The 72,089-nt window shown below is 29.9% G+C and overlaps 2 protein-coding genes and 2 pseudogenes across 2 annotated transcripts; 3 read left to right on the plus strand and 1 right to left on the minus strand.

Moving 5' to 3' along the window:
• The first annotated feature begins 12,798 nt into the window (after nucleotides 1–12,798).
• Nucleotides 12,799–17,178, plus strand: LOC150028755 (uncharacterized; annotated as a pseudogene).
• Nucleotides 17,179–21,687: 4,509 nt separating this feature from the next.
• Nucleotides 21,688–28,944, plus strand: LOC137806901 (cullin-1). The gene is made up of 19 exons (XM_068607271.2): nucleotides 21,688–22,282; nucleotides 22,391–22,490; nucleotides 23,528–23,713; nucleotides 23,902–23,949; nucleotides 24,029–24,232; nucleotides 24,332–24,409; nucleotides 24,571–24,660; nucleotides 24,747–24,827; nucleotides 24,984–25,046; nucleotides 25,388–25,423; nucleotides 25,501–25,587; nucleotides 25,665–25,814; nucleotides 25,915–25,970; nucleotides 26,984–27,104; nucleotides 27,208–27,369; nucleotides 27,485–27,628; nucleotides 27,772–27,990; nucleotides 28,076–28,243; nucleotides 28,334–28,944. Exons 1-19 carry the CDS (start codon nucleotides 22,143–22,145, stop codon nucleotides 28,433–28,435), a joined length of 2,235 nt encoding a protein of 744 aa, XP_068463372.1. The 5' UTR covers nucleotides 21,688–22,142; the 3' UTR covers nucleotides 28,436–28,944.
• Nucleotides 28,945–33,463: 4,519 nt separating this feature from the next.
• Nucleotides 33,464–35,571, plus strand: LOC137806903 (pentatricopeptide repeat-containing protein At4g15720-like; annotated as a pseudogene).
• A 5,894-nt stretch (nucleotides 35,572–41,465) lies between these two features.
• LOC137806904 (cysteine-tryptophan domain-containing zinc finger protein 3) lies at nucleotides 41,466–50,298 on the minus strand. The gene is made up of 11 exons (XM_068607273.2): nucleotides 49,697–50,298; nucleotides 48,871–48,943; nucleotides 48,644–48,771; nucleotides 48,168–48,530; nucleotides 46,298–47,598; nucleotides 45,676–46,121; nucleotides 43,956–45,550; nucleotides 43,711–43,868; nucleotides 42,818–42,978; nucleotides 42,553–42,710; nucleotides 41,466–42,048 (listed from the first exon to the last, which is right to left on the minus strand). Exons 1-11 carry the CDS (start codon nucleotides 49,796–49,798, stop codon nucleotides 41,830–41,832), a joined length of 4,704 nt encoding a protein of 1,567 aa, XP_068463374.2. The 5' UTR covers nucleotides 49,799–50,298; the 3' UTR covers nucleotides 41,466–41,829.
• Nucleotides 50,299–72,089: the final 21,791 nt, after the last annotated feature.

A 72,089-nucleotide genomic window follows, 5' to 3' on the forward strand; every position in this document is an offset into this window, starting at 1 on the left:
GACTCAACTATGTTCCTCATTGATAACAAATCTACCATGCATCTTGCTTCTAACCCATCTCATAATGAAATTATTCACTATCATTCATGTCAACATCGAGCATCAAATAACTAAACATTGACATATGCCATTTTTCTATTATTACTTTCAATCGTTTCATCGGCAAGTTGAAAATCATCAACATTTATTTTCCAACTTGATTGAAGATATTAGAATAAAATATAATTAGATATTATAAACATTGTAGATATAATATAATGAATTAGTATGTTTGTTATTATATATAACCTTTTCTTTTATGTAAATATATATACATATTAATTCAATGAATTATTTTTATTTCTTTCCCTTTTGATAAAAAGGCAAGCTTAAACACAACAAGACTAACCACGTTGAACCTATTGATGGTGGTTTCAAGTTTGATTGTGCACCACTTCAGTTGCTTGTATGGAAGTCATTGATGAAGATTACAAATGTGAAGAAATAGTCAGTGATAATAATTTAAATAATGAGTTTGATGATGAGAGGACAACTATCAAGAATGTAGTGTTCACAAAATAAGATTTGGGTAAAAAATTCAAGTTTAAGAAAATTAAGTGTTAGATTATATTATTGTCAATTTTGGGAATTATTAGGAATTCATTAATAACATTTTATCATTAACATTACATAAAACTATCAGAATCTCGAGACGTTTGTTGATGTTTACTACAATAGGAAAACCTACAGTACATGTATGCCCAAACTATAAGTCCAATGATAGACTTATACAATGACCACTGACAAAAACATAAATCATTCCAATGTTGAGTCTGACCTCAAGGTCATTGAATGTGATCCTAAAGTGACTGAATATGACCTTCTAGTTGTTCAAACCTTTGCTTCAATGTTCTAGTATTGCTCAACTCCCATCGATATTTGTCAAGCTTTCAGTTAAACGATAAAAATATAAAATTCATAACTATGATAATGAAGATAATATAGTTCTCTCAAAACTGACAACAAAATCATTAATGAATGTTATTCTGACATTAAAACAAGATTATTTATTGTTGTAATCATATTTCACGTGAAACAAAAAAAAATACAAAATGAATAAACATATTGTAAGATATAATGACTGAGTTAATGACCCTAAAAATGAAGGAACTCAATTATCTCACAAATAACATATATTGATTCAGGTCAACTAGCTGTATATATAGGAGAAGTTTAGGAGAAGTTAAAGTGATTTTAAAATGTCAAATGTAGTCATGTAGTAGTTATTTTGGACCGATGGTATAATAGATTTTTTTTTTGCGGGCCAATAATGTAAATTTTTTTATTGGGAGATTTAGTTGTTGTAGTAGGATAAATGTTATGACATAAGTATTTAGGTGTGTTGTTGTAATAGGATAAATATTATGATATAAGATTTTAGGTGTGTTAAACTTTTTTTTTTTTGTATGGTCACCATATGTTATCATTTAGGTTAGTTAAACTTTATTATCTTATGATGGAATGCAAGATCACTTATAATTTCCTATGATGATATGGATTTTTTTATTTTATTTACTAGTAATGAGACTTCAATCATTTGCTCATTAAAAACATAAGATTTATTACAATTTAAAACAAGTATCCTAATAAATTTTGATATTCCATTTGTCCATTTTTTTTTTCTTTTTAAAGACAATATTTCACTCTTCTTCTTATTTGATACAATATAAGACTTTGCAAGAATAATTAACACACTTTTGATAAAGTTAACTATTTTTGTTAAAAAAGTATAAATTTTTGTTGTGTATTTATTTTAGGATTGATTGACTAACTTTTTCTCATAATCCATTACTCAAGTTCTATTAGATACTTATCAAAAGTAAAATTGCTTTGAGACAAACACGATTAATACATAACCAATGTTATATCATATAACATAATTGGCAAAACAATCACAAGATATTATTTCTCCTATTACATATTGATGGAAGAGGGCCAAGCACAACCTTCCATGAAAGACAAGAGCCAAGTTAAGAGCGTCTAAGATCAAGCTAGGAGCGTCTAAGACCAAGCTAGGAGCATCTAAGATCAAGCTAGGAGCGTCTAGGACAAGAAGACCAAGCTAGGAGCGTCTAGGACAAGAAGACTTGGATCAAAGCTATGAATGGGAGAGTGGCATACTAGCACATATTCCGTGAAGGCCCATCAAGTGTAGTTTAACCTTAATTGGGGTGTAAATAGCATAGCCATGTGGACAAATGTTTATTTTTCTGCACATTAGAATTAAGGAGGAGTTAACCTTGATTAGCTAAAGGTTTCTAGAAGCCTTCACTAATCTAGGGACGGTTTTGTGAAGCCATGTGCACCCATGTGCTCCATGTGGCCCATGTTCTTCACATTTACATTTCATTTAGCTAGCATTTCATCTTATATTAGCTTAACATTTATGGCCTCCTTAGCCTACAAAAGGAGAAGCCTATCACTTGTATTTGCAAGATTAATGAGAGTAAAGTTATGCTGCCAATTTAGTGTCATACATTGCCTTTGCCTAGTTTCTAGGACCTAATCTTCTCTTCACCGTCTACCAAGGGGGCTGGCCGAACCTCCCTCTTTCCATACACTTCATGCACCTTCAAGGTCACCACAACTCCTAGGAGGACTTTGCCCACTTTCACCATTAGCTTCCGCACCATTTTCACCAACATCCAAGAAGAGCTCCTAGAGAATGCCATCATTTGGTATCATGAGCATAGGTTCTTCAAAGATGAGTAGTTCTTGGTCATTTTCATTTTGAGTTCTTCTTTAATCCGTGTTGTTCTTTACATTCCATATTGTCTTGCTGTTTTTTAATTTTTGCTTTGAATTGGTGTGCTGTTTGGAAATTTCAATCGGTGCATCTTGTTCAATTGTTCTTGAGCAATCTTTGTGCAATTTTTGGTAGGATTCCATACACTTTGTGTTGCTGTTTTTATTTTAGGTATTTGAGTCCTTATTGCAATTTTATTTGGTTCATTTTATGCTCTTTGAGTCTTTTAATTTTTGAATCTATATGTGTTTTGTCTAGTCATGTTTTTCCAAAATGTCATCAAATCATAGTAGTACTTTTTTTGGCTTATTTGTTTCTTGATTTTGGTCTAAATGTTTGATTTGAATCTGCTGTGTTTTTTATCCTTTGGTGCCTTTTATTTTTAGCTTGAGTTCATATTTGTGTTTAGATCTACACAAATTCCTTTTCACCAATTCCATTGTGTTTTTCTTTTTGGTATCTTGCTGTTTTTTTTCAGTTTTTACAGAATCCCTTGTTTTGCATAACTCTGTGTTGGCTGTTTTGCTTAAGAAAATTATTTTCCCACATAGGAAATTTCTGATCCTCTGGATTATGCAAGATTGAGGTGTTACAGAAAAGACAAAAAAAGAATCAGCTCAAAAGAGTCAATAGAACAAAAATGATAAATATTATAAAAACAGTGTGCAAATCTGGCGCTACAGTTGGCGTAACTGAACACTGATTTTATAAAATTTATTAAAAAACAATGGTTCATGCGTTTGGAGTGAAACCAACGCCAGAATTTAGTTAAGATCTTGAATTATTGGCATATAAATTTTCAGAAGCAAATCTTAAAAGGACAGCTCAGCATAAATCGGGGGAAATCACGCTCTCTGGCCCACAACAATTTTTTCAGTGGTGCTGTTTTTTATTTTGAAATCAGTTCTAGTGTTATTCTTAGGATACATTTTGTGTGCCTACCTTTCTTTGAGTACCTTTATTTGCTTGTCTAATATTTCTTTGGAACTCTTTCTAGTTGTCACATTTTAATTCCATTTATGTGGTACTGTTTTTCCAATTAATTTGTTTCTTGCTTTAATTCTTTGGCCTCTAAATTTGGTGCTGGATTGATTCCCAATTGGTGCTTATTTGAGTGGAAATTTGACTTGAGTGAGGTCTAGTTTGCTTGATAGGTGCTGGATTGGAGAATTAATTCCCTAATTCTAAGAGGAACAAAGGCAAGGGCAGAAAACAAATACCTACCAAAAACACCACAAACATTGGAAGGCCCAACAAAGAAAAGACAACCAAGGAAGTGCCAATAACAAAAAAAAGATCAACAAAGGGAGTTTTCTTTATTTCCTTTGCAACTTAACTTTTGTTAATTACTTCTTTAATTACGTGATTAGACGGTGAGTGTGTCTTCAAGGGCTCCAAGTGTCCAAGAAGCCTCACCTAGGGCCGACTAGTGTAGAACTATCTAGTTTAGCAATTGTTAATTGTTTTAATTGCATCTCTTTGCTTTAGATAGTTATGTTTTTAATTGTTTTGTCTTGCTTAAAGCTTTGTTAATTCTTGCTTGGTTAATTAGTTAGTTTGCATTGCTTTCTTGCATTAAAATCTTATTTCTCCAACCTAATTGTGTTTTAAGTGGTTTACTAAGAGAAAGCTTTGTGTGAAGACATTGAGGGATAGTCTTTGGCTAAGGCAAGGCTTGGTATTTAAGTAGTCCATTGTGACTCACCTCCCTTACCTGGAAGACTACCTTCTTTGACTTCCCTAAATTTTCTCAAAGTAAAATACTTCTACCCACAAAGCTTTAGTCATGTCTTCTCACTCCTCTAAATCTATTAAAAGTGAGGTGAAATCCTTGAAACAACTTTCCAAGGATATGCAATCAATTTCATCTAAACAATTGGAGAATGAGGCTAAAACTAATGAATTGACTAAAGCAAAGGATGAGAAGTCTCACATTTTAAAAAAATTACCTTCTCATGCATCTATCTCTAAAGATCATGATTCTTTTGGGGAGGGAAGCCTTAGAATAAATGATTATTATCAAGCATCCCCTAGAAGACATAAAAGAGATAGAAAAGAACAAGAAAACCCAAGAGAGGTTAGGGTAGACCAACCCCATTTCCATGGAAAAGAAAATATAGAAGCTTGCCTAGATTGGGAAATGAGGGTAGAAAAATTGTTTGCTTCCCATAAAGAAAGAAAGGAAAGAAAAATACAAAAGAAAAGAGAGGAAGTCGAAAGGGAAGCTAAAGAAAAAGAAAAAGAAAAAGAAAAGCATGAGAAGACCCTTGAGAAACAAAAGGCGTGGGAGAAGAGTGTTCCTTCCCACAAGGTCATTCAACAAGACAAAAGATTTAAAAATACCTTTGAAAATATGTGTCTTGTTGAACAACCTCAAAGCCTTACCTTTTGTAAAGGAACACTTGCAAGCATAGAAAAAAAAGAAGAATCCTTAAAAGAGGCTTGCATAGATTATTTTACATATATACCAAGATATCCCCACGTGAAGGTCAAGTTATCTATAGGTAACTACCAAACCAATTTTTTATGTGAGGTAGTACCTAAAGAAACTTGTCATGTCTTATTGAGACAACCCTTGCAAAGCATTAAAATTTTCATGAACAATGGTTGTATCAACGAGACTACCTTCACACATAAAATAAAAACTCTTCATAAAGGAGAACTCATGGGACAAAATAGAGTTGATAAAACTCTAGAGCTTTTAAAGGGAAAACTTTTGTCGCCCATGAGAAAAGAAGTTCAAAGACATTACCTTAGATACATTTCTTGTTTTACAAATACGCCTAAGGCAATGTCTCATGAACTCTATATTCCTTTACCTTTTGCAAATGATCTTTGGGAAGACATAAACCTCGATTTTAACTTAGAGCTTCCTAGGACAACAAAAGGTTTTTCCATGGGTATGGATAAACTCTTCTCTAGAGAAGTGATAAGTCTCCATGGTTTATCTTCAAGCATAGTGTTGGATAGAGCTCCAAAAATTGAAAACCATCATTCGAGGATACTTTTAGAAAAACTTGAAATTAAGTTGTACTCTTCAAATTTTTATCCTCAAAAGAATGGTCAAAATAAAATTGAAAACATAGCTCTTTCCACTATGCCCAGAGTAATCATAAAAGAAAAACACAACTCTAGAGATGAGCATGCACACCATAAAGTAGTTCATAAAACTACTTATATTTCTACTTTTGAGGTTGTAGGTGGGCTAAATCATCTTTCTTCTTTTGAGTTGTTACCATCTCCTATAGGATTTGTGCCTAAGGAGAAAGTAACCACAATTGAAAATTTTAAAATGCATAAGATGATTAGAGAACACATACAACAATCAAAAAAGAAATATTGTAAAAAGTTGCCAAACACAAAAGAAAAACAAAAATGGCAACTTAGTGAAATTAATTTTCAAACTGACACCTCTGCTTTATTTGATGATTTCCGTAGGTACACGTTCGACCCGGGAGGGCAATCCTAGTTCTCAAAGCAATAGGCTGCTATCTGAGATCAAATCTAAAGATCTGAGGATAGATCTTCTCAAGAAGGAGGAGATGATGGACACCATCCAGCCACAACCATCCCCCTAGGAAGCAAAAACATTGGATTTGAGGACAAATCCTTTTCAAGAGGGAGGGGATGATGGAAGAGGGCCAAGCACAACCTTCCATGAAAGACAAGAGCCAAGTCAAGAGCGTCTAAGATCAAGCTAGGAGCGTCTAAGACCAAGCTAGGAGCGTCTAAGACCAAGCTAGGAGCATCTAAGATCAAGCTAGGAGCGTCTAGGACAAGAAGACCAAGCTAGGAGCGTCTAGGACAAGCTAGGAGCGTCTAGGACAAGAAGACTTGGATCAAAGCTATGAATGGGAGAGTGGCATACTAGCACATATTCCGTGAAGGCCCATCAAGTGTAGTTTAGCTTTAATTGGGGTGTAAATAGCATAGCCATGTGGACAAATGTTTATTTTTCTGCACATTAGAATTAAGGAGGAGTTAACCTTGATTAGCTAAAGGTTTCTAGAAGCCTTCACTAATCTAGGGACGATTTTGTGAAGCTATGTGCACCCATGTGCTCCATGTGGCCCATGTGCTTCACATTTACATTTCATTTAGCTAGCATTTCATCTTATATTAGCTTAACATTTACAGCCTCCTTAGCCTACAAAAGGAGAAGTCTATCACTTGTATTTGCAAGATTAATGAGAGTAATGTTATGCTGCCAATTTAGTGTCATACATTGCCTTTGCCTAGTTTCTAGGACCTAATCTTCTCTTCACCATCTACCAAGGGGGCTGGCCGAACCTCCCTCTTTCCATACACTTCATGCACCTTCAAGGTCACCACAACTCCTAGGAGGACTTTGCCCACTTTCACCATTAGCTTCCGCACCATTTTCACCAACATCCAAGAAGAGCTCCTAGAGAATGCCATCACATATTCTACCTTCATGCAATGCAACTTACCTCATAATTACTTTAAACACAAACAACAAACAAATAATTAATGTTGTAGCTTAACTCGGTCCAACAAAAACTAATTAATATCTTCATCTTTCCATTTGCAAACTACTTTATATCCACTTCAAGATCTTTCTCATCCGATTTGAAGAAATTTCACTTTGAAGACTAAGAACTGATCATATCTTCCACTTTGAACATCTCCAAAACCTTATATCATATTGACTACATTGTTGGTTATGTAAATGAAAATTCCTTCTCCACACAAGCATACCCTTTCACAAGCATACCCTTTCACATTTTCTACAAGAGTGAAATTCCATTAACAAAGTCATTGAGGCACAACCATGAGAGACCTCAAATTTGTTTACATACAAAGACGTCAATCATACACCTCCACCTTCCCTCTTAGATTGCAATGAAAGCTACAACACTTAAATTTTTTTTTGAAGCACCCACGAACTCCAATTTCATTCACCTAGGGTTTAATTCTTCTACGGAATCTAAAATAAAAATCGAAACCTCCAACTTTAAAAGGAACTAAGATATGGATGCAAAAGTTTAAACTATATTAGTCGTGTTAGTGTTTCAAATGTATAACTAAAACAAACTTATCAAATAATTTGAGATCTAAAAGATGCAAATTTTTAATTGAAGGACTAAAAAAGCCCTAAATTGAAAAAAAAACTATTTAAATCTATAAATTACCAACCAATTATTTTTTAAAATTTGTAATGTTTAAATATTTCATATCATTTTAAATATCATAATATTATAATTTTCATATGAATATTTGATATAAACAAAATCACCTAACAAATAAGTATATTATTTGTTTGCAAATAAATAAATTTGTAATTATAAAAAAGGTGACGATGATAAATTTTATTAAGGATATAAGAATAATATTATTAGTACTACTATGGAAAAAGAAAAAAAAATACTAACAATGATGATATTAAGATAACGTGCCAATTTGTGACATACTAATTCAAATCAAATCATTATTCATGCATACAAATTTTACAAGGTTCTTTCCTTAATGTGGATAGAAGAAACAAACAAAATTACAAACAACTAAATGATACATAAGAATCATGCAAATATTTGTACTTGTCACAATGGTCCATATTTACTTGATAACAACGATCATTCCATTCTTCCCATTACACCAAATTTGTTATAAATACATGTCAACTTAAGACCTGTTGGTCAATAAACAAAACTTCTTTCTCACTTACACTTTTTTCTAATAGCACCCTCATTCTAAAAGGAAAACAATGCAATCTTATATAAAATACCAAACTTGAGTTTTCAAAACAGACCAATCGACTAATTTGAGTCTGCCTATTATGATTAATTTTCAAGATAGGTTGGTTTGACCTAAGAAAATAATTAGCCTAATCTTAAATTTCATATATATCTCTCTCACACACTCACTCACCACGAACCCGTCTCTCTCACGACACACAAAACAAACATATGGAACCCTGTTACAACTCTTGTGCGACAAATATCCATTGCAACAAACCACTTCTTAACACCTCCTTTGTAACAAGAACCTTATGCAACCACCACCAACCTTGCACCCACCTTCTTTATGACAAAATTATTATCTTTGTGCCACCATCTTCGCGACAAGAAACCATCACGCGACACCCCTTCTGTAACAAGAAGTCTTGCACATCAACTATCAACCTTTTTCATTCCAACTGTGATTGTTCTCGCCGGTTGACCTCGGAGGGATTGAATAGGCAGGTTCCTCCTCTGATTTGTCTCTAATTAGTGCTTTGAGGTACTTGGCGCTCCACTGGGATAAAGGGGCTCTACCTGTTGATCACACTCCGACGATCAAGTCAGTGAGAGCATTCAAGATATTAAATCAATTTCAGTCTTAAGTATTTAGAAACAACGTACCTTTATTAGGGGTCTCAAGCCCCTTTTATAGATATCCCTTCAACGGTTTTCTCCAATCTCAACAGAGCAAAATTTCAAAAAGGAGAATATAATCTCAACAGAAAACATATAATCGTAACAGAAAAACATATTGCTTACGTGCACCTTTATTTTTTGGTGCTTAACAACAATAAAACATTATGCTCACATGAACCTTTATTCTCGGGTAATAAAACATTATGCTCACATGAACCTTTATTCTCGGGTGCTAACTACTTTATTCTCAACAACTTTTATTGGTATTTAATGAGCGTATGTATTATAAACAATCGGAATATTCCTTCTACTTTAACTATATTTTTCTAGATGTTTACCATCACCTGGGCCAAACTCATGGCTCACCCACCCTTTAAGCCCATATTTTCCCAAAAATAGAGCTGACCTAAACACTTGGACCAAGGTCCCTAGCACTCTTGACCAATACAGTGACTAATAATATGTTATTTGGATTTTATTATGTATATTGGGGTTATTTTTTAAAAACAAATTAAGGGGGTCAATTCAATTAATCAACCAACTCATAATGAGTTTAGCTAATTATTTTATTGAGAGGGTTGGGTGAGCCATATGTGAGTGTGCATCGTAATAACTCTTTGTGAGTTAGTTATGTGAGTTGGTAGATAGCTCAACCCACTGAAATTTAGTCCGGAAGACCTGGTTGTAAGTGAACTAGCCTCGTACCCGTGCACATCACGTGTATTCTATAAACAAAATGACACCTAATAAAAATAAATAAAAGAAATATTAAATAACAAATAACTAATAAATAAATAAAAATTCACTAAAAAAATTTCAAAAAAAAAATTACGAAATGTAGAAAATCTGAAGGAAGGAACCAATCAAACGTTGACAAATAGCGTAACCACATGAAGCCACGCAGTGCTCATATAAATGCCCATTCCTCTCACTCTCTTCATTCCCTGTTTCCTACACCTGAACCCTCTGCATTCCCTCCAAAACTTTCTCTCACGTTTCTCTCCTCTATTATGCTTATGTTTCACAAATTTGGCAACTGCACCATACAGTTTTGAGTTTATATAGTTTCAAATAAACATATATTCATTCATTCTCATTTCTAATTTTAATTTTTTGAAAAACAGGTTATTGTTTATCATTTCTTTTCTACATTGCTTGCTTTTATTTTTTCTACCGATTCTCTTCATTTGTTTGTTACATTTTTTCACAACATCAATTTTATTTTTTTGGGTTTATTTTTCAAAGTTCCTTACTTTTATCATTTATGTCGATTCTTTTCATCTCTTTATCGGTTTGTTTGCTCCATTGTTTTTTATATTGATTTATAAATAATAAAGAACTAATAAAAATAAATAAATAGTGATTAATGATAACTAACAATAATAATATAGAAATAATTATTATTTATAAATTAATTAATAAACAAGAACAAAAATTATAATATTTCATTTATTACAATATTAATAAATTAAATATATTATGCACAACATTCCTCTAAATATATTTATAATAAATAAATAAAAAATAAAAAAAGTAAATATTAAATAAAAATAATAATTTAGTAAGATTTAAACTATTATAAAAGTAAAATAAAAAAATTAATGTTGTAAGTGAAATCTGAAAAAATAACTTCAATATCATATAAAAGTTATTTTTGTGTATATTGTTGAAGATGGTTGTTGCCCCTTCAAGACATGTGTTTGATGAAGCCATTTGTGTAAATTTCATGTGTATGTACATTTGCTTTAAGAATGTCTTAGGTATAGTTTAGATGTTGTTTAAGAGTAGGCTTTTTGCTGGGTAACTCACCTCTCAACCCCTGACCATGTTATAAGAGCAAGCACAAATTTTCTGAAACTGTTTTTCACATGTTTTGCAAAAACACCCTTACTGCATAAAAATCAATCTGTTCTTTCTAAATGAATGGATTTTTTTTTAAACTGATGCATTGATTAAGTCTTTCGAAAATCAGGTTTTGTGCATCAAGTATTTTGACTAAGTCTTCTCTCTTTCAAAACGACTGTGTTTCAATAGTTAAGTTTTTTTTATTATCGTTTTGAAAAATAAATTTGTTCATCTGTAAATGAATGGATTCTTTTTAGCCTGGTGCCATGTGTATGTTAAAAGCTTTTTTCGTTTTATCCTTGCACCATAATGGTTGACTGAGTCTCCTTCACATAACAGATTCTCTAACTGCTTTTGAAAATAAATCTATTCATTTTATTTTCAATCTGTTCTTTTTATAACAGCTTTAACTGTTTTTTGAAAATCTGTTATAAGTTGTTTTTCTATAAAAAGAAAACTTGTTCCTACGTTTAAAAGTGTATCATACAATTGAGAAAACAAGTTTTACAACAGAGAACTGAGGATTTACAGAGAATTAGCATGTGTTCTTGAAAGAATTTACAAATCAAAACTGTGTTTGTTCTTGGTTGGCTCTAAGGCTTGATTAGAGGTGCTGCTACTGTGTGAGCAATCTGTTCTACTGGTCTAAGGCAGATTTTTGCATCCTCTATCAGGTGTATTCGATTCATTTTTCAAATTCTTGTAAAAGTGTGATTGTAAACTCTTCTTGATAGGGTTTCTTGAAGAGTGTGTGTTGAAATAGTGTTTTCAGCAAGTGTGTCAAGTTTCTTGTAGGGTTCAAGAATGGTGGTTGTGTAAGTGTGTTTGGTACGTTTTGTTAGTGGATTTCACCTTGGATTAGGTGAGATTGGATGTAGCTCATTTGAGTGAACCAGTATAACTGTTGTGTGTTCCTTTCTCTTCATCCCTACACTTGTTTTCTTGCTTATCTGCTAATCTGTCTAAAATTGAATCTATTCAATTAAAAATAAATATGTTCTTTCTGGGCTTGTTCATACTGTACTTATTTTATGGAAAATCAGTTTGGTTATGTTAAAGAGATATATGAACTGTTAATTACAATTGGAACAGTTTAGTTGTGATAGGTTACTCAATTGATTGTCAAGCTAAAAATTGAACCTTTATCACTTGCTTAAAAATTGAAGGTCACTGATTCTGTTTTACATAATATCCTCTTAAAATCAGTGTGTGTATAGCTTGCAAATCAATCTGTATAATTTCAAGAATTACTTGACAGGTATAAACGCTTTAATACATAAACAGTGTAAACATAAATCTGTTCATTACTAAATAAATCGATTTATTTTTTGTGTATTGTGATAAAACTTGAATCTGCGTGAAAGGTTTAAAAGGTCAATTCACCCCCCTCTTTAACTTTGACACTATTGAACCCAACAATTGGTATCAGAGCTAGGACTTGTATTTTAATCAAGTTTGTTTGCAATAATGTTTGAGTTTAAAGTGCTTTTTGTTGAGGGATCTTCTGTCAATAGACCACCTATGTTCAATGGAATGAATTATGCTTTTTGGAAAATTAGAATGAAGATTTTCATGGAATTTATTGATGCATTAATTTGGGAGGTTGTGGTCCATGGACCCTATGTGCCAATGCAGGTTCTCAAGGATGAAGAAGTGGTAAAGCCAAGATCCGAATGGAATGAGGTTGAAAGGAAGAAGACTCAATACGATCTCGTGGCCAAGAACATCATAACCTCCTCATTAACAATGGATGAGTTTTTCAGGATATCCCAATGCAGTTCAGCTAAGGAGATGTGGGAGGTCTTGGAAGTCACTCATGAGGGTACTGAAGATGTGAAGAGATCAAGAAAACATTCTCTCATCCAAGAATATGAATTGTTTAGAATGCAACCCGAGGAGAGCATTGCTGATGTGCAGAAAAGGTTCACTCATATTGTGAATCACCTCACTGGTTTGGGAAAGGAATTTGACAGAGAAGAACTCAACATAAAAGTGTTGAAGTGCCTCGACAGAAGCTGGCAACCCAAGGTGACTGCCATATCAGAAAGTCGTGATCTATCAAAGTTGTCAACTGCTGCACTCTTTGGGAAATTAATGGAGCATGAGCTGGAGCACAAGAGACTCAAAGAGCAGGAAACAGTGGAAAGAAAACCCAAAGGACTTGCACTGAAAGCAAGTGAATAGAATGAGATCAATGAGGAAAAAGAAGATGTTGAACATGATGAAACAATCAACCTACTTACAAAGAGGTTCAGCATATTCCTGAAGAAGAAAAGCAAAGATAGGAACCAACAGAAAAGAAGGTATCCTAAAGCTAATGAATCAAATTCCTCTAACTATACTTGCTTTGGCTGTGGCAAAACAGGGCACATCAAAATGGATTGTCCAAACAATCAATCAAAGGACAAATCTGCCAGCAAGAAGGTTGAAAGGACCAAGGGGAGAAGAGCTTACATTTCATGGGAAGAAAATGATGTATCTTCAACCAGCAGTTCTTCAACTGAGAGTGAGGAAAACAATCTGTGCTTCATGGTGAAAGATGAAGGGTCATTCTCTAATTCAGTAAGTGAATTCTTTATGGAATCTGATAACTATGATCAATTGCTTGCTTCTTTCAAGGAAACACATGATGAAGCAAATAGGCTAGTTGTAATATGCAGTAAGTTGCAAAAGGTAAATAATGTGCTTGCACCTAAAGTAAAAACATTTGAGGAAGAATTGCATAAGGCCAAAACAGATTTGGTAAGCCTTGAACTAACATGCTTGCATGCCTCTATTAAAACCTGTGAAAACTGCAAAAAATTGGAAAAACAAATTGAGTATTTGCTAAACCCTTTCCAATTTCACTAAGGGAAGAGAGAATCTTGAGTCTCTCCTTGGTTCACATAATGTTGTTTTCAACAAGAATGATATTGGTTATAATCCTGGAAATGTAACCAATGTCAAAAAGCTTTCAAGTTTTTTTTCCAGCAAAATCAGGTTTTTCAGCTTTTAATAGTGGCAAAAAGGCATCTCATGTAACATGTTTTTACTGCATGAAATATGGTCATACCTCTAGGTCATGCATTGCTAGAAAGCATCTTGTTCCTAAGAACTTAGCAAAATGACTACCAAAGGGAAGGTTTTAATCTGTGCTGGACCCTATACTGAAAAGGGTACCATTTGTATCATCTTTGTTCTGTTTTGCAGAAGGGCAGCAAGAAAAATCAATGGTACTTGGACAGTGGTTGTTCCAAACATATGACTGGAGATCTTACAAAATTCACTAGCTTGAAGCTCAAAGCAGAGGGACATGTAACCTATGGTGATAGTAACCAAGGAAGAATTTTGGGCAGAGGCACTGTTGGAACAGAGAATTCAACCACTTGTCAAGACTCATGAGATGATTGATGATGTGCGTGAATCTTTTCTGCACCTCAGCAATTGTTTCTCCTTTAAGCATTATGAACATCTCATACTCTTGAATTAGAGCATGCTTCCTAGCTCTCTTCACCTCATTTGTTCCTTCATGAGTGACTTTCAAGGTGTCCCACATTTCTTTTGATGATTTGCATTGAGAGACCCTGAAAAACTCATCAGAATTTAAAGCAGAGGTTATAATATTTTTGGAAATGCAATCGAATTTGGCCTTTTTGCTTTCTGCATCAGTCCATTGAGACCATGGCTTCTCAATGAAAGATCAATCTTTTTCAAACTTTGGGACAAAAGGACCATTTTCAATTGCATCCCAAATTCCTTTGTCAAGTGCTTCCATAAATATTTTCATTCTCACTTTCCAAAAATTGGTAGTTCAAACCACAAAACAGAGGTGGTCTATTAATTGAAGCACCTTCCCCAAAAGGTAGTCTATCAGCCATTTTAAAAACAATTTTAGGATCAACTTGAATAACTTTCAAGAACCAAGCTCTTTATGCCAATTGTTAGAATGAATGGCTTTAAACTAGAGGGGGGTGAATTGTTTAAAGAGGGTTTTCGCAAACTTTTAAAACAAGAATGAAATTATCTCAAGAAACAATTGATAAGAAATTCAGTTTGCCAAAACATCAATCAAAAACAGCAATAGCAGAAAAAACAATCGGTTGTTTCACAGAAACAATTGGTTGTTTATACCATCAAACAACAAACAAAACTGAATTTAAAGAGCTAGGGATAGAGAGATTGCACACAGATGTTTATACTGGTTCACTTCAAATCCAGAGCTACATCCAGTCTTCTCAAAAACCCTAAGGAAATCCACTAATAATCACAACTTGATCACTTACACCACAACCAAGAAAATGACCTTGAACACCTCAAGACACACACTCTTCTTGGCCAACACACCAACACTAAGATTGCTGATCTTGATCCCCTCAAGAACACACAGCCAATCTCAGCAAACACAGAAACGAAAACTTGTTTCACAGAGTACAATGATTACACTTGTTACAGAAGATAATCTAAAATCAATACAAGCAGAATCCTATTCCACAAACTTTGATCAATCACAAAATTTCAGCAATCTCAGCTCTTTGAAAAACTCAAAAACTCTTAGCAAAAAAAACTTGTAAAAGATTGATTCTCAAATCTGTTTTTCTAAATATATTCAAAGATGTAGTTTGTTATCAAATCTTAACAAACTCTTTAATTGCATTTAATGATTGGAGCGTAAGCAGTTAAATCATTTAAAGCTCAGTCAAAGATAAAACAGTTTTTCTGTTATGGTCCCAAAACAAACAATCGGTTGTTTCCTCGAATCAATCGGTTGTTTCCTCGAATCAATCGGTTGTTTCCTCGAATCAATCTGTTGTTTTGGTTCTAACAGTTCAACCATTTGAAAAACAGTTTTCAATCTTTTCTTAAAAAATCTAAGTATAAACAATCGGTTGTTTCGACAAAACAATCGGTTGTTTTAACTTAGTTTGAAAAACATTTTACTTTCAAAAAGATTGAGAATGTCTATGCTTTAGATTCAATCAAGGGGTGGATTACAACACTCAAACTACCCCAGAACTAGACTAAACCAGCACAGCAACAGCAAGCACAGCCAAGGCTTCAACATCCTTCAAAGGGTTTGGATTCTTCAAAGCTTGAACACCACTTGGTTCAACAGAAAATAGTAATGTTGTTAACTTAAACCTATACAAAACATATCTCCCCGAAAATGTTCATGGAGGAAAAAAATTCCCTTGGTTGGCCTTCTTATTATTTCATCCCAATCTGAATCCGAATTTGATTCTGACATGTTCTGAAGAAAAAAAAACATTACAAAAAATGAAATCATATTATTATACATGGTAACCAAGAACATAAAAAAATTATATGAATAATAACCTGTTCTTCCAAAAAGACCAAGTTGAGAACTTTGCTCATAAACCTTAACACCCACGAACGAAAAAACAAAATGTCAAACAATCTCAACAGTTGAGAGCTTTCCTCATAAACACGAAGAACAGAGAAGAGGATAACAAACAGAAAATGAAGAACATCAAAATAAATATAGAAAACACAAAATATTTCAAAAAAATTGATTAAATAATTACCTTTTCTTTGAAAAAATTACAAGTTGAGAGCTTTCCTTACAAACACGAAGAACGGAGAAGAAGATAACAAACAGAAAATGAAGAACATCAAAATAACTGTTGAAAAAACAAAAATATTTCAAAAAAATTGATTAAATAACTACCTGTTCTTTGAAAAAATTAAAAGTTGAGACATTTCCTCATAATCACGAAGAACAGAGAAGAAGATAACAAACAGAAAATGAAGAACATCAAAATAACTACAGAAAACACAAAATATCTCATAAAAAATGATTAGATAATTACCTGTTCTTTAAAAATATTAAAAGTTCAGACCTTTCCTCATAAACACGAAGAATAGAGAAGATAACAAACAAAAAAACCAAAAACATCAAAATAACTGCAAAAATGAAAAGGAATGATAAAAGGTTAACCTTTTATTCGGAAGAATGAAAGACGAAATGAGAAATGAAGGTTTTTCAGTTCATGAGAACTTATATAGCGTCATAAACCTCATAAAGTCATTTTCAAATTAAAAAATTGCGCCATAAGAAACAACTCTAAAAGAAGATATCTGAGTTGCTGGTAAGGCAATGACCAGAACGTGTGCAGTGGCCAGATCGATGAAAGTTTAGGAGAGAAAGCTGTGATTTTTGGAGGAAACGAATAAGAGAAGGGTTATGGAGAAGTAGGAACTGAAGAGGTTGAGGGGAAGGGCATTTATATGCCACGAACGTGGCTTCGTGAGATGATGACAAATGGCATCCTTTCACTAGTTCCTTGGTTCATATCTTTCTCCATTTGGTAAATATTGTTTTTGAATTTTTTTTTTGTTGAATTTGGTGTGAATGACACGTGGCAAATGAGTGAGTTCCATTTGTATTATTTATAGATTGAATTATAAAAATGAACCAATATATGACATAAAAACATGGTAGGTCGGGTTAATCTATAAGTTATAACTTTTATTTTGAGAACTTTAACTAGATAATTCCTAAGTAGTTATTTACTTTCGAGAATAATATTACTGTATATGAATATAAAACTAATAAAAATATAAGAGTTATCCTCCAAGAATCATAATAGTTTTTTAATAAAAGTAGCTCGAACCAATAAGATTTAGTCCAAATAAACTCGTTATAAGTTGATTCAATTATAAAAAAAGGAGTGATCAAAAAAATTAATTTTTTTTACCCATACAAACCTAAAAACGTGGTGGGTAGGATTAATCCATGAGAAAAATGTTGTTGTATAAAAAAATAAAACTAATAAAGATATAACTTTCATGTGTTATCATCTAATAATCATAATAAATTTCTAATATTTGATTAATAAATCACATAAACATTGAATAAAGAAAGAAATAAAACAAAATAACAATATTGTAAGACTTTGGGAACACAAGCTCTTGTATAATTATATTGAGAAAAAAAATTGAATGTTTAACGTAGAATTCAACTCTATCACTACAAGAAAATCATCAAATAGAAACTAATTTTTAGAGACCAAAATAATTAGTTGTAATAATAACTAAATTAGAGACCATTTTAGAAAAAAAAATTGGTTTCTAAATTAATTTCTATTATTATTAAATAATTTTTAAATTGGTATCTAATTAGCTACTAAGGTTTTAACTACCAATTATTTAGATTCTAAATTTGGTAGCAAAAACCTTAGTTGCTAATTAGATACCAATTTAGAAATCATTTAACAATAATATAAACTAATTTAGAAACCAAAAATTTATTTAGTCCCTAAAATGGTCTCTAATTTAATCACTATAGCAACTAATTATTTTTTGTCTCTAAAATTAGTTTCTATTATTTCATGATTTTCTTGTAGTGTATGTTTCATTAAAAGGTATTATCAGAGTTACACTCTTTATTCAAGGTGATACTTCTATCTTAGTTGATATTATAACTCTTTTTAACAAGTATTAATTAAATAATTAAAAAAGGAATATTAATTATCACATTATAACTTTTAATTTTTAATATTTAAAACATTAATTACAAAATAATAATAAAAATATTTATTAATTAAATCATTAATGAAATTAGTATTTTATTAAAGTTAGTAATTTAATACAGATAAATTTATTATTAATAATCATTAATTATTATAATATTTGCTAATTAAATAATTCATAAATTTGCTCTCATTTATTTATTAATGTTTAATAATGAAATTATTATAATTTGATAATTTAGGATAAACAACTTTAAATACCGCAATTTTATTAAAAATTATATTTATTGATTATAATTTAAATAATTACAAAATAATATAATATAATTTTGAAAAATGAATTACAAAATGACAGTATGATTCCGTAACAGTGTTTATCGTTTGTGGGGGAAATAAAGGGAAAATGAGTCATATAGGAAAATTTTGTTTGACAAAAAACGAAATGAAAAAAAATACAGAAAATATATGAATAGTGTTAGAATGAGATACATTTTGTTGCTGTTTCTGATTTTATTATCTAATTTTCATAAGTCATCTTATCAGTAAAAGTTGTTTAGGTAAATTTTGTCTTAGTTGCCAAAGAAAATATTGATAAATAAAGTTTATTTATCAACTAATTTATGATTAAAAATAGTAATATTGTATGTAATACTTCATAAATACATCTAATTATTACAATACTAATCTTACATATAAGTTTAGAGTTTTTCAAAACATCTCTAATACATAATTAGGATTTATAGAAATACAAATATTTACTATATAAAGTTTAAAAGAAAATTCTAAAGTCCTCCAAAATATCTAACACCTGTATAATCATTTGCTTGTATGCACAGTACCATCATCGTAATTCAGTACCATCATCGCAATTCACAACACAATAAAAAAAATAAAGGTAAGTTAATGAAAAGAAGTTTCATAACAAACTTAATTCATACAAAAAGAACCATTTAGACTAATCATTTATAAACATTTCTTTAAATTATGTCATATAAAATTCCAATACTAACATTTCATCATTCATATAGATCACACATGGATCTATTTTCAATCACAATCATTGGATTTAATTTCAATTCATATGAATATAATCCATAATCAAGATAAGTTCAAACATCCAATACAGAGTGTCTACAACGAGATGTGTATGAACTCTCTCATCAGCTTCTCAGCTTCTCACCACTTGATATCTTAATCTATATGAAGCTAGAGGATATCTGTTAAACATAGAATTTTCATACTTAATGTACCATAAAACAATAACTCATACATTACCCCAAATGTATGACATCAATTTCATATACAATTTTCATCATTCATATATAATATATATCATTCAATAACATAACATTTGAAATTCATAACATTCAAGAACCTTTCCAATATTAAAAACCATATTTAACTTTCAAAATATCAAAATCTAATATTTATACATGTTCACACAACATAAAATCAAACAATTTTATTAAATAACATCCTTGCAAGAGAACTTGGAACTTGGGACCAAGTTCCATCCACATTCAGACCTTCTAGCCTATGGGCTTAGGGTACTATTGAAAATTATGTTAACTTTCCTTACCTGTAATTCCTTATTCTGATGAATTCCTTATTCTGATGAAAATTCTACCTCAAATAGGAAAATACTCCAAAATTTAGGAACCTAAAGCAAGTTATCCAAACATTACCAATTTTTAGTATGAGCTTATAACACTTTTCTCAACTGGTCCCACTTGATGACTAAATCACATAGGAAAAAAAGAGAGAATAAGGGATTTTTAGAGTAAAAATGAATTTACTCTGTTTGAAAATCTAATTGGGTAAAAATGTACTCTTACCCCTCAACTACAACATGACATGATCAAATTTTGAAATAAATAAAATATGGGAGAGAAAATGAAGAGAGAAGAGATAGAAAAAAAATAGAGAGAGAAAGCATGCGATGAGTAAATGAAAAAAGAATCTCACAAATACAGTCATTTAATTATAAATATTATAATTAATGATATTTGAATTACCATAATAAATTATAAAACTACAAAACCTATTAAAGAAGGAAAATAAATGATGCCCTAGTTATCTAGAAAAATCCAAATATCTACTTAATGAATATTACAAAATAGGGAAAAAATGTGTTAGTATAAAAAAATTAATTATGAGCCTATTAAAGAAGGAAAATAAATGATGCCCCAGTTATCTAGAAAAATCCAAATATCTACTTAATGAATATTACAAAAGAGGGAAAAAAAAGTGTTAGTATAAAAAAATTAATTATGTTTAAAATGAATAAATATTATGATTTTTTACAATGACAAATAACACATGCGCTTTTGCCTATTTTTTATTTTTATTATTATTATATATTATATGTGTATTTATATTTATTTAAATAAAATATAGATATATTTATTCGTATTTTTTAAATATCAAATTATATATATATATATTTTATTTTATTTTAAAGAAAAAACATTAAATTATTTTTTAAAGAAAGATCAAATAAAAATAAAGATTGATATTTGAGATATTTTTTCACGTATTATTCAAAACAAATAAAATTATTATCTTCATTAATTAAATTATAAAAATAATCAAATTATATAAAACATATCATTCATAATTTTTTTAATTTTAAAAATTTGATTTATTATTTTCTTATTTGCATATTCTTATCAAGATTAAAAAAAAAAGTGTTTCACCTAACAACATAAGGATAAAATAAAAAAAAATTGTATTAAAAAAAACAGTTATAATGATGAGAAAATAAATATATTCAACGTGCTTAGTTACTTCATTTTTTTTAAAGAATATATTCTCATACAAACTCCATGAAAAATTAAAAAATGTATAAAGAAAAAATCTACAAATTTATTGCAATTTTTATTATATAATGTATATTCACAATTCATTAGTATCAGATCATCCGGTGATATATTAATTGGTTAAAAAACCCAATAAAATCCTTTTCTTAGATCTTAGAAGTTGGAAAAAATATCTCAAAATATTTATATATAGTAATGAACAAGATTATGATAAAAATAATTATGTTAATAATGAAAGTGGAGAAAACAAATCTAGTATTATTTTGTATCTAATTTTTTTGTAGAAAACATGTTTAGAAGTGATAATGAAATGATCTGAATCCATTAAATTATAAATACTAAAAATGAAAGGAGAGTAGAATAAAATAGGGTGTTGTGAATAAATAAAAAATGATTACTAGAGAACAAGATGAATTCCATTTAAATAATAGACCCGACACCGAAAGAGCAATTTTTGGTCGAGAAGGATTTTTTTGAAGGGGGAGAGGGGTCGTGTGTTCCCTTTCCTTTTCCCATCAATGCTTCTGCCTCCTTCATCTTCTTCTTCCTCCTCCTCCTCCGTTTCGACTCTTCCTTTTTCCCTCTTCTCCTTCACCAACCGTTTCTAGGGTTCTCTCTCCGATTTCACTCTCCCTCCTTAATCAGCCCTCTCTCTCTCTTCCCTCAATCTCCCAGCCCGATCGTCACCTCTTTTCTTCTCCACATTTCGAATCCGTTCCGTTCCGATAATACCTGCTCCCTTTCGGACGATTCATTTCGCTCTTCCTCCTCGATACCTATCAATTTCAATTGCCGTTTCCGACTATTTCACGTTCGAGTGCAGATTCCGGTGGTTTTGTTTGGCATCATGTCGATGAGTGAGCGGAAGACTATTGACCTCGAACAGGGATGGGATTTCATGCAGAAGGGCATCACCAAGCTCAAGAACATTCTGGAAGGCCTGCCCGAGACTCAATTCAGCTCTGAGGACTACATGATGCTTTATACGTATTCGTCTTTGAACTGTTTGTTTGTTTGTTTGTTTTTGGTTGCTTGAGATCTTTTTTTTTTTTTGTATATTTTTTATATGAGCACTTTTCTTTATTCGAATTGCAGGACCATCTACAATATGTGTACTCAGAAGCCTCCTCATGACTATTCCCAACAACTTTATGACAAGTATAGGGAGTCTTTTGAAGAGTACATTGTATCGACGGTCAGTGATACTCCCATTTGATTTTGGGTTCATGGATAGACTTTGTGGTGTATTATTTGGTCATTATCCCTTCTTGTTTGCATAAACATTCGTATTATTTGGTCATTATCCATTCTTGTTTGCATAAACATTCGTGTTATTTGCATAAACACCTATTAATTGTTTCAGTACATTTCTGGGACTTCGACGCATTCTTTTTTCTTTCTTTTTGGAAAATTTACTGTCTCGTTGTTTTAGTTGTGGTAGTAGTCCCAAAACTTTTGAAACAAGTATAAAATGTGGTTTGATCGTACATTGAATCATGCTTTGGAACATTTTATCCCAAATGCAACCAGCAAATTGTAGAAATGAGTAAATATAAGACGCATAATGACTGGTGCATGCTTGGGTGATAAATACTTGTAATTGCAACTCCACCGACCATGCATCCAGTTTTTGGTGGTAAAGGATGTGCCGTTCAGGCAGTCAATCGTAGTCAGACAATGAAGCAGCATTTGCTGAGGTATCCTGCTCAGAAAAGACTCTTTATGTGGTCAAGCTTCGTTAGGATGTTTGAATGGAAAGGGAATAATAATGTTAGATTTGAAAGGGATGAAATTAAAAAAAAGGAGTTGCCTTTGTCATGTTTATCTGATCAATATGGGAAGAAAGTTGAAGGTAAGGGCCAATATAGCAGTGTTACAGCAGGGAGCTGCTTTGTGGAAGCCTGTTGTGTTGCAGCTTGCTATTGCACCTAGAGCAGCACAAATTATGGCTGCTGTTGGATCAGAAACTAAAACCCCTTTTTTGACCCCTGGAATGAATTTGTTTGGGGGAGGGATCTTGGTATTTCGTCCCCCTTTTATTTGATCAAATCACAAACCCTATTTTCCTCTTTGGAAGCAAATGGGATTTCTTGGCTATCGAACCAGGCTACTCTCTACACATCGAAATAAAATATTTATATTTTCTGTTTTTATTCAAGATGGATGTACATGTTATTAATTTTCTCAATTTTTCTTCTAATAAAATGCTGTGTTGCTTCCCATTTGGTCCAGGTATTACCTTCTTTGAGAGAGAAGCATGATGAATTTATGTTGAGAGAACTTGTGAAGAGATGGGCAAACCATAAAATTATGGTTCGGTGGCTTTCTCGGTTCTTTCACTATTTGGATCGCTACTTTATTGCTCGAAGATCACTTCCACCCCTTAATGAAGTTGGATTGACTTGCTTCCGTGATTTGGTAATGCAACTAATGATGTTACAGTAAACATTTCTGCTGCAGTAGTTCTTTCAATTAACTAGTTTTGTACATGTTAATATAAAAGACATGCCGTGCTAGTGCAAATTGGATGTCTTTCCTATTATTGTCATTTCATTTAAAGCAACTTTATCACAATAAATTATGGGTTTTATGTTTATCATTTGCAGGTTTACAAGGAAGTAAATGGGAAAGTTAGAGATGCAGTTATTTCACTTGTATGTTTTTCTTCCTTAGTATGCTAGATTTTCTGCGATTATAAATTTTAGATCAATTAAAGTATTTTTGCTTATGAAGATTGATCAAGAACGTGAGGGAGAACAGATTGATAGAGCTCTATTAAAGAATGTATTAGACATATTTGTTGAGATTGGAATGGGGCAAATGGATCACTATGAGAATGATTTTGAAACTGCCATGCTCAAAGACACTTCTGCTTATTATTCTCGAAAGGCTTCAAACTGGATCCTAGAAGATTCTTGTCCTGATTATATGCTCAAGGTGTGGTTTCCTGTTTATGCTGACTGTAACTTGGTTTCATCATTTACATTACTTTATGGCCTCTATTTGATCGTTTGATGTTATGTTTTTTTATTACAGGCTGAGGAGTGCTTAAAACGGGAGAAAGATAGGGTTGCACATTACTTGCACTCTAGTAGTGAGCCAAAATTATTAGAGGTCTGTTCTTGACTTTGTGATACTGTTTTTTGGTCTCTTGCCATGCTCAGTGGAGTATTGCTAAGCAACTTAAGGATATTTTAATGATTATAATGTTTCATTTTTAGTTTCTGAAGTTTTCTTGTGTTTTGTTTTGTTCTTCTGGAAATTTCTTCGTTTAGAAAGTTCAACATGAATTGTTATCTGTGTATGCAAACCAACTCCTTGAGAAAGAGCACTCTGGATGTCATGCTTTACTTAGAGATGACAAGGTACTTATGAAACTTTATTTTCTTATGATATGTACATTTTTTTAACCAATAGTATATAGTGTTCTCATGTTTCCTTTAATGCTTAGGTTGAAGACTTGTCAAGAATGTTCAGGCTATTCTCTAAAATACCTCGAGGCTTAGATCCTGTTTCCAGTATATTTAAGCTGGTTGGTCATGTTGAACCTATCTTATGCTTTTCCTCCCTTACACAGATACACACACACACACACACACACATATATATATATCAATGTCAATTTTTGGCTCTTCTGTCCTCCTTTCTTTCTTGCTCACTTTCTTATATTCTCTTTCCCTTTTCTCAGCATGTTACCACTGAAGGTATGGCATTGGTGAAGCAGGCTGAAGATGCAGCTAGCAACAAAAAGGTCTATATTGAATTGCCTATTCTGCAGTTTTGCTTATTTCTGGCTCAGAGGTTTAATTTCTTGATTGCAGTAATTGAGGAAAGATTAGTGTGCACTTGCATTCTGAGTTTTCAATATACAATCTCACTATGGATCCATTGAAATTTCTGTTCAAAATTGTAAATGGAGGGATTTTGACATGATTTGGAAGTTACTTTCTGAGAAAATAATTTATTAATAGCTTCGTTTACTTGTCTTTTCTCTTACTGCTCAAGTTGTGACCGATGTCAATGTTTTTTGGGACAATTTTGTTTTGTTACTGACCTTGTTATTTTGTCCTTTTAAAACGAAAATACCTACAGGCAGAAAAAAAGGATGTTGTTGGTCTGCAGGAGCAGGTGATAAAAAATAGTTTTATTAATTTTACAACATTTGTTTTCAACTTGTGGAAATTGAAATTGGTTTCTTGCTTCAGGTTTTTGTTCGGAAAGTGATTGAGCTGCATGACAAGTACCTGGCCTATGTGAATGATTGTTTCCAGAATCACACTCTTTTTCACAAGGTTTTGAATATAAAGTGCCTTTAATTATGTTGGATTGATATGTGTACTTGCAAATCTGAATGTGTTTGATTATATAGGCTCTTAAAGAGGCTTTTGAGGTCTTTTGTAACAAAGGTGTTGCTGGAAGTTCAAGTGCAGAACTGCTTGCCTCATTCTGTGATAACATTCTTAAGAAAGGAGGAAGTGAAAAATTAAGTGATGAAGCAATTGAAGAAACTCTAGAAAAGGTCTGTGTCATTCTTGATGTTCCACTTTTACTTCTATAAATAAACATGATACATGTAGTTTTGACTATTGAATTTGGGATTTGTTTTGGTCTATCTGCAGGTGGTGAAGCTGCTTGCCTATATCAGTGATAAAGACTTGTTTGCTGAATTCTATAGGTAATATATCAATGAGATGAGGATTTTTTTGTGTGATGATTTTAAGGTTGCATATGTTTGTCAAAAAAGGATTTTATATTGCTTGGCTCTTGCTTCAATCTTTATGTTTTAACTATTATCTGCAGTGTTTTATATATTCATTTCATAACTGCATCATAAAAAATTGCTTCCCCTGTTTCTTGGTTGTTTGACAATTAAATGTGCTCTGTTGCATGTAGAATCTGTTTTCCTTGCATGAAGAGATACAGTACCACCAATAGTTGGCCTTCATTATTTGGGAATTAGTACTTGACTTGACATAAGACAGAGTCAAGCCTCGTCATACTATTGCTCTAGTTTAATCTCGGCATTGTCCACCTTTCAGGCCCAAAAAGCCCTTGCTTATGCTGTGACATGTTAAGAAATGTAAAACTAATATTGGGCCTTTACCTAACACTTTAAGCTATAGGAAGAATTGGTTCTTTTTTTCATATTTACTAGATATGTGATTTTAAAAAAGCTTAAAAACTGAAATTGATCATGGTGGGGTAAGATTTGAAGAGACAAAGTGGAGTGCAATTACTCATAAAGGAAATTTATTTTAGTTTTATATTTACTCGTGTCTCTAGACTTTTTATCAATTTATTTATGCACAATATAACATGATGAGAATTTAGGAATTTTCTGGACTAAGATTATAGAAAATGTCTGACCTTTTCTCTAAAACTAATGGCAGAAATGCTAAACATACTATATTGTTTAGTAATGTACAACATTATTATAGGAAAGGACAATTCTCATTGGAATGTCTATTGATCTACCCAGATTTATAGTGCCTTTGTTAAACTTTTGCTTTCATAACTGCTTCCTAATATTGTTTGACATATTTGCCTTAAAACTATTTTTCTTCAGTTTTCGGGTATTATTTAAAGGTCTTTTTCTGGGGATATATCTGAATGTTAGAATACCCTTTTGTTAATGTAAGATGTTTTGAATAATAATATTAATACAGGTTTTTGTTTTGTTGCTTTCAGGAAGAAGCTTGCTCGAAGGCTTCTGTTTGACAAGAGTGCCAATGATGATCATGAGAGAAGTATTTTGACAAAGTTGAAGCAACAATGTGGTGGACAGTTTACCTCAAAGATGGAAGGAATGGTCAGCCTTTTTTCTATTCTTTGTAAACATAAGCTGAAATACTATAATGAACTTTCTTTGGATAGTAGACAAGAAAATTTAAATGCTTTTGCTCTCTTGCCAGGTTACGGATTTGACATTGGCAAAGGAGAATCAAACAAGTTTTGAGGAGTATTTAAGCAATAATCCCAATGCAGACCCTGGTATAGACTTGACAGTTACAGTTCTGACTACTGGCTTCTGGCCTAGTTACAAATCTTTTGATCTCAATCTTCCTGCAGAAATGGTAATCTGGATTTTCTTGATATAGAGCATTGGATGCTCGGTTTTTTATTCTACATAACCTAGAGTTTATAGACTTTGGTTATAATTAATAACTATCTCTTTATTTCTTTTTTTAGATTAGGTGTGTTGAAGTTTTCAAAGAATTTTATCAAACTAAAACAAAGCACAGAAAACTGACATGGATATATTCCTTGGGCACCTGTAATATAAGTGGGAAATTTGATCCCAAAACTGTGGAGCTCATTGTTACAACCTACCAGGTTATATTACTCACCTGCTTTACTTATCTGTAATTATGTAAATATTATGCCTTTTCACTTTGATCATTTTCACATTTGTGATATCCATGGAATCTTGTATATTTTCTACTGACCCAATTTCTCTTTTTCTCTTTTTTTAATAGGCTTCAGCATTGCTGCTTTTTAACTTGTCAGATAGACTGAGTTACTCAGAGATAATGACTCAATTAAACTTATCGGACGATGATGTTATTAGACTACTGCATTCCTTGTCATGTGCCAAGTACAAGATTCTCATCAAGGAGCCAAATACAAAAACAATATCATCCACTGATCATTTTGAATTTAATTCTAAATTTACTGACAAAATGAGAAGAATCAAGGTATAATTTTATTTAAAATGTGTTTTAATCTTGACTTTTTTCTATTTAGCAACTTTTGAGCGGAATGGACACATTCTGTTTGCAGATTCCTCTTCCTCCCGTGGATGAGAAGAAGAAAGTAATTGAGGATGTTGATAAGGACAGAAGATATGCCATCGATGCCTCAATTGTGCGTATTATGAAGAGTCGGAAAGTTTTGGGCTACCAACAATTAGTCGTGGAGTGTGTTGAACAGTTGGGTCGTATGTTTAAGGTACATATTTAACCACTCTCCTAACATAATATTATATGTTTTTCTCTCAAATCCTGAATATATTTTTTCATGTGTAATTTAATTGTCCAGCCCGACGTCAAGGCTATTAAAAAGCGGATTGAAGATTTGATTTCTCGAGACTACTTGGAAAGAGACAAAGATAATGCTAACATGTTCAAGTACTTGGCTTGACGTGGTCGAAATGATTGTGCAAATGAAGTGGTTACTGCAAAATGAAAATCTTGAACTTCTGCAAATGAAATGAGTTTTTTTTTTTATAAAAGTTTCCTTGAAGGAGGAGCTGCGTGCTTGTATATTTTGCCTCCATGTCCAGGTATGGACTACTACTGTAGATGTGTGATCATGTTGGGAAATTGTAATCAATTCCATAATCCAGCTCTCTGATACTTGCACCATATTTTTGGCTACTGATTGCTGCAATTCCTTCTCAACATATTTGATGCCGGTCTGTTATTTGCTTGCTCCATCAAAAATTGTGTAAGCGCTCCTGGCAAATTATATTTTTTTTCAGCTTAGAAAAATCATCAGGTGAATGGGTATGCCTTTTAAATTAAACCCAATAGTTATGGTTCTTTAGACATTATTTGTCTATGATAATATTTCAGTGACATCTACTACATTTTGTAGTGATATTTTATAACTGTTTGAAGATCAAATTATCCCAAGGATTCTAAACATCATTAATCATGTATATGTCTTACCGGTTAATGATACAGTTGATATGACTGTATGGTTATGGATCTTTACTATTTTATATCTGTTCATCATTTTTCCAAATGCAATTATGAATTTTGGCTTTCCAAAACATGAAAGCAACGGTTGCCAGCGCTTTTACAAATATCTTCCTGTTCGGATGAAGATGAAGAAAATCAGTTCTTAGGCTTCTTCATTGTTCGTTGATATTTTTTTCAATTTTAAACTGATGTTTTTGGTGTCTGTTAAGGGATTTCCAAACTATATTTTTAAGTAGATTTTTATCATATATTTTCTACTCTTTTCTTTAAACCTATAATTAACATTACCGTCACGCTTAGTTAAAAACTTATATGTAAACTATTTGTTTTTTTTTTTAAACTGTGTAGTGTGTACTTGATTTTCTTAAATATGCACCTTTTTTTAAAATCTCTTTTGTAGCTTTATCTAAATTAATTTGTACATCATAATTTAAATTATGCATTATATATTTGAAATAAAATTTATATATTTGATTATGATTTTAGAAATTTCAATTTTATAAAAGTAAATACTTATCTCTTTAGGAAGTGAAAATAAGAAAAAGAAGGTATTGTTACTCAGGCTTGACTACTGCCCTATTTTAAATCTAAAATTCCTTTATATAATTGATTCATTTCCATCAAAACGGCTATTAGTTTGGGGTTCTTCCTCTAACATATCAATTTTAACCTGTATGCTATATTTTTTTTCAAAAATTTTAAAATTAATCTCTATTCTAAATTTGAAAATCCAAAATTCAAAAAATATAATTCAAAAGTCAAAATTTTGTTAAAAAAAATCCGAAGTAAAAATTGGGAAAAGAAAATTTGTAACATAAAATTTGAAAACAAATTTTTGAAAAGAATTTTTGGAATTCAAAAATGTGTTTTGAAAAAGAAAATATGAAAATGCATTTTAGAAAAGAATTTTCAGAATTTCAAAAATATGTTTCCAAAATTAAAATATGGAAATGTATTCCAGAATAGGGTTCTTAAAGTTTTTTTTATCCACACTTTTCTTTCGTTTAAGATCATTTTCTTCCTTTGTTATTTTAATGAAAGATTGGGTCAGGAGAAATTTGCCTTATTTGGATTAAGTTGAAGGCAAATTCTCCCTATACCATATAAAAACCTACACCTAACAAATAAATTGATTTTACCACTTTAGTTTTAGTGAATTTAAATTTAGGGTTTGTAGCTTTTACAACTGTATCCATGATATCTATAAAGTATTCTTATGTTATTTTCTTCTCACACTCTATTTATGCACACCTATTCACCTCAAACACCACCTCCATTGGAGCTTCCTAATATCAAATAAAATAATGGAGGGCAATTGTGATATTTTAAAATTTTGTAAGGTGGAGGTTTAAATTGATATGGAGGTGTCCAAATCAAAATTTTAATCCATATCAAGTTTTGGGTGTTCTTACTTATATTTCCCCTTATTATATGTACACTACCCATGCCTGCTTTTATAATTTTGCACTCGCAATATATGAAGAAATCTGAAAAACATGTATTATTATTACAAAGAATCAATCAACATCTACTGTCTAGAACTCAATACTAATATAGATTGGTTCTTTATGGGGGCAAGATGATAACTAGTTTAGGAAGATCATTTAAATGTTGTTAATGATAATGTGATTCAAACAATAACAGATCAATACAAACTAACAATATCTTTGCAATTTGCTTATTTTTTTGGCTAAACAAATCCAATGTAGGAAAAGAGAGAGAGATAAAAATCATCAAATCAGGATATTTTAAAACTCTCCCAAATGTCTGTTATTAATATTTTGTATTTTTAAATAAAACATTTTAAATGTTAACTATTAAATTGTCACACTTTTATTATAAACATTATAAATTTGAAATTTGAAAATGTTTTTAACTTAAACTTCTTTTTACTATGATAAATGTTAATTATTAACTTTTTTAATATCATGTTATCATTTTTTAATTATTCATTAATTATCAATATTTATTATTTTTACTTTATATTTACAAAAATAACTTTAATTTCGAGGGAAAATTATTTATCCAGGACTGCTTTGTATGTTAAAATTTTGATACATCTTTTCTAGAAAACTAATTCAATTTAGTCTTACCTATGAAAGAAATAATTAAGATAAATCTATTGTTGGAAACAGATATTTTTATTTAAATTTTGTCTTTTCATTACCAATAAATAGATAAATAGATAAATATGGATTATTAATTTTTCAATGTCATGTATTTTTAATTATTAATAAATCATAAAGGTTTCATAAGTGCAAACAAAACTTTTAATAATAGTTAAAATAGACTTTCAATAATGATAGTTATCATTAATACAAACGTCATTAAGAAATTTGATGGTAGATTAAAATTGTTATCGTAAGTACGAGAGATAAAATGATAATTATGGATATAATCATCGTTATATAATTTGCATTTAACTCTTTTAAAATAATTTTCTAGTACAAGTTTTTACTGTAATCATAGTGAAAGTCATATATAAGAAGAGTTACAGTAAAAACTGTCATCATATGGTTAATATTTTCTTAACACTAATTTTGTTTTTATGACTATCTTTAACTTGTATTTAACCAAATATTAAATAGATACTAAAATAATTTGGTATGTAAGCTAAGTTGTAATAAGTACTTACAAGATAATTTGTTCAACTTTTTTTACGTATTCCAATGCTTATGATTCTAAAAATTGTATCCACTGAAAAAATGAAACATATTTATATAAATTAACATATCATAAAACTTAATGTAATGGTGTATTTCTGAATTATATCATGTTACCTAATTTCATTCTTTATCAATTCCAATTCTCACTGTACAATACATAATCTTTAATTTGCTTAATATACTTCAACTCAAAATAAATATAATAATTCAATTAATTGGCATATAAAAGTGAATCAACAATGCAATTAAAATACATTTAACTACACTTCTGCCAGCTTTTATGATCTGCACAGTCCATCACTCAATATCTATATTAAAAATATAGACACTTAAAACATAAAAATTCTATTATGATACACCACAATGTGTAAGTTTAGTATAATAAATGATGATTATTGAAAATTAACAAGTTTTTTATATAAGAACATAATAAGTGTTACGAAAATAGATAAAAAAAATTATTTTGAATACAGGTAAGGAGTGTCAATGAGACATCATTTCTCTACATTGAAATTGTGTAAAACTGAAACAACTTTGTTTTAACGAGAATAAAGTCATATAAGAGTGAGATGATTTTAGTTACGTATTGAAGTCATGTAGGATTAAAATGAATTTAATTAATATTTAAGTAAAATCGTGAGAAAGATGTAAAAATAAACTTAGTGCATTGAATTATCAAAGAAGTCGTTGTACCATCACACGATTTTATTTCAAAAAAATTTATATGGAAGTAGTTGAAAGTACCAATAACTTTGGTACTTTCTTAACCTCATGTTCCAAGATGTCTAACTCACTTAATGTTATTCAATGTAAAAAAAATATACAAAGTTTAATAAATCTCCTTATTATGTTAGTTATATAAGTGAGGAAGACACTACCATTTTAATTGCTAATAATGTGGTAATTTAAGTTTTCAATTTTTTTAAAATATATTAAATACTGTTTGAATAATTAAATTGAAATTAGAATTGAATATACTTAAAATAGTGTAAGTGAGTAGAATTTAATTTGATTCCAATTTCAGGTAACGTAAACCATTAAATCTCTTTGCGTTGAGATGCTTTCATCAATGCCTTGAAACACCTAACGATTTTCATTAATTTTCGTTTTCATAGAAACACCTCTCCACTCTGAATGCACATATGTGCTTGGCAGTGTTGGTGGTCTTTAGAGAATTTATTTTCTTTTGCCAAAGTCATTGGTACCTTTCATGATTTTCATATAATTTTTTTTAAAATGAACTCGTGTGATGGAACCACGACTTCTTTAATAATTCAATGCACTGAAATCGTTTTTACCTCTCATAACTTCACTTAAATATTAATTAAAATCGTCTTAATTCTACACAACTTCAATATGTAGCAAAAGTTGTTTCCACCCTCACACGACTGCATCCTCATCAAATCAAATTCGTTTAAGCTTTACATGATTTCAATGTGGAGAAGTTGTGTCTTGTTGACACAATTTATCTATATTCAAAATAAATAAATAAATTCACCAATGTTGGTAATAATTAACCAAATTACATCTATTATTATATAAATTTTCCTATAAAAATCATGAGATTAAAATAATATAATAAATTATCAATGATGTCTCTATTAAAAAATAATTAGCACAAGATATTTAAATAATTAAATATAATTTTTTCCAATAAAAATCTTCTCACAAAAAAATATTCCCTACTTCTTTATAGTATGTAGTGTAATTTTTAAAAAGAGTGATGATACAAATGTTCTCTAATATGCATTATTGTTCCAATCAAAATAGGACATCTCTATGAGAAGTAGTAGCAGTATTATGTTGTCCAGTTATGTAAATTCTTGATACATAAATTTACTCTATTATTACCACTACCATTCTTTAGCATTTATAAGTTATGTGTGCTAAATTAATTAATTTTAATGTCCAAAAGGTCCTTCTTCAACTTTGTTAGGTCATCTGCAGAGAATGAATTGAGGGAAGATGAAAGGGGCATTGAAACCCAATTTGGTAAAATCTCTCACCTCCTCTAATTCTTCTTCCTCTCTTCCCCGCCCACATAAACTACCATTGTTCCATTTCCACACCAATACCAAACCTCACTTCGTTGCAAAGCTCCGAACCTGTAAGGATTTAGCCTCCGCAGCATCCACCCATTCCAACCTTCTCAAATTTGGTTTCTCAAATGACACAATTGCCACCAACCATCTCATCAACTGCTACCTTAGGCTCTTTAGAATCGACAATGCACAAAAACTGTTCGACGAAATGCCTCAGCGTAATGTCGTGTCCTGGACTTCGCTAATGGCTGGTTATGTCGGCCAGGGTCAGCCCAACCTCGCTCTTTGTCTCTTCCGTCATATGCAAGGAACCTTCGTCCTGCCCAATGAATTCACATTTGCCACTCTCATCAATGCATGTTCTATCCTTGTCAATCTTGAGATTGGTAGAAGACTTCATGCGCTTGTTGAGGTTTCGGGTCTTCAGTCCAACCTTGTTGCATGTTCTTCCCTCGTTGATATGTATGGCAAGTGCAACCAGGTTGGCGAGGCTCGCCGGATCTTTGACTCCATGTGTACAAGGAATGTGGTTTCCTGGACTTCCATGATCACCACATATTGTCAGAACGCACAAGGGCACAGTGCTCTACAGCTGTTTAAGGAATTCAATCATTCTGGATTGGACAGACAGAATCATTTCATGTTGAGCAGTGCAATCACCACTTGTGCGAGTCTGGGAAGCCTAGGTGCTGGGAAAATCACTCATGGCGTGGTCATCCGTCTTGGACATGATGCAAGTGATGTGATTGCTAGTGCACTTGTGGACATGTATGCCAAATGTGGCTGTTTTAATTATTCTTCCAAAGTCTTTAGGAGAATCCCAATTCCTTCTGTGATTCCCTATACTTCTATGATTGTGGGTGCTGCAAAGTATGGACTTGGTATACTGTCTCTTCAACTGTTTCAAGAAATGGTTGTTAGAAGAATAAAACCTAACGATGTCACCTTTGTTGGGGTCTTGCACGCTTGCAGTCATTCAGGACTTGTAGATAAAGGACTTGAGCTGCTTAACTCCATGAATGGGAAATATGGGGTGACTCCTGATGCAAAGCATTACACGTGCGTTGCAGATATGCTAGGCCGAGTAGGAAGAATTGAAGAAGCATACGAGTTAGCAAAATCAGTTCGAGTTGAAGGTGATGAATATGCCATGTTGTGGGGGACAATTCTTTCAGCTAGTAGGCTTTATGGTAGGGTGGACATTGCCCTTGAAGCCAGCAATAGGATAATAGAGTCCAACCAAGAAGTAGCAGGTGCATATGTTACGTTGTTCAACGCATATGCATTGGCTGGAGATTGGGAAAATGCTCATAATCTACGATCTGACATGAAGCATACTGGAGTCTACAAGGAACCTGGCAGCAGTTGGATTGAGATAAAAGAATCCACTTAGTTGTTCCAAGCTGGAGAGATGTTTAAATGTACTGAAAGAGAAGATGCTGAGTTTGCTAAGGGAATTGGAAGAGAGAATGAAGGAAAGGGGATATGTAGGAGGAACTAAAGGGTTGGTGTTTGTTGATGTAGAAGAGGAGGCCAAAGAGGAAGTTGTGAGCTTGCATACTGAAAAACTTGCCTTGGCCTTTGGAAGGTGTCACAATCAGAATACTTGAGAATGTTCAGGGATTGTCATGAGTTCAAGCTCAGAAGAGCAACCCTATAATTCATCTCTAACACAATCCACCAACGGACAGTCATTGTCGACAATTTTGGTTCATAATTGAGTTTCGCACTTATATCTATGGTTGGATTCTTGCTCCTTATTCATTTGAAAATTACATTGGCAGCACGTGAAGAAGAGTGCAGTAAGATTCATTACTAATTTTATTTTTGAGAAATGAGAAGAATAAAAAAATTGTTCAGTCTCACACTTGTAAAAGAATTCTACCTAACTTATGAGGCATGCGTTTATTATGCATCACAACCATAAATTGTCATGTTATTTAAAAAATAATAGTTTAATAAGTAAATTTTAATTAATTAACAATGTAAAGAATCAGTAAAGATTTTTTTTTTTCATTTTCTTCTTACTTATTTATAAAGCCAAATAATTTTTCTTTTTATATTATTGTTTTATTTCATCTTAATCTATAGCAAAATGATTGAATATTTGTTTTCTTTTATTCAAAACTAGTAGAAACATATGCACTAAAAAAATGTAATTACAAAATTAATTATTCTAATCAAATTAATAAAAAAATGTTAATAAAATTTCTACTAAAGTTAAAAAATTATATACATAAAATTAACTTTTTATCATTTTTACATTGTTATAATTACATAATAGAAATACTTGTCAATTTCCATCAAAATAAAAAGTAAAGTTACAATAAAACATGTAAAAATATATATTGATAAAATATTTTATTTTTATTTAAAAAATTATTATTATAATGATACAATAAAAGAGTTTTTTATTTTTATGTATAACTTTTAGATAATAAAAACTAAAAAAGTTAGTTAATAAATATAAAGATATAAAAGGTGAAAAAAATTAGAAAAAAAAACATGGAATATAGTTACAATTGTTGAAATAAAGAGGTACGAAAGTGATCAATTTAACTTTATTTAATCATGGAAAATAAATAATTTTTTTTCGCACCAAAATCTATCAAAAAAAGTTAAGCGAAAATAAAAGGACGAAAAAAACAAGTGCAATAAGTAAAAAAGTTAAAGTAAAAAAGAAGTAAAAAAAAAGCACAAAATGTTAATGAAAGTAATATCCAATTTTAAGGCATAGTGTGATGAAGTTAGACAAATGAAAAACAATAATGGAAGATTAGTGCACAAAGGAGAAGAATCAAATTATTAGTGTGCATCTTTTTTATAGTAGAAGGTATTACGTGTATTGCATTTGTAATGAAAAACTTTATTGTTATGGTTCATGTGAAATTATGTGATTTTATTAGGTTGGTTTATCTGAATTCTTGAAAGAAATTGGCTAAATTAGAATTTGGAAATTAATCTCCATCATCTATACTTAATTAAGGTATAAATTATTTGATATTAATAAGCATAATTCATAATCTCCAAATTACATGTCATACAAAATATATGTCACAACAAAACAATGTTTTATAAAATTTTATCCTTACATCACACAAAAAAAAATTGGTGAAAAAAAGCATTAAAAAACTTATATAACTATAAAAGTTCTTCTTCCATACATACTCACCCATAGTAAGAAATAAGGTTGAAAATTCTTATGACAAAGTCTTCTAATCATGGATTTCTTCATCCTTGATTTAATCAATGATGTCTTGTGATACAAATACACAAGTTAATAAATAAATGTTATTAAGCATAAACAAACAAGTTAAATAATTTTCTTACGCATAGTGCATAGTGGGAGTACTAAATTAAAGATAAATACAACTACTTTATCAACAATATTTATTGGAGTTGGCAAAAGAATTGAAGTGATGCTTCATATCTCATTTTCTATGTGTAATTCATTTTTTTACACAAGAAGCATACATGGTGTCATTATCATAAAAAAAACATATGCTATTAAATTTAAAAATAAACTTAAGTTAGCCTTCTTTATATGAACACCAATATAATTTCAATAACTTCAATGTGATTCCCTGACTTTGATGTTGAGAATGAACCCAAATATTGTGGTAAACAAGTTAATTTCTCTAGGGTTTAGGGTTGTAGTTGGTCTACATTTTGTTGTCAATAATTGAAGGTGAGTACATGTAAAAACTACCAAAATGGGATAACAATAATCATTCTAATTTAAGTTTGCATGCATATGTTACAATTAATAACACATAATAATTCTTCAACATAACACATCAATAATGAGTATTTCCTATTTTGCAGTAGCATCCACAACAACTTTAGCAAATTTTCTAGTTCTTTATGAAACACATTTTCTTTTATCAGCATGAAACACATATATTAATTTAAACTATACAACACATATCTGACTTCACCATATTTGGGTCAGTTTAACTTAATTGTTTGTCTTCATCTAGTTCAACCACCCATTTATTATTTCAAAATACACTTGAATGCTAGGATTTTACATAGTTTTCAATAAGTGAAATTCCTACTAAATGCAGTTTGTTTGCACTTGACATAATAATTAGATTTGAACTTAATATCTTTTTTCATTTAAAAGTGCATGTTATATTATAATCTTTTTAAACTCTTTAAAGATGCAAAATTCATTTCAAATGTAAATTTCAAAAATTTTACTTCAATTTTTTTTCTTTAAATCTTTGAAAATATATTTTCACCATTCTTATTTTCTTAAATTATTTCCTTTTCCATTATTATGTAACATAATCATCACTAATATCACACATGAATATTTATCACCAAAAAAAAATTCATTTTCTATTAATTTTTTTTATTAACAAAAAATAAATAAATTAAAAAATAGGACAGGGTAATCAACTCATATGAAAATACCTTCCTCACTTTCAAATACAAAAAAAACAACACAAACCAACCTGCATAATTAGCATTTGACAGACTACAACATATTCATTGTTGCATTTAAATACCTTTCCTGCAACAAGTTGTAGTACCCTTAAACAAAAGTGCTGCAAAGTAAAAACACAGAAAAAATATAGAACAAGAGGCACAAAGCAAAAAGCTAGATAAACTCTACACCTAAACTATTTCTAAAACTACATCACCCTTTATGTATGTGCAAAAATAACATGTTCACATAACCCTCCTCATTACAGTTCCAGCTTTCAACCTGCCCCTCCACTGAAATAAAGTTTTGTTATTGTAATTATGCAATTCCCACATAGTAAGTCAAGATCAACATACCCCCTCCACTGCAAAGAGACGCATTTGCCACAACTTCACAATCAAACATGCATTCCCATAATTTTTCCTACATCTTTATTTAGCAAACAGTGCTACAAAGTGATTAATAGCGCCTAGATACAAATCCTAGAGACTCCTTAAAAACCCTGTAGTCACACGCCATTAACTGCCTCATAGTCTTGCTTCTCACCATGATAACAACTTTTTTCCCCACCCTTCTCTCCTTCAAAGAATTCTACAGCAGACAACAACTCCTAGCCACTACCCCTCCCCATTACAAATAACTTTTTAAGCATTGTATTGGGTTCAAATGCCAATCCGGGAAGGAATAGCTGAAAGAGCCTAACCTATGTTTCATCCATAACTATAGTCGGGATTTGAGTTGTGTCTAAGAAAAAATTTCTTCCACATCGACAACCCCTTACTTAAAAGATTATAAGATTTCTTTGTTCCTAAATACACCATACTATAGCCGCCCAAATACCTTTTCACACCAAATTTTGTTTGGAACTAAAAAATGATAAGTAAAAGTTCTCAAAGTGACACTTGAGGTCTTTGTCTTGGACAAAAAAGATACCCAACCATCTAAAGCAGATAGAACACACACATTGGGCAAATTCGCATTCTAAGAATAGGTGTTGAGCTCTCTCAACCTTACCTTGGCATAAAGCACACCCCTCTCCTATTTAAACTGCTTCTGGTTGGAATTCTATCTAGCAGAATCCTCCAAACAATAGATAGTACATTAGGCAAAGCTTTGGCCTTCCACAGTCGTATGAAAACCCCATTGTGGCACCCTCCTACATGATTTGATTAGATAAGTTAAGCTGATTTTACAGAAAATACCCCTGAAGCATCGCCATCCCATCTCATTCTTGTAGATCCTTTTCCTCCCTATTCAAATTGACCACAGAAATATTCCTAAACATTTCATCTTCTTTTAACGATTCTCGTTAAGTTGATTCTCCTCCACCTTAACCTCCAATATCATCCTGATTCTTCTCACGTACCAACCTCTACCATCTATTAACTTAACATTAATAAACTAATCACTCCCCTTTACCCTCTTTCCTCTTCAATGTCTTCTAATAAAACTTCAAACGTGACAATTATCATATCAGTTTTATTTAAGGTTTTGAAAATCATTAACCGATTCTGCAGAAACGAATGACTTTTCCGGGCAGATGTGGCCAAACCAGCTTTTATACCAAACAATTGAACCAACATTTTTTTTTATCAAAACTTATTTATATTAATATTGTTAAAAGTTGACTAGTCATTAAATTACTCAAGATATTAATTTAAAGTTTAATGGTTGAATCATAATTGAATTTGAACTACCTTGAGTAATTAATAATTAAATAATATAAATATAGTTTTATAATTATATAATACTAAAAATAAAAATATTATTGTATATACATTCTTAACATTCGAAATAAATAGAATTGTATAAATATATCATAATAATGATTTTTAATTAATAAATTACTATAATGAGTCTATTAAAAATAACAAATTTACATACAACATAAAAAATAAGAAATGTATTAATTTATTATGTTTTTTATTTTTCATTTTTGGTGTTTTTTTTGTAAGGAAAGGTACTAAATTTTCAAATTTTTATAATGGAGATCTAATCATACTATTCAATCTGTGACAGACTAATCCAAGCATGGATCCAACATGATTCAGTGGCAAAATATTGACAACATCACTATTTTTAAAGCATAGTTTAGTTATGTGTCTCTGAAATTAAATAAATCAATATAAAGCTGATTGAAATATACAATAAGTGTTTTCAATGGATAAAAGAATATTAGTTTTAGTCTATAAAAAAATTGAGTTTTGATTTTTTATTTTTTTTAAATAAGAAAATTTAGTACTAATAAATAAATATGGAAAACAAATTAAAAGTCAAATTTAGAGACTGAAACACTAATTTGGTATATTTTATATGAACAGAAAACATACTTGCAGTGTAAACCCAAATTACATTGTATATATATACCCTGTCAAACCTTTACCAAACTTCCATTGGTATAGCTTACAAACTTGTGTTCTACACCCATATATACCCTTTTCATTGTATATGTGCTTATTCTGTGCAATATCAAAGGTTTAAACCTATGAAAAGGTACTTGTGAGGAGCAAAACTATCATCAAATCAAAAGGTCAAATTCAGCTAATGGGCCACAGTCTTTGCATGATTCTATAATCACAAACTTTTATGTATCATCTGGCAATGCGTCAGAGGACAAAGACAAGGTTACTGTCATTACACTAAATTGTAGTGACATAATATTTAAACAACAAAAGTCTTGTCCCATAATATTCAAGCATGAAAGGAAGATGTAACACGCTCTGAACCAATATCCAAAAGCATGAAAAAGCACCAACCAAACCCTGAATGAAACATGTGTGGCTCTTCCTGGGGTTATGTTATTACTTTAAGTGTAAGTGACCGTAAAGAAGCTTGAGATAATATTATAATTTAGTCATATGTGAGACCACTAATATACACTTTTTTTTGTTTTCTTTTCAATAAAAAAGGAAAGTGATAATTGTTTTAGGAGAAATCAAATATAAAATTCTTGCTAACTTTGGTCAAAGTACAGAACAGCAGGTATTTTACTTGTAATGGGCCTAGAGAGAATATAAAAGTCAACTAAAACTATTGATGATTATCCAGATAATTAAACAGTATATCACATAGACCAATGTAGGAAGGAAGTCAGATGACAAACACAAAGCAAAGAAAAGGTTTAATAATGACAGTCTCCCTCTAAAGCTGAATACTTTAATCCAAAAAGCTGGTAGGACCAATAGATGGATTTGTACCAATGAGACACACAATAACAATATTTCTGCATGGATTTCTAACCATTCAAGCTACAATATGATAACAGAAAATGAATTTTTTAATACTTGCAATTGCAATGACTATATAAGTATCAAAAGCCCTCAAAACTGGTTGCCTAACATTTCAGGATTTTATTTATCTTTTTCTGTGGCTCCGAATCAGTGGAGCAAAGAATGTAGCACTGAACAATTACATGATATCCATCCTCAGTCACTTAATAAGAAGGAACCGCTTTGCTCTATCTAACCCATAAAACTAAAGGGTGAGAGAATTCTGATCCTATTCACAAATAAGAAGAAGCTGAGCGATTAAAAATAGATCCCAAAATTTGCTAATAATCTCATTTGTACACATGTACATAAGACCTGCCCTCTTAGCAGGTTTCCAGGTGCCAGTCCTTAAGCCACTTCCTTTCTGGATATCTCTCAGTAGAGAAGAGAAACCCAAAAAAAGTATTATATACAGTATCAACTTAATCTCTAACACCACCAAGACCAGCTCGAGTTATTGCTTTTGTTGCAATCAACACCAGATGTACAAGCTCTTCTACATCTTGGAAGCTGAAATCAACAACCTTCCTAATCGAAGTTATGCAATCCCTATTCCGTGCTTCATCCATGTTCAAATTAGCAGCCATGAAAGTGCTCTTGCATTTTCTTGAAGCCTCCATTGCAAAATTTATGTCTTGAGTCTGCAAAATCACAAGCTAACTTTTACCCATTGTTTTACTTTTCATTAAATAAATTATTGTGGCAATTGAATGAAATTTAATAACATACAAGTTACACATTATGCCTCTAACAAGAACTATAACATGTGTTGCATTAAAATGTGCAGCGTGACCATAGCCAATTTTACAGTTGAATTACCATGTGATTGTTATATAAAAATCACTAATGTGTTTTCAAGAATTACAGGTGTGAGCCAAGATCTTGCATGCAACAAAAAATGGTTTTAAGGAGAAAAAAAAAATCCAATCTTCCTATTTAACATAGAAAGATCAGCTTCCATCCATAAAGATTTTTCTCAAACATTCTACTGGTATGGTAGTCTAATACAGAACAAATTTCCTACTATTATGTAAATTCATTAAACCTCTAAATCCCCAAAGTTAACTCCACGGTACTTCAGGATCAAAGCACCCAGATAGATTTTCCAAATGAAACATAAGGTGTATCAATAAATTAAAACTTACAAAGTCAAGGAGCCTGACAATATTTGGGCGATTCTGAGCAGATATGACTTGATTGTTAGCAACAAGAGTATTATAACCCCTTGTCAAATTTGACCTATCCACTGCCGCCAGGTTATTTAAATTATCAATATCAGATGCAGATGACGAAGGAGATTCACCTAAAAATGGAGTAAAAAAGCAGTGAAACATCACCAACATACAGCAATGCTCAACAAGCCTAAAGATATACATAGTTATATCTAAAGTCAAAACTGCAATCAATTACCTTGAGAAACCACGTGTAGAATTGATTTTAACTCATCACGATCCCTGTTTATGCTAGAATGCTTATTATAAACCAATCTCATGTATACCACCTCCATGCATTTATAGGCCAAGGCAGCAGCAGCCATTTCTTGGTGTCTTTCATATTTATGAGCACAGGATCTGGAATACATTTTATGGCATTTAATGATTAAAGGGAAGCTAAGACAAATAGACCAACAAAAACAAAGGTTACAAAAACTCTAGGGTAATATGAAAGAAAATATTTATGCTAAAAATTTTAACATATGAAAAGTATTTTTTAACAGCACAAAGCAGCAGTGAAACACAGAAAGTTAATTAACCTAGGAAGTAGAAAAGCACCAACGACAAGGTTTCGAAGGAGTGTAATTGAAGATGGTGATTTGCCTTTGTATCTCATAAATAGCATACAAGAACCCACCAGATCCAAACAAATACTTAGGTTAGTGGAGGTTACAGACGATCAAAGAAGTTTAGGTCAAAGTGATTACAAAAGCAGACAAATTAAGACTCACTGTTTAAAGCATCATGCAGTAATGGCAACACCATGTTTTATAGCTCCTATTTTCCCCTTAATCCCTCAAATCACAACCACCCTCATCCCCCCAAATAATCTGGGAACTCTCGCAAAGAAAAAGGAGAGATATTCATTACAAAAAACTAAGGACAAGGAGAAATTTTAAAAAAATCTTAGTAGAAATAGTTTAATTATTCTTTTTATTATATTTAGTTAAATCTCCAAAGGAAGGTTAGAAATTTCCACTTTATTGAACATTCTCGAACCCTTTTCCCCCTCAAAATGTACTTTTGACCAAAGACATAATAAATCAGAGAAAGTATAACAAATTTACACAGATTCAAAATTTTCCTTACTCAAAAAGTTTAGCTGTAGCAGCATAAATTTGCATTTGATTCATCTCTCCTTGCTTGCTAATTTCACTGTGGGATTTTTCTATAAGTGATGCTCCACGCAGAAACTTCAAGGCAGCTTTAAAATAAGTCTCGTTACTTTCAAACTCAAAACCAGAGATCTACAGTCAGAATAAAACAATTGGTTAGAAAAAGAAGGATGCTACATCAAATAGATATGAAGTAAAATCTTTGAATGTTGAAATAACCTTATAATGATCTGCAGAATCCTTTAGCTTTGTGGCTTCTTCCAGAATGCTAGAGGCAGTTTGGCTAGAATTTGTTGTCAAGGGACTTGACCCACTGAGCTGTCTGTCAGATACTAAACTTCCTGAACTGTGATCAACTCCAACCTTGCGAGTAATATCAACTGCCTTCCTCACAAGCCTAGGAACATCACCATTGCTAGATGCATGGACAGGATGCCCATTGGACATATCTCCTTTTTGCGACTTGGGTGAAGTTCTAGAACCCAAATATAATGTTTCCCTTTTCAGAATTGGATTCCCAAAATCCTTTTGTTTCAGCTCAGTTTGTTTTCCAGTTTCATCTGACCAATGTCTTGAAGAATTTTGCTTACTAGGGTTGTCAATCTTGTGTTCAGACTTCAGAAAGCTGTACTTAACATCATGTCTTGTCTCGGTATCAGAAGTGTGATTATTAAGATTAACTGCTGACTCATAACTCACACCATTTCTGGAAAAATCATTATCTGATACTGAAGCCTTCATCTTATCCCTACTCCCCTCAGAACCAGAAATTCTAACCTTTTCCTTAACCCGTAATGATGTAAGCCTGCCCGATTTCTGCCAAGAAAGGGCATTTTCCTGATTACTCTTGTTCATTTTCTCCTCATGATGTGAACCACTTCCACAATTAACACGTGAAAGATGTATGTCATGTGAAACTCTCTCCTTCTTTTTTACCGATAACTTTTTCTCCCTACTATCTAAATTTTTTATTGATAAACCTCCTTTTCTAGCATCATCTTTTTCTGATTTGTCAACCCCTGCAGCCAAAATACATTTCTCCATGTTGGAAGTCCTCAAAGGTGATGAGGTAACAGATTCTACTGGTGAGCCAATGGCATTTCCAAGGTTAGTTCTAGCTTTGTGAGACCCAGAAACCTTAGAAGAACTTGAAGTTGCTGCCAATGAAAATTGTCCAGAGCCTAAATCCCCACCCGATGGATCATAACAATCTTTTTTGTGCTTTCTAGGCTGGTGGGCCTTATTAAAATCACTTTTCACCTCTGTCCCAATAGCCATTTTGTCCCTGCTGTCTGGCAAGAAAACTCGCTTCATCCCACTTTCTTTAATAAATTCATCATCACTTTCAGTTACTGGTTTTGCCTCTGTATTCAAAACTGTACACTTCTTCTCTTTCCTATTTACATTGCCGTCTTTAACACGTTGCATGTCACCTTCCAAGAACAATGTTTTGTTATGTTTCTCATTATCCCGCCAGTCATTCGTTTTCCTTTTCTTAGTCGAACCACTTTGCCTACTGTTTGTAGCATCCAACGAACCATCATCTGATGAAAACTGTGCCCAATCTCCCTTCTTTACTGGAACTGCAAACTTGTTATCGTCAGACCAACAATAATCATCATATTTCATCGGATTTTCCCCACTAGCTTTTGTTGGTAAGTCATTTCTTGAGTTTAGACCCAGCTTTTTAAATTCCATACCATGTTTCAGATGTTTATCAGCATAGCAAACAACTTCAATCTTAGATTTCTTTGGAGTTCCAGATCCATGTTGATTATCCTCAATCTTACGTTTCATTCTAACATGTCTGTCACCTGCACACACATTTGACAACACGTTGACATATTCTTTTAGAAAAAAATTTATATACAGTTATTTGCACCATAAAACAAATATGAAGCAGCAACAAAATATATCAACCCTTAAGTGAATGAGATACCTCCATTAATTTGATATTCTTTTGCCTTAGGCGTGTTTTTCTCTTCTGTCAAATTGTTCAACCTGCTCAAATTTTGAGAATTAGATTTCTTCATACGGTTTGAGTCTGCAGACCACTCATTCGTGCCATTCAAGCTTCTATTTTTAAGATTTGACTCTTGAGCATTCTTTACTGTATTTGACAACTGATGCCTGTCGTTATTGATTCCTGGCTTTGCCTTTTCATTAATACCACGTTTCTTCCTTCCTCGATCAAGCACTGCATCAGAACTGGATCTTTTGTTAATATGGCAAAGTTGTAAAGCATCAACAGATTTCACTCCATGTTCAGGTCCAGTGGCATGGCTTTTCATTTTATTTTGACCCTCCGAAATCGGCATTTGATATAAAGCATAAAGTGCTTTTGTTGTCTCCTCCTCGCTGATGTTACACCGATTCATTCCAGGCCTAACAAGAGTTTTAGAAGAACAATGAGAATCTAATAATACATATAGCAAAGATCAAATGTATGCACAGTTGGAGAAAAGAGAAAATATATAAAATTTGGTTATAATTCACAAACTGGGCATTTAACTAGCAAAATATGCTCTCAAATGAACCCATGATGAGAGTAATCAACTTACAGCCAATATAGCATGCTACACAACCATTTCTCTGGAAGATGCTCTGGCTTTAAACCCATAGGTAGAAGCCGCCATTTCTGGCAACTGTCACAGCAAACCCAATCTTCTTCAATAAGTTGAGGTGCTGCTGCTGATGATGACAGAACCATCTCAGAAGTTGGTTTATTTTCAGCAACAGGAAATGCACCTGGAGCATCTTTTACCCATGGCACAGCTGACGACTGATTAACCACTTTATTGACACTTGGTTTTTCCTTTACTTTAACCCTATTTGCACTCTTTTCAACATGGTCAAGGTTAGCATTTACTGGAGCCTGATTAAGGGGAGGCCCATCAGTTGGATCTATTCCATCAACCTTCAGTTGTAATTTTTTCTTTTTCAGTGAACCTCTGTCACAATCTCTCACCTTATTATCCTTCAGTTTCTTTTTATGCGTTTTAATTTTAGAAGAAGTAACACCAATGCTAGTACTCTTTCTATCATTCACCATTGCTTTATTACTAGAACCAATGATATCTTTTTCAGCATCGGTCACAACTTTTCCAGGTTCCTGTTCACCTTTTAACTTGTTCTTGCTTTCAGATTTTACCTTGGTCTGATTAGTCTCACACTTTTGAGTATCTTGATCCACCTCACATTTCATTTCATCAGACTTAAACCTTTTCGAAATTGCAGAAGTGTTACACTTTCTATTATTCTTAGGATCAGCAGAATTGTTATCCTGAGACATTTCCATTTTATGCTCTAAAACTTTTTTCACAAAGCTACTTCCTGTATTTCGTTTCTCAATCTTGCCAAAATCCTGATCAGATATTGACTCCAATGAAACCTCCTTCAAAGCTTCAGTGGAATCCATTCTACATTTCACACCATTTTCATTGATCTCCTTGGATACTTCAATAGCCTTACCAGTGACTTCAGCTGTTTCACCAGCATCACAAATTGAGCTTGACAATGGTGTGCATCTCAGATCATTAGACAGAAAGTCCTTACAATCTGGAGTTTTATTTCCTAATCTTTTCTTCGTATGAAATGTCATGTCATTCTCAGAAAAGTTACCATTCGTATGATGCTTTTCATTTTGGTCTACCACTGTCACTTTCCTTTTCTTCAACAAATGTGAATCCCCAACCAAAGAATCTGATTCATCAGTAGACATGGAATAATGCTCCTGATGACCATTTCGAGAGTACATGGGCCTGCTGACTCCAAGGGTTTTTCCCTTTCTAATCAAGTAGAGTAGACTGTCATGTAGAGGTGATATTAGCACACCTCCAGGGATAGTGAAAGAAGTCATAACCTGTAACATCAAACATACAAAATTTTAAAAAATATTGATATGCATAAAACAATTCATGTACTTTCACCAAACAGCTTAAGCTTTTAGGGTAGTTTGTTTATAACATGATAGCAAAGCTTCTTGACCATGTAGTCTAGAGTTCAATCCTTGTTGCCTTGATTCCTTTTTAATAAAAGTTACCTTTAGCACACAAGATAAAGTAGGACAATGCATTATCCATGCTTCTAGCCCAAAAAGCTCTTGCATGAATGTTTGAGTTAGATATGAAGGGTAAATTTGGAAGAGTTTATTTCAAGTTCTTTTTAACTTGTCTTATGCCATAAAAACTTGTGAAACTGTTTGGAAAAACTTTTTAAAATAGTTATGATATGTCTATCAGTTGTTTTAAACTTATCTCAATAAGGTCTTGTGAAAAGGCTTACAACTTATATGAAAACAATTTAACCCTGTTTGCTCTCTTCTGATTACAGAAACAACTTATACTGGTATGTTGATATGATAATCACTTATGACTTGACAGCTTGAGCAATTAGAATAATTGTTTCATAGAAATAGAACACGTCATCTACCTGAACAATGCTAGTGGAAGATTCTTCAGGCATCTCTTGAGATACATGTGGCATATCTTCACTTTCCTTTTGGCTGTTTTCTGATGAGGAGGATGGAGAGTCATCAAGTCCAAGTCCACTGTAAATTGCAGCATTCTTTTTTGCTAAGCTATTTGATTTCATTTTGATTTGCAACATCCCCTTTCTTTGGTCAGTCAGCTTTCCTGACTTATTTGCACAGTCCTCTTTCAAACTGAACTTCCCTGTTATTCTATTCGAGGAAATGCCTGTGTTCTTCTCTGAAGGTACTCTTGTATGTTGAGATGGAAGAACATTAGGGGAAGCAGGCGTATTTGAAGGTGCTTTTGAGTTATAAATTGCAGCCTGTATAACAACATAACCAATGATGCTCAACTTAACCGTATTTCTTCCAAACTAACACATTAATTTCCTATCCAATGGTTGAAAAAAGGAAAAAAATAACAAATTTTATATACCGCGGTGTGGATATTGCTGGGAAATTTGTGTGAACTATGGGGTTTTTCTGGAGCCTTTGGACAAAATCGCAATCGGGGCGAGCGTTCATAGGTGGGTAAAAAGGAGCCATAGTCACCATATTTTGCACCTGAAAATTGTTCATATCCTCCGATAAAGTTGCTTATGTGAATGCATAGACAGATACTTCATTTCTGGTTACAAGCTATGATTTCTACGTATCACTTACCCAAACGCTCAGGAAAAATGCCTCCTTCAAAATCCTTTCGAAAATCACCCAGAATACGCTGAATCCTCTCATCCTAGAAAAAACAGTAAGCAAGTTATCAGTCCTGTTTTTTTAAAGAGAAAATTTAATCAAGATGACATTGATTAAAAAGAAAACTGCATTGGATAAATGTATCACGAGGAATGAAGCAACATCAAGACAGACACCATAAAGCACAGCAGCAAAATTTCAACTATTATCATAATTTTTTATTTTTTAATTGCCAAAATATAACTGCACATTAGCATACCACCAACAATATGAAGAGACAAACAAAAATACAACTGATGCAGGATGTAGTTATTGATGGTATTGTGTGTGACAGATTGCACATACAGCTGCAAGAAAGTGTGTTTGTTTTCTCATTACCCCGTTCTCCAATGTGCTTCAACATGATTTGACGTTCAATTAGGTTTTAAAATGGAGAAAGAAACATACTGAAAAGCATCTACAGTATCCGTAGACAAACATAATTGATCCATATGTTTGTCAGTTTTTACATTCTATTAAGTTTTGATATATCTTCTATTATAGACCTGATTTTTTTTATAAAACAAAACATAACTTTGTTTAATCATAAAATAAATAAAAAAAGTCAATAATAAAGTGTTAGTTCAATTCCCTGTATATCACAAGGAATGAAAGACATTGACAAATTGAAAATTCATGCTCAGTCGTACTAAATAATTTCACTGGTTTGTTCTATTTGCGTGCAAAAACACAGTAGAAGAGAAACCAAAACCAGAAAACATTGAACTCGGTTAAGATTTCAAGTAAAAACCCTTACAATGTAAGAGAGAGAATCAAGGTCAATGTTGTCATCGTCCTCATCCTTATAACAATAGAAAGCCTCTCCTTCCTCCAACTCAGTAGTACTATTGCGTTGCATCTTGACCACCACAAAATTAACCCCAAAAACCCAAACCCCAAAACCCGAATAGTAACCCTTTCACACTGGAACCTTCCCTGAAGTCCAGCATCACTTCAACCAACAGCAAATAAAAATTGGCGATAAAAAAATCAATTTTTTTTCAAAAGAGCACGACTCAGGGAAGGAAGAAGAGAACCCAGAAGCGGAAGCAGGTGAAAGGGAGTGTGATCATGCGATGGGGACAAAATGGTTGATGTGAATTATTACTTGAATTAAAAATTAATTTTGGGTTTGACCCAAGAATGAGGGAAGAATTGATGAGAAGGTGGAGATCGGAGAACGATGAGTGACGACAGGAGTGGAATGAATGAATTGAGTATTGACGCAGACTTCAAACGGAATCCAAATCTTTCTCGCTCTTCAATTGTTTGATGTGCCCAGCACAGAATGAAAGAAAGAATGAAAGACCTCGGTTTTGTGTTTGGTCTCTTTTATTTTTTTTATTGCCCCAACTTTTTTTTCTCTATCTTTTTGTCCTTGGTTCATTATTTGGGAAACGTTTTGTTTATTTAGAAACAATATTTTATAATTATAATATACTAGTAGTAGCTGCTTTTTATTATAATATAATTAAAAATTTGATGTAATTATTATCATGAAAACTAATTATAAAAAAATTAAAAATATAATTGTAATAGAGTATATACATAAAAATAATTTATTTTTATTAATTATAATATTTATACAATAAAAACACTTATGTTCATTTCTTGTTAATAAAAGCCTCGGGCCAAAGTATAAAAAGATAGAAAAATGTGTATACTAAAAAACATTTAAGAAAATAATTCTCATCGATGATACCAAAACTTAAAATATTAATTGATGGAGAAAAAAGTAAAAAAATAGAAAAATGTTTATACTAAAAAACATTTAAAAAAATAATTCTCATCATTGATGATACCAAAACTTAAAATATTAATTGATGGAGAGAAAAGTGTAAAGGGTGGAAAAGGTATAAAAATATATACTCTGAAAAAACTTTCAAAACCAGTTCTCACTATTAATGCCTTTATATTGTTATAACTATACTATAAATACACTTTCATATTTTTTTTTCATTATGACTACTCAAAATGGTTAGTTTCTTGTAGTTTATGAAAACTGGAGATTGGTTAATAGAGAAAAAATGTAGAAAGAATAAAAAAGTAAAAGAACCAAAGCAGTTAAAAAATTAATTCCAATATTAATTATAATTATGTTAGTTTCTTATTGATTTTAGTTGGTGGCTAGAAAGATGAATTAATTATAAGACGTTAAAAATGTGTACACCACAAAACACTTAAAGAAATAATTCTCTTTATTAATTATTATTATTGCTATAATTGTACATTAAAATCATTTCCAAAAAAAATAATCATGGTCATTCATTATGACTAGAATACAAAACTATTTAATAGAGGGAAAAATGTTAAGGATGAAAAATATTATATAGGCAACATTATGCGTCTTAATTATAAATATTATTATTTTAATATTTGTATTACTAATATTAATATTTTTAATATTCTAAATATATTTATATTATTATTATATTATATTATTAGAATTAATTATATTATAAAATTTATTTACATAATCAATATATAACTGTATAAGATAATGGAGTACATAATCTTACATAATCTAGAATTATATACATAATTAATTATATATTATATATTATATATTTTAATTTTTTAATGTAATTAGTTTTTTATTTTTATTATAAATTTATTTTTTATATTATAAATGTATTTTTTTTATAAATATATTTAAATCTATTTTTTATTTTTATTATAAATATATTTAAATTTATTTCTTTAAACTAAAAATTATGTAATTTTATTTATTTTTATTTTCAAAATTTGGTTATGTTTTAAAAATTAGAAAATAAAACTTACAGACTTTTATTTATTGAGGATGATTAAAATCTGAAATTATAAGTGATTATGTGGTTTTTCGTTGTTTCTTTATACATAAGAAAAGTGATTTTTATTGTGTATTCCACACATATTCCTTGAAATAAACTTATAATGATAATAAATAATTAAAATTACTCTCTTCACCCTCTTATTAGTGTATATTCCTCATCAATTAAATAAATGTTACAATTCGCTGTACTTATGCGTCTTATTCTCAGTATTGTTGAGTGATGTAACATTGTTCTGTTATGTTATGTCACGCGCAAATGTAATGCGTGAAGGACATCACTTTCATGGAACTGGTAAAACGCATTCAACAGTGTCGTCTGTGATTGACCGTTTAGAAACGCGCATTACATTCACATTCATTTTTTGAAAAACTATTATTTGACACTGCCTTTCCCAATGCGCCAAATTACATATTTAAAAGTCATTTTTATCTTCCAATAAATTTATATATTACATCAATCAATGTTTTTAAATATTTTTTTTTACATATTTTATTTTTAAAATTATAATTTATTATTTTATTTTAAAAAATATTTATATTAACGTACTTTACGTAACCATCATTGTAGTGTAACATTTTTTATAATTATGATGTTTTAAAAAACTTATTTTGATCATTTTTTATTTATTTTACATATGGATTATTTTTAACTAATAAAAAACTTTTTGGTGGAATAGTATGCATAATATCACAATTTTAAATACTAACATATAAGTATATATAATAAAATATATCATACTTAAATTAAAAAAATTTAAAAATATAATTCAAATTTTGATATTATAAATTGTTAAATAATTGATTTTTTGAAATATTAAAACTTTATTCAATTTAAACAAGACAAATATTGTGTAAAAAAATTAAATAAAAAATCTCACAATTACTATATTTAAGAAAATAACATTTTCAAGAATTAACCTTTTCAAATTTTTTATGTTATGATTTAAAAAATAATCATTTATATAAAATATATGAAAATCTATTTTTTCTCAAAAATAAAATGAAAATTTAAATAATAAAAGTCATATGTTATTATTAATAATATATTTTATCAATTCAATTATTCAATTACAAAATTTATAATTTATGAGATTCATAATTTTCAAGCATAAAAAATCTGCATACCTAATGTCTCTTTAAAATAATTTGGAATTTAAAACATTGAACATGAAAGTTATAAATTGGCAAAACAGTTATATTATTCATATAGTAAAACTTAATAATATTTTTATTGATCATTTACATCCTTATATTATTCATATAGTAAAACTTAATAATATTTTTATTAATCATTTACATCCTTATTTCTTTCTTGTTAGAATGTTAATAGACATTCTCTAGAAGTTTTTCCTAAATTTTTGCTAGAAGTCCACAAAGTTTGACCTTGTAAAATGATTAATAGAGTATATATGAATAATAATATACAACATTTATATGCAATATAACAAATACTATCATCAAAAGAATCATAGAATTTACAAAAATAAAAGAAGTATTAAAAAAAATGATGATATGGATTGCGAATTTCACAATCATTTATTCAAGAGATTTAGTGTGCATTTATTTGTATTTGATAACCCTTCTGTAGGGTTTACATTCTTTGTCAGCACCACCACAAACCTCTATTGACTAAATATGTTTTATACAATCAATTATACTTTAAGAAAATTTAACCAACCATATTTTAGGGTGTTCCCTCTTTCAAAAGTTAAAACCCTATAGAAGGGCTACCACTTATGTAAACATGTGATTTTTGTGTTGTTTTATTTTTTGGTGGTACATGAGGTGTGTGTAAAGTGACCTCAATGGATGAGACCAAGGTACAATTATCTAATCTCCATGTTAATGTAGTTAGTCAAAGTAAGTGGTGACCTGTGTAGGAATAATTGGTGACCCCTACTACCAACTTTTTGCACAGTTAATTAATTTTAGAAATTTTGAGGTTTGTGTTGTTCTTGTGTAGGGTGGTGTAGTGAGGTGTACGAAAAGTAACCCTGGTGGAGGACACAAAAGTTAAGTTCTACAATCTGAATATTAATGTAGTTAAAAATCGTCATATTAAGTGACCTATGTAGGAATAAGTGGTGACCTACTACCAAGTTTTTGCACAGTTAAGTAACTTTATAAATTTTAAGCTTTATGATGTTTTTGTGTGAGGTGGTGTTTGAGGTGTGTGTAAAGTGACCTCAATGGAAGACACCAAGGTACAATTATCTAATCTCAGTGTTAATTAGTCAGAGTAAGTGGTGACCTGTGTATGAATAAGTGGTGATCGACTACCAACTTTTTGCACAATGAAGTAATTTTAGAAATTTTGAGCATTGTATTGTTCTTGGGTAGGGCGATGTAACATCCCTATATTTTCTCATATGAAATATTAAAATAAATATATAAAAATAATACAAATATATCTGCAATTCTTTCATATAACGTTTTAAATTATCTCTCTCTTTATAAGACTTGAAACATTTACATAAAAGAATTAAAAACAAAATTTCAAAAGAAAATAAACATTTTCCATCATCCATCTTCTCACCGAGAAACTTTATCACCTGTAATATCATCTGCTCCCATGTAAAATACATGATCATCACAGATCAAAGAAAAACAATCACAAAACAAAACAAAGGGTAAGCTAGGTATTTTTAAAACTTATAACATAATATAACTTTAAGCATCCACATAAATTCATCATTTCTCATGCATTCCACATAACCATCAAGTGTTTATCAACAATTTCAATATTCATCTTTCTCGTGTCAGACTTCTACTGACTCATAACACATAGACACTTGACTCATACTTCCGGAAGACTCGTGCGTTGACTTAGACTCAGAGATCTGCACCTGTCATACTACATCTCTGTGAAATCCACACAACTATGCGCATAATTAATCTCAATATCATCTCTCTCCTAGTATGACAGGGTTAACGCATATATCAGGTCAAGTTAGTTATCTTTCAAACAACTTACCCATTCATATGAACCTCCTTCGACTCTCACCACCCGAATAACTTCATCTATATGATTCAATTATCTCAATAGAGTCAGGATATCTCCTTCTAGACGAATCCCTAGTTAATGCACATCCTAAACAATCTTAACACGGTATTTTCTTTCCTAAAAATACTATGTCTTGATTAAAATTCATATTTTGAACCTCATAATATCCAACATCAAACAATCAAATCATATCAATGTTTAGAATATCCAAAATACACAACAATTCATTGACTAATCATATAAATGTCTAATTTAAGAGATTTTCAATTAACTTATACATGAAATAAAAGTTTACATACTTTATAAGAAAAACTATATAGAAATAAATAAATCTTTTAAAAGCAAATAAAAATTAGTTTAATATTTTTATTTATTATTATTATTTTGTTTTTTTTAGACTTTAGCTTGAGCTAGAATTCGCTAGCTTGAGCTAAAATCCACCGGAGAGCACCCAGAATTTTAGCTTGAGCTAAAATTCGCTAGCTTGGGCTAAAGTCCTCCAAAGAGCACCCAAAATTTTAGTTTGAGCTAAAATTCGCTAGCTTGAGCTAAAATCCTCCAGAGAGCACCCAAAATTTTAGCTTGAGCTAGAAGTCGTTGGCTTGAGTTAAAATCCTCTAGAGAGCACCCAAAATTTTAGCTTGAGCTAGAATTCGCTAGCTTGAGCTAAAATCCTCCAGAGAGCACCCTGAATTTTAGCTTGAGTTAGAATTCGCTAGCTTGAGCTAAAATCCTCCAGAGAGCACCCAAAATTTTTAGCTTGAGCTAGAACTTGCTAGCTTGAGCGAAATATGCAGAAAAATTCTGCATAACTTAATATACCTATTAGATTATAAATCAATACCTCGTTCAATTCATAAATTATAAATCTACACATTACATTGATGGTTTATTGACCATGATGGGGTTATTTTTTTTTTGTTTTTACCAAAATGGTGTCCGTTTAAAAAAAATTATAAATTTAGGCAAGTCGTGCCTAATTGGGACGACTTCATATGCAGAAGTCGTACCAACTTGGCACGACTTCTGCCCCGTCATACTGAAGTCGTACCAACTTGGCACGACTTCTGCCCCGTCATACTGAAGTCGTGTCAACTTGGCACGACTTTTGCCCTGTCATATATAAAATTATATATAATAATGATTGATAGAAATTAAGTAATACGAAAAAATATTTTTATAGATTCTTAAAATATTAAATATTAAATAAAATTAGACACATTTTTTTATTATCATATATAAAATTATATATAATAATGATTGATAAAAATTAAGTAATACGAAAAAATCTTTTTACATATTCTTAAAATATTAAATATTAAATAAAATTAGACACATTTTTTTATTATCATATATAAAATTATATATAATAATGATTGATAGAAATTAAGTAATACGAAAAAATCTTTTTACAGATTCTTAAAATATTAAATATTAAATAAAATTAGACACATTTTTTTATTATCATATATAAAATTATATATAATAATGATTGATAGAAATTAAGTAATACGAAAAAATATTTTTACAGATTCTTAAAGTATGACGGGGCAGAAGTCGTGCCAAGTTGGTACGGCTTCAGTATGACGGGGCAGAAGTCGTGCCAAGTTAGCACGACTTCAGTATGACAAGGCAGAAGTCGTGCCAAGTTGGCACGACTTTAGTATGACATGGCAGAAGTTGTGCCTAATTGGTACGGCTTCTGCATATGAAGTCGTCCCAATTAGGCACGACTTGCCTAAATTTATAATTTTTTTTAAACAGACACTATTTTGGTAAAAACAAAAAAAAATAACCCCATCATGGTCAATAAACCTTACATTGATAGTTCCTGTTCAGCATGATACAATCACTCTCATTGAATCATTGAGTTATTATGTCCATTTATACATATATATGATTTCTAATTCCAAAACCATTTAAATCAAACAACCAATTCTCAATCACAACACTTTCAATTTCAATCAAACTACAATCTACTCAGAACAAGAAATTTTGCAACAAAATTTGGAATTGGTGACCACGTCACACTCACATTCAAATCTTCTAACCTAGGGTTCTATTGAAGATTTTAAACTAGCTTCCCTTACCTGGACTTTAGCAGATGCTCACTAAGAGCCCCAAACCCACCAAAAGCTTAAGGATAGCCTAACCTGCACCACAGAGTCCTGATCACAAATCCAATTATATAACTAAGACCCTGAGCTAGCATAGACTAATTCTGAAGATAAAAACCTCACATGCAAACTTAAACTAAAAGGCAACCTAACCAGATCAAAACTAACTCAAAGAAAAAAGGAGCCAAGAAAGAACTTACTCTTGTTACGAAGTGGACTTTAAAATCACCCAAGTGGAGAACGCGATGGTAAGTTCTCCGATATCACTATTAATATAATTAGTCACAGTCACATTAAATGGTGACCTGTGTAGGAATAAGTGGTGACTTATTACCAAGTTTTTGTACAATAAAATAATTTTAGAAATTTTAAACTTTATTTTATTATTGGGCAGTGCACGACGTATGTCTAAAGTAACCTTAGTGGAGGACACCAAGCTCAAGTTCATTAATCTCAGCGTCAATGTAGTTAGTTACAATCAGGGATGACTTGTGTAGGAATGAGTGGTGACCTGCTACCATTTTGTGCACAATGATGTAATTTTGAGCTTTGTTTTGTTCTTGAGTTGGGTAGTGCATGGTGTTGATCAAGAGTGATCAAGTGCTTTGAAGAATTTAAATCCAAAATGTTTGATGCAAGGCTAATTCCAATACAATTAAAAAATTAATTCCAATATTAATTCTAATTAAGTTAGTTTCTTATTGATTTTAGTTGGTGACTAGAAAGATGAATTAATTCTAAGAGGTTAAAAAATGTGTACACTACAAAACACTTAAAAAATTCTCTTTATTAATTATTAAAAATTGCTATAATTGTACATTAAAATCATTTCCAAAAAAAATTATCATGATTATTCATTATGACTAGAATACAAAACTGTTTAATAGATGGGAAAATGTTAAGGATGAAAAATATTATATAGACAACATTTTGGCATTTACATGGTGTGGAATTAGAAGTTGTGTTAAAGTGCAAAGGAGTGTTACTTGCTAATGTCCTCTAATAAAAAAAAGGTTTAAGGGGTAGGTTTCATCTCACTGTGTTAAGTAATAAAATAAAAAATACAAAGGTTAAGTCATGTCACTGTTGTTAAATTCTTAATGAAAGTTATGCACCACTAAATGATTTTAGTATAAAATATTTTTAACCCAAGTCAACCTATTTATGCACAGTTTTATTGTACATTTTGAAATTAAATTAAAATCATAAATTATTAACACGATTTTTTTAAAACAAAACCATACCAACAAAACATAACTTACTTAAAAATACAAAAAATAATATTTTATCCATTATCATAATAAACTAAAAAAAACTACAATATTTTACTACAAAAATATATTATTAATCCAAACGATATTGACTGTTATATTCTAAATAAAATATATAAAGAAACAAATAAAGCCTTTTCATTCAAACTTTACTTATAAGACTTGTAAAGATCTAAAAAATTGAAAAATAGATATAGAATACATGTAAATACCAAAACAAGACATAAAAAATAATGTAAAAATATTGGTATTGAAAAAAAACAATAATTATATATTTACAAGGAAGAACATTTACATATTTAAAAATTTTAAAAAGTATTTACAATCATTTGAATATTAACTTTATTTGAAAAAAAAATAGAATAAAGTAGTAGATTCAATAAGCGAGGAAAGAAAAATTGATTGTTTTTCAACCTGAAATCCATTGAATATTTGTTCTTGCATCAGGGAAAAAATTTGTAAGAGTTGGATGATGAGGATTTGAAAGAAAAGTGTGAATAGAGTGAGTGTATTTGGATTGAGATATGTTATAGAGGATGTTTGAGAAAAGTTTATAGAAATTTGTGAGTAATATGATGGTTGTGAGAGAATTTATAATTTTTTTAAATGTGTAAAATGCAATATAAATTTATCCATGTAATAAAAAATTATAAATAATAAAATATAAATAATTTATGCATATATTTAAGTTAATTTAATTTTTTATATTATTTTAAATTAATTTTCTCACAAAAAGACGGATTTTTATGATTCTTCTAACATGAATTTGTAAGTGATTTAATAAATATGATTGAAATTTTAATTTGTTTAATTTAATAAAAAATTAATATTACAAATTTATTTTTATATTTAAAAATATAATTAATTTTTTTATATATTTATTTTTTTATATAAATAACTATACTTTTTTTATTATATTATAATTTTATTTTTATTTTTATTATTATTATTTATTTTATTTTAAAATATTTTATACAAATAAAATTATTATTAATAATTAATATTATTATTTATCATTTTATTATTATTAAAAAAATTAATTTTAAATATTATTATTTTAATATTTATATTACTAATATTAATATTTTAATATTATAAATATATTTATATTATTATTATATTATTATAATTAATTATATTATAAAATTTATTTACATAATCAATATATAACTGTATAAGATAATAGAGTACATAATCTTACATAATCTAGAATTATATACATAATTAATTATATATTATATATATATTTTATAATCTAATTAATTTTTTTTATTTTATTATAAATATATTTAAATATATTTTTTATTTTTATTATAAATATATTTTTTTATTTTATATATTTAAATTTATTTTTTTAAACTAAAAATTATGTATTTTTTTAAAAAAATTTCAAAATTTGATTATGTTTTAAAAATTAGAAAATAAAACTTACAGACTTTTATTTTTGAGGATGACTAAAATCTGAAAATGATACGTGATTATGTGGTTTTTTTTGTTGTTTTTTTTATATAAGAAGAAAAGTGATTTTATTGTGTATTCGACACATATTCCTTGAAATAAACTTATAATGATAATAAATAACTAAAATTACTCTCTTCACCCTCTTATTAGTGTATATTTTCCTCATCAACGAAATAAATGTTACAATTTGTTGTATTTATGCCTCTTATTCTCAGTATTGAGCGATGTAACCTTGTTCCGTTACGCACGCGCAAATGTAATGCGTGAAGGACATCACTTTGAGGGTCTGTGATTGACTATTGAGAAAGGCGCATTACATTTACATTAATTTTTGGAAAACTATTATTTGATACTGCCTTTTCCAATGTGCCAAATTACAACATATTTAAAAGTCATTTTTATCTTTCAATAAATCTATATATTACATCAATCAATGTTTTTAAATGAAAAAATTTCACATTTCACATTTTTTATTTTTTAAATTATAATTTATTAATTTATTTAAAAAATATATTTATTTGATAACGTACTGTAGTGTAAATTTTTTCTAAAAATTTGTGAAATTAGAAAATTATTCTTATGACGTTTTAAAAAATTTATTTTGATAATTTTTTTATTATACATATGGATTAATTTTAACTGATAAAAAACTTTTTGGTGGAATAGTAGGTATAATATCACAATTTTCAATACTAACATACAAATATAATAAAATATATCATATTTAAATCAGAAAAACTAAAATATATAATTCAAATTTGATATTAATTGTTAAATAATTGATTTTTTTGAAATTTTAAGTTTTTTTTATTGACAAATGTTTTTAAAAACAAAATTTTAATTTTTCAAAAAAAATAAAATAAAAAAATCTCACAATTGCTATATTTAAGAAAGTAACATTTTCAAGAATTAACCTTTTCTAATTTTTTATGTTATGATTCCAAAACAAAATTATTTATACAGAGTATATGAAAATCTATTTTTTCTCAAAATAAAATGAAAATTTAAATAATAAAAGTTATATGTTATTGTTAATAATATATTTTATCAATTTAATTATTTATTTATGTAATTTATAATTTATGAGATTCATAATTTTCAAACATAAAAAATCCGCATACCTAATGTCTCTTTAATATAATTCGGAATTTAAAACATTGAACATGAAAGTTATAAACTGGCAAAACAATTATATTATTCATATAGTAAAACTTAATAGTATTTCTTATTGATCATTTATATCCTTATTTCTTTCTTGTTAGAATGTTAATAGACATTCTTTAGAAACTTTTCCTAAATTATTACTAGAAGTCCACAAAGTTTGACCTGTAACCTGATTAATAGAGTACATATGCATAATAATATACAATAACTATATGCAATCTAACAAAATACTATCATCAAAATAATAATAGAATTTGCAAAAATAAAAAGAAGTATTAAAAAACATGATGATATGGATTGCGAATTTCACAATCATTTATTCAAGAGGTTTTGTGTGCATTTATTTGTATTTGATAACCCTTTTGCAGGGTGTACATTCTTTGTCAGCACCACCACAAACCTTTCTTGACTAAATATGTTATATATAGTCAATTCTACTATAAGAAAATTTAACAACCATATTTTAGGGTGTTCCCTGTTTCAAAAGGTAAAACCCTATAGAATGGCTACCACTTATGTAAACATGTGAGCTTTGTGTTGTTCTATTTTAGGGTGGTACATGAGGTGTGTATAAAGTAACCTCAATGGAGGAGACCAAGGTACAATTATTTAATCTCCATGTTAATGTAGTTAGTCAAAGTAAGTGGTGACCTATGTAGGAATAAGTGATGACCCCTACTACCAACTTTCTGCACAGTTAATTAATTTTAGAAATTTTGAGGTTTGTGTTGTTCTTGTGTAGCACTAGTACAAAATACTTCATTCACGACTCCCTTTAAAGACGATTAGGAAAGAACCATCGTAATAAGCAAGGCGGTGGCAGTTTCGTAATTTTTTTTGAATTTTTTGGCGTTTTTAACAACGGTTCAGGCAAGATTTTTCTGGCACTTTTGAAAAAGGCTTTGAAATCCCATTTTTCTTGCTTTGAGGATTAAACCCCAAACCAGATTTTCCAAAAACATGTTTTTGAGATTCCAAGACAGTTTCAAAGTTATATTTACCCTTTGAAAGTTTATCCACAATTCTTACAAGAGAGTGGATTTTACTCTGAAGAGTTTATAATTTTCACAAGTTTTTGAGTGACACAAGCAAGAAGAATTCTTGCAATGCAATTCAAGATTTTCAAAATCAGTTTTTGAATTTTCCAATTCTTCTTCAAGTGTCTTGACTCTATTTTCAAGCCAGTTGTTCAACCCTTTCAACCGGTTGTTCAAGAGAGCCAATCGGTTAGCTTCCTCATGAGTTTCTTTAAAAACTTGAAGAAATTGACTATAGTTTTCAGCATTTAAAGAGGCACAAGAACTTACACTACTTGAATCATCTTCTCTCTCTGTCATCAAACACAAATTGGCTTTTTCATCTTCACTTGATGAGGAGACTTCATTTTCATACCAAGCAATGTAGGCCTTTTTTTATTTCCCTTTCTTGCTTGACTTCTTTTCCTTGCCTTCTTTATTTGAACATTCAACTTTCATATGCCCATGTTCTCCACAACCAAAACAAGTATAATTGTTAGGATTAAAATCACTAGTTTTCTTGTTTCCATACCTCTCTTTGTTGGATTCTTTGTTGCGGTTTCTCTTCAAGAATTTTCTGAACTTTTTGGACAACAAACTAAGAGTTTCTCCCTCACTTGAGTCTTGCTTATTTTTGTTCTTGGCAGCTTTCAAGGCTATGTTCCTTACATGTCTGTCTTCACTTTCTTAAACATTGAGTTTATTCATCTCTAACTCATGTTCTCTAAGTTGTCCAAACAAGAAGGTTGTAGTTAAGGATGTCAAATCCTTAGACTCAGAGATGACAGTAACTTTTGGTTGCCAAGATTTATCAAGACACTTTAGAATCTTGATGCTCAACTCCTCCTTGTCAAAGATTTTTCCAAGACTCATTAGATGATTGACTATGTGGGTGAATCTCTTTTGCACTTCAACAATTGATTCTCCTTTGAGCATTCTGAACATCTCATACTCTTGTATTAGAGTATGTTTCCTTGCCCTTTTCACATCATTTGTCCCTTCATGGGTGACCTCTAGAGTATCCCACATTTCCTTAACCGATGCACATTATGAGATCCTGAAAAATTCATCAGAGTTCAAAGCAGAGGTTACGATATTCTTGACAATGCAATCAAACTTGGCCTTTTTATTTTCAGCATCAGTCCATTGGGACCTAGGTTTTTCAATAGAAGCACCTTCCTTTTCAAACTTTGGAATAAAAGGGTCATTTTCAATTGCATCCCAAATCCCTTTATTAAGAGATTCAACAAAGATTTTCATTATAACCTTCCAAAACTATTAGTTCAAACTACAAAACAAATGTGGCCTGTTAATTGAGGCACCCTCCCCAAAAGGTAGTTTTTCAGCAATAGAAAAAAGATTTAGGATCGAAAACTTGAGTAAATACAAGAACTTAGATCTTGATGCCAATTGTTAGAATATATGGCCTTAAACAATAGGGGGGTGAATTGTTTATAAAAGATTTTCAAAAACTTTTGAAGGTTTAATGAAACTTAGTGAAGAAATCCAGAAGAGGAATCAAGTTAGCCAAGAACACAGTCTGCTTTAAAGTGAAACATAGAAAAACAATTGGTTGTTTCTTCGAATCAATCGGTTGTTTATACCAGTAAAATCTTAAACAACTTAAAAACAGAATTTAAAAGAGATCAGAGAAAGAGAAATGCACACAAACAGTTTTTACTGGTTCACTCTTACAACAAAAGCTACATCCAGTTCCCAAAAACCACTGGTAATCCATTAAGCAATCAAACCAGATTACAAAACACCACACACCAAAGTAGTGACCTTGAACCCCTCAAAAAACACACTACCTTTGGCAAACCACACCAAGAGTATTGATCTTGAACACCTCAAGAACACACAACACTCCTTGGCAATACAATAACGAAAATACAGAAGATTTGAGAAAATGATTACACCTAATCAAAGTACAACTGAAAAGAATACAATTGCAATCCTATTCCACTCTCACTTGAAAATCCAAAGCTTGATGTGAATCTTGAAAACTTGAGATCAAATATTCAAACTGAATTTCTTATAACTGTTTTTTTACTATTCAGAAACATATAACAAACTATTTATATTTTCTAAAGATTGGTTAAAACATTTAATAAATGAGCGTATTCAGTTATAAATCATTAAAGAAAGATTCACCATTCAAAACTGAATTATGTTAGGATTTTCAAAGAAACAATCGGTTGAAACCACGAAACAACCGATTGATTTGGTTTGACAGTTAAGTCAACCAAGTCAAACAATTTTCAACCTTTTTCAAAACCTCTAAAAGCAAAACAACCGGTTGATTCGACAAAACAACAGGTTGTTTTTCACTTAGTTAGAAAAACATCAATTTTAGATTCAACAAAAGAGTGGATCACACTTTATTCTACCCAGATCCCACCCACACAAAACAACAACACCAGCTTTCATCAAACACCTTGGATTTGGATTCTTCAAAACTCTTGATCTACAACTAAGTGGTGATCTAGGTAGGAATAAATGGTGACTTACTACCAAGTTTATGCATAATGAAGTAATTTTAGAAATTTTATGTTTTATGTTGTTCTTGGGTGGGGTGGTGCATGAGGTATTTGTAAAGTGAACTCAATGGAAGACACATATGAAAAAGTTCTCTAATCTCAGTATCAATGTAGTTAGTCATAATAAATGGTGACTTGTGTAGGAATAAGTGTTGACCTGTTATTAACTTTTTGCACACTGAACAATTTTTTGACATTTTAAGTTTACTGTTGTTTTTCGGTGGGGTGGTGCATAAGGTATGTGTGAAGTGACCCAATGGAGGACCCCAAGGTGAATTTCTCTAATGTCACTGTTATCAATGTACAATTATCATAGTGGACCAGTCAAACTTCTAGTTGTGTACAATATTTATAATTTATGATTTAGGTTAGACAACTTTATTAGTTAGTGGGTTTGTGTTACCAATGTTACATTGTTCAAAATGTTTAAAGTAAATGATTTCATATTTCATTTGATAAATAAATTTAACATGTGATAAACAAACTCAATTCACCTTATTCATCATCCTCCTTGACCACTGTGCAAAAACTTAGACCAAGTTACTACTTTCTAAACCATTTTTTCTGAATGACCTACGCATTAACTTCAACCATACTCGAGTCTAATGGTCAATACTTCAATAAATAAAATCATTCACACTAAATTTAATCACAATATGTATTTAAACATAAAAAAAAAATCATTTTAAATAAAATTATAACAATTATGTCAAGAAAGTTAAAGACACGCTTATAATAAATATTTATTTTATTCCATAACATATCTGACTAGGTTAAATTGAGATTTTATGCATATGAAGATAAATAAATAACACTAAAAATATTATTATAATATTAATATTATTAATATTAACATTATTATTATTATTATTTTTATTATAATTACTACTAATATTAATATTAATATTAATATTATTACTATTAATAATAATATTACTATTGTAATTATTATTATTATTAATATTTATGCTTATTATTATTATTATTAATTTTAATAATGATATCAATAATAATAATAATAATAATAATAATAATAATAATAATAATAATAAACTAAAACAGGAATCAAATACAAGACAATGGAGAAAAAATAAACCTTACACTGCACAAAATTTTTTTTGCAACGTATCTCTATAAGTCCACTGACTATTAAAATATTAATATTTTTGGCGAGTTGTATGTAGGCGCACGTTCTGAAAATATCGAAATCCTTATTTTTTAATAAATTGTTTTTTAAAAAGATTATATATTAATTATATTATTTTATTTTATTATTTAATCATAAATTTTATATATACATATAATAAACTTGTTAGACTTTTTAAAATTATTGTATCCATTAACATTAAAATAATAAAACTTTTAGAAATAGATAACTTTGTAAGAATAACTTTAAAAAGATATGGATAAATAAATTAAAAAAAATGTTTATAGAGAGTTTGTAGTGGTTACTTTTGAGATTTAGTTGATAAATTATTGTAACATCCCTATTTTTACCTATATCTGATAATATATATTTGATGGTTTGAGAAATGGTATGAGACTTGATGAATTATGTTGATTAATTTGATACTGAAATTATATAGAATTTTGTTTATAGCTACTTATTTGTTTTTGTTTGTTTCTTTGCCTACTATGATCGTGTTTTACGGAGGAACATATGAGATGACATGTAATAGAACTCTTCAGTGAGCAGTTGGAGTATTGGATAAATTTACTTTTCAATGCTTTGTTTTTGTTTTTAAATTTTTGATGTATATATTAAATTCATATGAAGAAAAATATATTTTTGAAATGTAAATATGATAAATAGTATATGTTTACATGTTAATTAACAGATATGGATAAAAATAAGGATGTTACATATAGATATCCACTTACTATATAGATATCCACTTACTATTCAGTAATTTAGTAATAAAGTTGTGTAGTTATATATTTTACACAAATAATAAAATTGTTTTTATAACTGATATTATTTATCACATTTTTTTAATTACTTTATATAAAAATAAATGCAACTATAAAGTCAAAATCGTTTTTACACATATACTTGTTTTCTCTTTTAATAACACGTTTTTTAGGATATTCATTCAACATACTAATTAAAGTGATACCGAATTTTTTTAAGTTGTTACAAATTATACTAATTGATATTGAAACAATTGTAATATCTGATTATTCAAATAAATGTTACAATATTTAATTTACAATAACGTTAAAAATTCAAAATTGCATATGAAAAATAGAATAGTTGAAATCACTTATAATTTATTAAACATAAATACTTGATGTCAAATGAATAAAATTCAGGATGTAACATTAATGGTTAATTGAGGAGGGAAAATTAAGTTCATAATTATTCCTTTTATAAAAGTTTCATATCTTAGATTGTATTGTGTTTCAAATTATATTATTTCATATATTTATTTTGAAAATACATAAGTATATTTTTCAATTTGTAATTGATTATAATTACAATTTTCTCTAAACTGTTCTTCAAATTTTTTTATGATTAAATATAGTTAAACTTACGTAGGCGTGTGTAGCAAATATTTTTTAGAACTTATTAACATATAAATAATATAGAAAGCTTTTAAAATTCAATAAAATAAGATAAGGAAGTAATAAATCCAGTAAAATGAAAAAATAGCAATATTAGTAAAATAATTAAATTTTTATTATAGTTTTCAATATTTGAAAAGTCTTTATTCAAAATAATATTTATTATAAAAAATAAAAATATTTAAGATTATATATTTAATAGTCAAATATATTGATTATATTCTTTTATTGCATTTACTTATATATTATTAATAAAATCTCCATAAAAAAAAAAGGATGACACGTGGAAGTGTAGCGCGTGAACTTAAATTGTTCACGTACGTCGTGCATCACATCACACGCACTGTAGGAAGTTGACTATTTGTAACGCACGTGCTCCTTGTGTCAATTTAATATTTATTAGTTTAAAGGGATACACAACAAAAAAGTACAACTAATATTTATTAGTGTTAAAGGCAAGTGTAAACACATTAACGAAGAAGATTAATAAAATATTATTATTATTATTATTTCATCTGTTGAAAATATTAAAGTCTTTTATTGTATATATTCTTTCAAAACTTAACTCCCAAAAAAACTCAATGATAAATTTTTTTATTTTTAACATAAGATTTCCAACTTATTTGAATTTTTAGTAGACTTTACCATAAGCGAAAATATATTTTTAATTATGAATATATGTATTAATAATATTTATTTTATAATATGACAAGTTTACTTTGTTGGTAACACTTTAATATAAGAAATCCACAAACCTATAATTCATCATTCGATATTATACTTATATAAGTTAATAATCAAAACAAATCAACAAGTGATATAATACTAATAAGTTCGAGTAAACTTGTGTAAAAGAACAAAACATCACTTTTAATATAAATTTTTAAGATATAAATTTGTGACTCTTTTTTCTTATATGTTGTTTATCTCGTTTATGTTTATCCAATTTTAAACTTGCAACTGATTTCCAACTCATACTTGAATTTTCTACTTAAACCAAATTTCATCTACTGTTTATCAAACAATAATATTATCATCTTTTCATAATTAATAATTTCAATAAATATATGAAATAATTGCTTAAAGAGAATACATATATGATAAGAGTCAAAATTGTAGTTATGTAATAAAAGGATATAACATTTAAGCATAATTAATTAAAGATTTAGAGTTTGCCAAAAATATAGAGTCAAACTCATGTTTTATTCAACCATTTGAATATTAGTTCTTGATCGCCAACTATAACACAAGATGAAGACAACACATGATAAAATAGTCACTCTAGATCAATTGAGCAAACTCTCAAAATTCAACTCAGTTATGATCATCTCACTTCAAACCAAGCTCAATGCAAATAAAATATTACTTAAACATATAAACTAACACAAAAATATGCTTGACATCAAATATAAAGAGACTCTCGAAGAAGAGGTGTATTCTTTGCATCTCACGCAACTAAAGTTTGACCATTGTTGCAAACCACATTTACAAACCCAACATCTTGATGAATACCTTCATAAATTGTTATCCTCCAATGGCATACTTCTTGTCAATACTACCTTGTATGGGTTGAAACGTGTGCCTATCTCAATGGTGTTAAAAAACTTAGTATAAAAAAACATGTAAATTCTCAACCATCAATTTTAACTCAATTGCTAATCATATTCACATGTCAAAACAAGTTGATTTCATGAGAGTTGGTAAAGACATTGTTCACATTAGTGGAGTATCCTTACTTTTGACAAGAATAAAGAATATGACTATTTCTTAGTGGCAAAAAGTTTGGTGGATGTTGTTCACAAGAGAATGAGGATAGGAACTAGAGGGTTATTGACATTTATACATCATTTATAATATTTCACTAGGATCATTACATTTTTATATATACTCATAATTTGTTCTCTACTTATTATTTTAATATTATAATTTTTAATTATTATAAAATATTTTTATATTGATAAAATATTTTATATTTTTAGAATTATTAGTTATAATATATAAAAACTGTAAGTAATAAAAAATACTCATTACTTATTTTTCTATTTTTTGTAAGTTATAATTAATATAAAATGTTATAATATAATTAAATTAAATATGTTTTAAGTCCACGTAAATATTAGATATATCATATGAGACTGACAATGTGTTTACATTATAAAGAATTTTTTTTTTTTGAAAAACTTGTGGTCTTCACTTAAGTTTAGGAGGCTATGGTATTATCCGAGATGTAGATATCCTATATTAACATCTCGAATATACCTTCGAAGAACACTTAGCAATCAAGAAGATTATATTTTATTTATGTAATTAGCAAGTGTCACTCAATAAATAGTTATAAAATTACGAATAAAAATATATTAGGGTCTAATTTAGCCATTTGTATAAGTAGGAGCCCAATACCGTTGGCACAAATAGGTAAACACCTTAAAATAATGAATATTTAATTATTGTTATATACTCTTTGTATTGATTGATAATTGACTTAAGCGTTAGAGTCAGATAAGAGGTACACCTACTATTGAAAACTGAAAAAAAAACTGAAAACCAAAATACACATCAAACGTAAAAATTATTTGGTTTTACAGGAAGATGTTTTTTTTTATTTTTTAATTGTTTTTAAATCTTTGGCAGTATGTTAATAATTTTTTAGTTTCACTATTAATATAATTAATTCATTGCTAAAAATATATTTTGTAATTAAATAATTAGATTATTTTAAATTTAATTGAATAGTATATTTAGTATTTTTAAATAATATAATATCACATAGTTTATTTTCCATTTTTAATATGACATAAAAAATAACTTTTATATTATTTTTTAAAATAATGATTACTTTTTAATTTAGAAAATATTATTTTAAGAAATGTTACATATATTTTTCATTTTACAATTATATCATTTTATCTGGAAACAATGGTTTCTGTCAAAATATATTAAAACTATTCATAACATATTAACATATTATAAATAAAATATATTACCATTATTCAAAATAATATCAAATATATATAAAGATAAATTATAATGTAATAAGGAGTGTAAACGAATCACTTCATTTGGAGCCGGACTCTCACCTTCTATGCCAAATAAGAGTCTTATTAAAGTGACTCATTTTTTTCCAACCTAACTAAATATCTTAACTTATTCCACCACTCTTGGTTTGACAAAAGAAAATAAAAAGATAAATATAATTGAATGACCTGTTTTATAATTTTTTTAAAATAGATAAAGTTAGTTAAAAGAATTAAAATATATTAATAATTTAGTTTATTTTAAATTTATAAAATTAAGTAACAATAAGAAGTATATTTTGATTTATTTATGGTCATTAAAATTTTAAGAAACATATATGATAAAACTTTAATCTTAAAATTTTAATATTTTAGGGTGAGTAGACTGGTTAGGTACGAAGGTAAGTTCCTGACGCACCTCGATAGTTTCTTTTGCACCTCCATACATCCATGTGAAATATCAATCTTGTCCTTATATAAAATTTAAAAAATCCTACTTTTACCTTAGAGTGCACCTTTCATTTGCTATTTTTTGTGAACGGACTCGCACCCCTTATTTCTCACAACCACTGGCACCTCCTCCATTGTTGTTCAAAAGTTCTCTTTTTTTCTGTATTTTGTTTTATGGGGGAACCCATTTTGTAGCTGAAGTTTTTTTTTTAGACTGTTATGTAGAATTGAGTATATATATATATGTGGATTATTCACTTTCAAATATATTAGAATGAATTATTGGATCCGGTGTATACATACTCAATAATATCTTAGTATGTTATTTGGAAATGAATATGATATAATTCGGTATATATACATCAGATCCAATAATACATACTGAATTGTATATTTTGGTATGTTATTTGAAAATGAATACCTAGTTCTACCATCTGGATTATTGTTATATTGTTTTTTGTTTTATATGTATGTTTGTGGGATTTCAATTTACTAACATATGGATGACCAATTAATGAAAAAGTCAAATAATGATTATGAGTATCACACAATACCCAACTTTCATTCCTAAAAGGTTTATCCCGCAATTGAAATTGACAGTTACATTTTTCTTGTACCTGTAAAGGTCAATATCCACATCATGCTTGTATTTTCTATACTTACCACCCTTCTCACAACTTAACAACACAAATATCTTTCTACCTTGTCTTCCATTTTCGGTATTAGAGCTAACAATGACTACTACAAAACCAAGTTCAAATGCGACCCTACACGCCTATTCAAATAAGTCATCTCGAGTTATAAATTATATCATAACATCAACAAATCATAGCTCAAACTTATAAAAAAAATCAATTAAAATAAATTTTACTTCATTAGTTGTAAAATGACTATGGACCAGTTAATGTTGATCCATGCATAATTTTTTTTTACTTCTTCAGAATCATTCGTCCATATTTCTAACTCCCTAGCCATAATTAAACGAGTGGCTTGCAACACTCAAATTTAACAAAACAATAAAAAATTGACCTAACTTAATAAAAAATAGAGAAGTTATTTAATTATAGTACATATCAAATTGTCTATTCAAAAGCACAAACTGGATCCGGTATTGTATATCGAATTACATAATTTAGTAGGTTAGTTTAAAACACATACCAAATTATACAATCTAATTTATAATGTTGGATATGATTTGTGTTTCCGAATGGACCAATCTGATATGTACTTTAACAATGGAGGTGTACAGATATTTGCAATCTGATATACACTAAGAAACAAAAATAAAAAAAGTGAAAAAAAAACATGAATTCACCTCATCACCATGAGTCACTCACAAATACCACCGGATCATAACCTTTAAAGAACAACTCATTCACTTAAAAAAAACCCTAATATATACTGCCAATAGTAGATTTGATATTTAAATTTTTATGGAGGTAAAGGAAGAAAAAGGCACTGGGATGCTTGGGAGAATTTGTCACCGACCAATTGTGGTGATAGTTTAAGGGAGATAAGTCCCAACATACTCGTCACTAAAATACCTTTATATTGACCTGCCAAAACCATACCCCATTGCTATTCTTAATATCTAAATAATATATAACTATGTTATATATTTTAAAATATCTTTTATTATTTTAGCTATCTTACTTTTCATTACTAACTTTCAACTTGACAACTGATTAAAATTTTAAGAAATTTAGAACTATCAAATATTCTTACATGAATTAGAA

This window comes from Phaseolus vulgaris, chromosome 3 (assembly GCF_051622355.1).
Source record: "Phaseolus vulgaris cultivar YP4 chromosome 3, ASM5162235v1, whole genome shotgun sequence".
NCBI lineage: Eukaryota > Viridiplantae > Streptophyta > Magnoliopsida > Fabales > Fabaceae > Phaseolus > Phaseolus vulgaris.

What these genes read in the sequence shown, in the direction of transcription:
- LOC137806901 (XM_068607271.2), top strand. Translation starts at nt 22,143, where the DNA reads ATGTCGATGAGTGAGCGGAAGACTATTGACCTCGAACAGGGATGGGAT. An exon ending in TGACTTGCTTCCGTGATTTG is followed by an intron (nt 23,714 to 23,901) that starts GTAATGCAACTA and finishes TATCATTTGCAG; the next exon opens with GTTTACAAGGAAGTAAATGG. An exon ending in TCATTGTTACAACCTACCAG is followed by an intron (nt 27,629 to 27,771) that starts GTTATATTACTC and finishes TTTTTTTAATAG; the next exon opens with GCTTCAGCATTGCTGCTTTT.
- LOC137806904 (XM_068607273.2), bottom strand. Translation starts at nt 49,798, where the DNA reads ATGCAACGCAATAGTACTACTGAGTTGGAGGAAGGAGAGGCTTTCTAT. An exon ending in CCAGCAATATCCACACCGCG is followed by an intron (nt 48,531 to 48,643) that starts GTATATAAAATT and finishes GTTGTTATACAG; the next exon opens with GCTGCAATTTATAACTCAAA. An exon ending in TTGTCAGGCTCCTTGACTTT is followed by an intron (nt 42,049 to 42,552) that starts GTAAGTTTTAAT and finishes GTGATTTTGCAG; the next exon opens with ACTCAAGACATAAATTTTGC.